General features: G+C 38.8%; 1 long non-coding RNA gene across 1 annotated transcript; it reads right to left on the bottom strand.

The window, feature by feature from the left end:
* Nucleotides 1–11,663: 11,663 nt before the first annotated feature.
* Nucleotides 11,664–67,918, bottom strand: LOC128621036 (uncharacterized). Its single transcript, XR_008388224.1, has 4 exons — nt 67,213–67,918; nt 58,153–58,215; nt 43,417–43,649; nt 11,664–13,501 (listed from the first exon to the last, which is right to left on the bottom strand). It is a non-coding gene; the product is annotated as an uncharacterized LOC128621036 (long non-coding RNA).
* Between the last annotated feature and the right edge of the window lie 4,171 nt (nt 67,919–72,089).

Below are 72,089 nucleotides of genomic sequence, written 5' to 3'. Positions count from 1 at the left end.
CTGTAAACAGACATATTATGTAAAATTTTTTGTCATCCTCTTCATTCCTAGATTCCACATATACAGAATAGACTCATTTCTTAATAGAAATACAGGACTTTAAATTCTTGGAATCTTTTCATTTCAACAGAATCTGTCATTTCAACAGAAAGTGTGTAAGATATATGCCCATGATATCAGTGAGCACAGCTGCAAAATTGAACCCAAAGCCACTGCTAGCAGTTGTAGCCACACCCAAATTCCGGTATTTCCAATACAGCAATGTAGTTAGGTTGGGAAGGTCCTATGTGCATGTTTAAAATGACCTGCCAGAGTTCTAGTAAATCAGCTGCAAATTGTAACAAGATGTTTAAATGTGAGCCAGGGTCAGCCAGAGAGACTTGAGTCTTCAGCCACGCCTTCACATTTATTTAAATCAATGTTACCAAAACATTAATTATGATTAAATAATGAGTACAAGTTGTGTTGAGCAAATTGTGTTTATGTCTTTCAGCTGTGTATTTACCACCCTGCAATGTTTTATAGTCATTAGATTTTACTCATTTATAAAAATTAATTATACTTCATTATACCACAGCGCTGCTGAATGCTTGATTGTGATTGGTCAGAAGATGTTGATTAACTGTCTACAACATCATGGCTCTGAAGTAGTTATGGCTGTAATTTCAACTTTTATATTAATTAAAAAAAAAATGTTATATTACTTTTTATTCAATTTATATTAATGTGCCCATTCTAATAATTTACCGTTTCTATCGTAACAGCTCATTCACAGAAATGTGTACGGCAGAATTTCCACGTCTAAGGCTAATAATAAACAATTAAATACACGTTTCAAAAAACAGATCTGGTATGCTTAGAAGTTCTGTGGAGTATATTTGAAGGTGCTCTTTGGTGGGGGAAAAAAACATAATCCAAAAAATGCAATCCAAGGCACACTTCTGTTTGAAATTGTTTAAAAGCCTTTATTTAAATGGCTATTTCATAGTAGAAATACAAAAATAAGGGGAAGTAATGAGCAGAAATTCCTTCTTCAGGTTGTCTGATACAAAGATGTATAATCGTTGATATGTTTAAAATTTCTGCAAGCAGGTGCTTATTTAACATTTATGGAAGGAGTCTCCAGTGTCAGTGTTTTGTAATAGTTAGTAAAGGACAGAGGAGTTTCCACTTTCTGGTTTCTTGGTAGCATGATAAGCTGAATTTTTCTCTAATTAACTTCATGTTCTGTAACATAAATTTTAGCAGGAACTAGCTTGTCTCACGGATGTTTCACAACATAAATTTAACTAATGTTAAACTGTTAAAAAAAAATATGATGTGGCATTCATTAATAAATTTTAAATGATAATAGTTGGCAAATCGCAGTGGTATAAGAAGAATAAAACACTTTGGAACATGATTATTTGCCTGTAACAGCATGATAGTGGTTAGCACGTTTGCCTCACACCTCCGGGGTTCGAGTCCCGCTGGGGCCATGTGTATGCATGGGAGTTTCCTCTGGGTACTCCGGTTTCCTCTCCAGTCCAAAGACATGCATGGTATGCTGATTCGCATGTCCAAAGTGTCCGTAGTGTATAAATGGGTGTGTGAGTGTGTATGTGATTGTGCCCTGTGATGGACTGGCACCCTGTACCCCGCCTCATACCCGATCCTCCCTGGGATAGGCTCCAGGTTCCCCGTGACTCTGAAAAGGAGTAAGCAGTAGAAGATGGATGGATGGATGATGACTGTTTACAGCTGCTACAGTATAAAAATATGTAAGTGATAACATTCAGCATAACTATCAACAGACCAAATGTGATGATTGTTAATACAGAAAACATTGTAACAATTGCTGCTGTTTGCGGTCGTTATTATTGAATACGAATATTGAATTAAGGATGTGCTGTTATTGAAAAATAATCAACTTAAGCCGCATTACACTACCCCATCTTTCTTTCTTTAACTATAACAACACACCCTGTGGTGTATTATTCCATGCTTATATACATTATTTTACATCATATTTTACAAATTTATATCCTCATATACAATATATATGTATATATATATTTTTACATATAATATATAAAATATATAGTATATTACCATGTGACCATAGTGTCAGTGACAGAAGAAACATCCATCCATTTTCTGTACTGCTTATCCTACACAGGGTCGTGGGGTGCCTGGAGCCTATCCCGGGGACTCGGGGCACAAGGTGGAGGACACCCTGGACGGGGTACCAAGCCATCACACACACTCACACACACACACACTCATTCACACACTACAGATAATTTAGAAATGCCAATCAGCCTACAACGCACGTCTTTGGACTGTGGGAGGAAAAGGAGTACCCGGAGGAAGCCCCCTAAGCATGTGGAGAACATGCAAACTACAGATTTTACTTTAAGTAAGAGAATGGTGAACGTTGGTTTGCATTAAAAATTATGAAATCCAAACAGACTAACCACAGACTAACCTGTACCAATCTGTACCAAGTGCTATGTTGCTGAATAATTAAAAAAATAATTCTGAAAATAAAAGCACTTTGGTTTATTCTAGCTACATACAGAATGTTATATGTACTAGAGCATAGCTTTCATAGCTTTAATAAAATCACTCCTGAGCAAAGGTCTTTCTAAAAAATATATATATATATATATAATATAGAACACAATGCTTGAAATGAACTACAATGCATAATAATTCAGTAAACCTTGCACAATAGTGGCATTCACTTTGAAGATGGATCAAACTGGATAAAAGGAGAGTGGCCCAGCACCAGTCTATCTAATTGTGATCTTAAGGAGTGACGAATGAAAAGGCTATATAATTGCTGGCACAGTGATAGAAACGGAGATAGCGCTCATTTCCAGAGGCACACAACCAAAGACAAAAGCATTTACACCGAATTCCTTGTGTGGAAAAGACTTCAGAACATATTATAGACCCACATCATATGAGCTGAACTGTGTTTTCCTCTGGAGCTGTGGCATTTCAACCCTCGCTCTCTCTTCTCTTCTCTTCTTTTCTTTTCTTTCATCCAAATCACTGCATCTGTCTAGCACCCTCCATACCTTCTCCTTTGGTAGTGGCCTTTACTATCCAACCACCACCCACTCTCTCCTTTTTTCTCTCTCTCGTCTTTCGTCTTTCTCCCTCCCAAGCTCATGCTCTCCCTTTAATTTACCAGGGCTTCAGTGAAGGCGGGGCAGAGGGAACTCCATGGTAACCTGGCACCCAGCCATCTCATTACACTGCCAATTGATTCTGGCCTACCGCCACGCTGCTGTCCCCTGCCAGCCCACTTCCCATCATGCACCTGACATCCCCAGGCCTCTCTATAGAGCAGGAGAATTACAAAGCACATACAACCTGCAACCCCTTGCTCTTGTTATCATGCAATCTCTTGTGCAAAACACACAGAAACAGCCAGGTTTGCAGAGAGAAAATAAAGAGTGGCAAAAAAGGCAAATAATCTGTGTTCTGAAATTTGTCTTCAGATTATGCAAGACATTTATTTTTATTTTAATATCACTATTTCAGTTTCAGTAAATTTCAATTAGATGGGCAAAGCTGGTGTGGTCAAGTCCATTGGTATTGGCACTCTTAATAATAAATGGGTTTAGAGCTGACACCGATGTGATATCTTGTATCGGGGCAATACCAGCAAAAAATGGTGGATCGAATATCAGAGAAAACACTGAATATCAGATCCTATAACAAATGGCAAACACTGGAATTGGATTGGGTTCATTTTTGGAACTTGAAATATTTACAAAAAAAAAAAAATTTCCTTTTCTTAGGATTGATTTTATTATATATTTTTTTCTTTGCATTATTATATTTATTATATTTACAATGTACATGAATTTGTGTGAAAGAGTTTAACTGTGAAATGTTTTTTTTTTTTTTTTTTTTTTAAAGCTTTAAAGTAGTTTTTCAAGGAATGGGTATCAATACCAGCTGATACTTGAGGATTCAATATCAGTATCAGAAAATAAATTAGCTAAGTCTTAGACTTAATATATAGTATGAGAGAAATCATAACATTCAACTAAATGAACTATTTATTATAATAAATATGTATAAAAGTATATTTGTAAACAAACCAAGTCACAATTAATGCCACCCTTGCGTTTAGTATGCTTCATGAGATATGAAGAGCAAGGAATCTGAGACTTCTCCTTATGACAGAATCCTGTGTCCTCCTTTGTGGACTCTCCCCTTCAGCTCACTCCACAGGTTTTCACAATGGGATGGCCATGTCAAAAGCTTGATTCTGTGAACTTATTTTGAATCATTGTCCTGCTGAAAAAATCCAACCACAACCCAGATGCAGTCAGATTTTTATTTAAAATCTCCTGATACATCATGGAATCCATAATGCTGTGTGTCCTAACAAGTTTCCCAGGGTCTTTGTCAGAAGAACAGCTCCAGATCATCACAGCTCCACCATACTCAACAGTGAGGATTAGGACCTTAGCTGTAGAACCATCCGTATTTTTATACCAAACCTACCTTTAGTGTTCGTTTTATTTTCTTTTGTCTCACCTAACTATAGAATCTGGTTCCAGTCAAAGTTCCCTAAGCATCTCGAGAAGTCCAGGTGGTTTGTGGTTAAATGAAAGAAAATTCTTTCTTCTGGCAAGCCTTCCAAATAGTTTGTTGGCATGTAGGTGGTGTCTAATTGTAGATTTAAAGATTTGGTGACCCCAAAATGCTACCATCTTCTACAAATCTCCAACTGTGATAAATGTTTGCCTCTCTAAACACTCTCCTCTCTGTGTGTGGGGTCAAAATACACTTTGCGTCCTCTTCCAGACATCTTCAGTTGTTTTAAACTTCTTAATTATTGTCCTGAGAGAGAAGATAGGGCATTTTCAAACATGTGTCTATTTTTATAAAGACTTTTATCTCATTTCATTTGTGTGTGTACTATGCAAAGGTTTTAGGCCCTTTTTTTTAGTACAAACTTTGCTATAGATTTTTTATTTTATGACTTCTACATTATCAAGTCAGTACAAAAAACATTTTAGATTCCCAAACATTAGTTTTCTAGCACAAAATCAAATGCTACAGAAAAATGTTTGTATGTCATTAAAGAAAGCAGCATATTACGTAAGAGACACTTTTCAGACAGAAAACACAAAGAAGGCTGCTGGGTTTTGCTGCAAAATTAGGAAGTGAGTGCGACAGTCAAAGTCTCCAGAAGAACTGTGGCTGATTCTGGAAGATGCTCAGTAAAACTTAACAGCTAATTTCCTTATAAAACTGCAACAAATTGTACTGGAGACTATTATTTTTACTTTATGTCACACCAAATATTGACTTTGTTTCATTTACTACTGTTTACTGCTCTTTATGGTATTTTTTTATGTAGAAACATTTAATTCTTTGCTCTACAGCATTTTGTTGCATGCACTTATAACTTTTGCACAGTACTGTATATATTGATAAGGGTTTTTTCTTAGACTATGTTCAATGCGAGATTGACCTGCTAATTAAGTACAGGGACATTTTTTCACAACCTTTTATTACCAAAGGTGCCAATAATGCTGGAGCTAACTGTATATACAAATGATTTGAAACTACTACCAACTGATAAAAGACTGTTGGCAGTGTGTGTTAATGTCCCTGTCAACATTAGGGCCCCTGAACAGCAGCACATGTCAAAATGTACAGTAGTTGCTTGAAGACATGGTAATTTATGTCACTCAATACTTGACACAAGAAATGCTAAAGGAGGCTGACTAGGAAGCATGCAAGGAATCTCAAAAGTTGATAGAATGCTTGGATCAGCCTCAATATTCAGGCCAGATGTGAGGAGAGTTGCCTACCTGTATAGGGGAGGACTGGAGATAGACTCTGCATACTCTAATGAATAAGACTACACCACATAGCTGCATTACATTAAATTATATGTGCCTTTTGAAATGTGGACAAATCACAGCACCAGCAGCTTTACAGATGGACTGTGGAAGGCTGAATCTCTAGGGTTCTGACATTATTTATTATGCCACATGCCTTAATGTCCATTACACCACTTACCGGGCATGATTAAATCACAACAATAAGTCATTATAGTGACTGCATTAACTGAGGGTATCATAAATATTCTGTGTAATGAGTACAGTCAGCCTTCCCTATGTGGTTTTGGAGTACTGTGAGCGTCTCTCTTTTAAGGCACTGAGTCACTCCAAGTCGAAGGAAGATAACAAATAATATATGCAATGTGGAAGTGAGAACATCCTTTTAACATAAACTGGCATTTACTTTGTTTGTCCTTTAACCCTCTTACCCCTTAGTTCCCACAGTATTATGTCCCACAACCCTATATTCCCCATAGAAACAGCAAGTCAAACCTGAGTTCCGAGGCCAAAATTGGCCCCAAAATCAACATTTTAATTTTAACATTTTTAGGCCTTGAAACAACTTATAATAATGTATTTGTGTAATATTACTTTGAAAATGAAGCAGTTCAGTGTTTTTACTCCACTTAGAGCACAATTCTTAACTATAGAAATGACGAAATATGCTCGCTAAAATCCTTATACTCATTTAGAAGTACCATACGAGCATCAGCGTGGTCAATGCCTTTGAATAAATTCAAGTAAATAATAAATAAATAAATAAATGCATTTTAGTGCCAAAAGTCAAGTTTCTGGTGATAATCAGACCAGCAGGTAGTGTTTTCACAAATGCACAGAAATGGTCCCGTTATGACTCCAGACCCCTGCAGTGTCAGTCGCACTGGTTGATGCTGAAGATGAAGACGGATCAGGGTCTGAATCAGGAGAGTTTGCGTCTCTATCAGTTTCGGTTTCAACATCGCCTGAACTTTCACTGCTGTCACTATCTAGAATCCTCGCTCTCGCCTGTGTAACCGTGTATGTTTTCTTTTTTTTCACCACTGTTTTAGATGTACCTGTGTTCACTGTAGGTGTAACTTTAGCTGGAACACGATTAGCTTTTCGCTTTGGCATTTTTAGTTCACTTCTACTATTACACCAATATTCACGCTTGGATCTTCATCGTAATGCCGGCGTAATAACGTAATCACGTCGTGACGCCATGACGTCATCAACCTTCCGGGTTAAAAAAATTAATTAAATAAATAAGGAATCATAGCAGAGTAATGCCGGTACACCGGCCTTACGGGGATAACGTTTACACTGTAAAGCCGCTATATCGGCCTTACGGGTATTTGGCATAGACGACCAAGCCGGTACATCGTCCTTATGGGAATAGATCAAAGACGGGCAAGCCGGTTTTTCGGCCATACGGGGTAAGAGGGTTAAAAGCTGTATACTGTAATGATTTATATTCCCACTATCCAGTGTCACCCAGAAGAAGATGGGTTCCCTTTTGGTTGCTCTCAAGGTTTCTTGATTTATGATTTGAACAGAGGAAACACACTTGACAGACATTGGTAAAGTATAAGTCACTAATTTCTTATCTGTAAACCACAAACTCTGACCACTAATATAACTAAAGGAATAGTGTGACCAAAGGAGGATGACACAAATCTGGCAAGCAACAGACAGGGTACAACCAGAGATCTATTCTCGAAATTCAACATTGGCATGCAGAATTGCATCTCAGAATGCTTCACTTATTAGAATTTGTCTTGAATGCGGTACATCAGTCAAGTCAGCAAAGCAAACCAATGTTGCCAGTGAAGAATACAAAGGCACATGTCTACTGAGCTAATGCAGCATCAGTTTTTTGGAAGTAGAGGTGTGTGTATTATATCATCTGTACTATTATACTGTTAGTATAATAAGTGTGACATGTTCATGTACTTTGGGTGGATGTCAGATAGCAGTAGGAGTGCTGATTTGTTATAAAATAACAAATTTGTTATTTTAATCATTTAAGGCACTATCTACAATCAACCAGTCTTGATATAATCGTATATAATCGAAGGGTTGGAAGTTCGATTCCCGGCCCACATGACTCCACATGCCAAAGTGTCCTTGGGCAAGACACTGAACCCCAAGTTTCTCCCAATGTCAAGCTAGCGCCTTGCATGGCAGCTCTGCTACCATTGGTCTGTGAGTGTGTGTGTGTGTGAATGAGAAGCAGTGTAAAGCGATTTGGAACCACTAAGGTTAAAAAAGCGCTATATAACTGCAGACCATTTACCATATATTAATAAAGTTTCCATAAAATACCTTTACGAAAGTTCCAATGAAAATTATTAAAATAAGATGTTTGAAATAGGGGAAATTATATTTTATCATATAAAACCAGATCTATGGTTTAGTTTCTCCTCCAGCAATCAACCTGTGGTACTTCATCACCCGCCGTCACTCGAGATCCCTGAGCTCAGTGTGTAGCGAGCTGGCTCTCAAAATGAAATGGGATTAATGCATGATTCTGATTGGTTAATCTTGTTTCTGTCTGACTGGCAGCCAATAAAATCTGATTTCACAAGCCACAGGACTTGTTAATTTGCTCATCTGAGGGTCGGAGTTGTTAAATATGGAAGACTCCATTGACCTTCTATGAATATCACTACAGCACAACTGCTGCATAAAATGTTATCTGACATTGAATCACATTGTTTTGCTCTGTAAATGCACTATAATTATGTTAAAAAAATGTTTATATAATAAGTTGCTCTCTATATGTGTGTTACGTTAATTCTCCACAATTAACCATTTGGAACTGGAAATATTCCTCTCCCATAGCTACGGCACTGACACCCACAATATTTTCTAATATTATTCAACTTAGTTGGTTCTGTTATCCAAAATTCAAATTTTAACCACAATGAACCAGACTAGGATAAAGCATTTACAAAAGATAATTGAACAAATAAAGTCCAATTTACACCAGATGTGGTAAACGTTTCAGCAGCGCCACATGAGCACCACTCCATGCCCAATACACTTCCATGTTAATGAACATAGCCTTTCTTTGTCCTGCTCCAACCCACATGAGACTAAAAACACCTGCTCCTGCAACTTTTTTGTTTGGTTCTACAGGATCCCGGTCACACACCATCTTGATCAATGCCACTGACACCCACTGAAGAAATTCTGAATGACAGTGTGTGTGTGTGACCATCACTGCTCACCAAGATCATCTGTCCATTGTAACAGTTTGTACAAAACTCAGCTCTATTTGTAGCCATCCAGTTTCCAGAGACTGAGAAAGGCAGTCCTTTCTGCAGGTGTGTACATACTGTAAAGCCTACATAGAATACATGCCCAGGCACATTCACACAGGAGAGATAGGTGTCCCTAATAAACTAGTGGCTCGGTGTAAGTCATACTTCCACAGATTTGCCACTGTTTTCCCTGCATCATTACAGACATGCATGGTAATTACTGTTGCCATGGTGAGCTGAGCTGCAGGGAAGATGTTGGCTAAGCTTACATATAAGCACATGTTTCCCATTTATCGCTCAGGGCCTGGAGGGAATGGTAATACCATTTGGAATTAAACTAAAAAGACTGAAAAAAAGTCTCTCTCTCTCTTTCTCTCCTCTTTCTCAGTTATACAAATAATCTCCTTCAGTGTGACTAATGGATTTGATGAGACAAAAACAATATTGTGCAACAAACTGTAGATTAAACTGTACAGGAAACAAAGAAATGCTAAGGGACAAAAAGATTAACAGACTTCTAAAGGCTGTTCATCTTTATTATGAAACAGTGCTGCAAAGTCAGACATCATGAGCAGGTAAGCAACATCTGGAGTGGAGCAATAATAAAACACTTCACTTTGCTACAAAATGCTAGTCCGATGAGACAGTTCCAGGGGACAATGACATATAGGCATGAACTCAAATGCCCTGCTCTCTCTCTCTCTCTCTCTCTCTCTCTCTCTCTCTCTCTCTCTCTCTCACTCCCTCTCCCTTTAGCCCCCCCAAACTGCTCTTTCTCTCTCTGAGCACTGTAAGCGTAGTGCGCCAGGCCCCTGCTGGGCTGGCTTTGTTTATTAATAGGGGCTAATACTCGACCCTGGTTCCTTCCCGTGGGGACAAGGCCTATGAATGCCCCCACTGTGTGCCCCTCTCTCCTTTGCTCTGTACCGTACTCATTCTCTCAGGGAATGCCAATGCTGTGAGGTAAGGACCCTTTGTACCTCTCAAACCAGGATTCACACACTAATACACACACACACACATCCAGGAACACACAATGTGCTACGTCCTGGTGGATCTATTGCAGACCTGATCTCTCTCACACTCACAAATAAGCAAAAGTAATAATCTCCCATGATTGATGTGCTTGCTCTGGTGCTGCCTTGATGTATGGAGAACAGTGTGTGAGAGCCAGACGGCATACACAGTCAGATTACATCGGGGAGAATGTACATTAGCGATTAAGCAAGAAAGATTTGTTCAAAAGTTCAGGTAATCTGTTACACAATAGAGCAGGAGGAAAAAGTAGGAGAAAACTCATCACACCGACACCTGCAGGCTTTCGCCAGCCGATCGCCTGAGAGTACAGAAATTGCACAATTAAAAGTTGCACAAATAAGTCTGAAGAGGACCACAGAGATCACATACAGTTGCAATCAAAATTATTCAACTCCCATTGCAAATCAGGTTTATTATAAAAATTTACAGAATTTCAGCTGTTGCAATGAACAAATCAAACAAAAGCAATTGAAATAGTTCAACACAATGAATGCTTCAGGTGATTTCCCCAAATTCAACTGAAAATGCAACTTATAATGACTTCTCCAGTCACAAAATTATTCAACCCCCTGAATAGAATCCTTCACAACAGCACAACTATGCAAAACAAGAGTTGTCTCAAGCACACCTGATGCAACTAATCAAGGGCTTAATTAGTTGCACCAGGTGTGCTTGAGCTGGAACACATGAAATACCTGGACGGGGCAGAAAAAGGAAGCTATCAAATGTTGCAACCAGATTTTTTTGGGATTCTGTTCTGTGGAGCGATGAAACAAAATGAAGCGATGGAATTTTTTGGCATGGTGGATCAGCGGTATGTCTGGAGAAAGAAGAATGAAGAAAGAACACTCGGTGATGCTCTGGGGCTGCTTTGCAACCTGTGGCACTGGAAACCTGCAGCATGTGGAAGGCAAGATGGATTCATTGAAGTATCAAAAAATCATAGGAGAGAACATCATGCCGTCTGTGAGGAAGCTGAAGCTTGGGCATCATTGGACCGTACAACAGGACAATGACCCAAAGCATACCTCAAATTCCACCAAGGCTTGGTTGCAAAAGAAGTCCTGTAAGATTCAAACCCAATAATATTAATGAGCTGGAGGCCGTTGCTCATGAGGAATGGGCTTAGAATCCCCAGGAATGCTGCCAGAAGCTGGTGTCTGGCTATGCATTTCGTTTGCAGCAGGTCATAACAACAAAAGTGTGCTCTACTAAGTACTACAGATGCTTACCATGAAGGGGTTGAATAATTTTGAGACTGGAGAAATCATTATAAGTTGTACTTTCAGTTGAATTTGGGGAAACCACTTGAAGCATTCGTTGTGTTGAAGTATTTCAATTGCTTTTTTTTTTTATTTGTTCATTTGCAAACAGCTGAAAGTCGGAAAATTTTGACAAATAAACCTGATTTGCAATATGGGTTGAATAATTTTGATTTGATTAACACTTTATGGCCACTTCAATAGAAACATCTGTACACCTTCTCATTCATGCAACATTATGAAGAAGATTGTAAAAAGACGAGACAATGTTTGTTCAACTGTACAGTAAGAAATGGCAACATTTTTAGATCACTCAAGGCTACATGGTCTTGACTGTTCATTTCAAAGTGCCTATATGTTGGTGTGTAATAGAATACATACTGAAATTCTGCCTGCACATCAATAGCGACCTTTTTGCTGCACATCCGTCAAATTTCTCCATAATGTTTGCTAATGGGCATTGTTTTTTCAGCAGTAAACTTTATTTTACTGTGGGTTGCCATGGTTTCACTGAGCATGGCTAATGCAATATCCACACGTGCAACAATATCTGCACAAGCTAGTGACAGAATGTATACATAACCACTCATTAGACCAATAATCAGATTTTTAAAAAAAATTTTAAAAAAAGGCTTGTGTATATGTATATGACAGTCTGTGGACCTAAAACAACGTTTTCACGATTTCTGCAACCTATTTATTGGGATAAAAATTTTTTTTATGGGTTTAGTCAGCATATATAGATGCTGTTGTTTTCACCATTCTATTTAGGTTGATTTAACACATTGAGTGGTAACAGTAAAGCAAAATATAACCAACTGGCTCAGAAGCTGTCCATAGGAGAAATTACACCGGTCAACCATAACATTAAAGTCACCTGCCATAATTTTGTGTAGATCCCCCTTGTGCCACCAAGACAGCTCTGACCTGTTGAGGCATGAACTCCACAAGACCTCTGAAGGTGTGCTGTGGCATCTGGCACTAAGACGTTAGTAGCAAATCCTTTAAGTCCTGTAGGTTGCAAGGTAGGGCCTCCATGGATTGGACTTGTTTGTCCAGTATATCCCACAGATGCTTGATCAGATTGAGATCTGGGGAATTTGGAGGCCAAGTGAACACCTTGAACTCTTTGTTCCTCAAACCATTCCTGAACAGTTTTTGCAGTGTGGCCAGGAGCATTACCCTGCTGCAAGAGGACACTGTAATTAGGGATTAATGTTGCCATGAAGGGGTGTATTTGGTCTGAAACAATATTAAGTAGGTGGTACGTGTCAACGTGACATCCACATGAATGCCAGGACCCACATGAATGAACATTCCCCAGAGCATCCCACTGCCTCTGTGGCTTGCCTTCCTGGTGCTATTTCTTCCCCAGGTAAGCAATGCACACACACCCAGAAGTTCACATGATGTACAAGAAATCATTAAACAGTATTAACTTTTTTGGCAATTTGTACTACAGTAGGTCTTGTATGGGCTTTGCACCAGACAGGCTAGCCTTCAATCAATCAGCCGCCTGTCGCCACCTTGACAGTTGCTATCTCAAGACAGTTGTCATGAGATAATCAATGTTATTCACGTCACCTGTCAGTGGTTTAAATGTTATGGCTGATCGGTGTATCTGGAACACAGATAATTTCAGAGTCAAGGATGAGTGAACCACCATCCCTTCTACATTTACATTTGCATTCATGGCAGACACCATTATCCAGAGTGACTTACATTTATGTATATTTATACAGCTGAGCATTTATACAGCTTTAGGGTTAAGGGCCTTGCTAAAAGTCCCAACAGTGGCAGCTTAGCATGACCTTCTAATTACTAGTCCAACATCTTAACCACTGAGCTACCACTGCCACTAATTTGCATGAAGTTGAACACTAACCTTGACCACTTTGCATTCGTAATGGTTGCTCCACTTCCTGATGCTGTAGTTCACCAGCTCACATTGAAAACAACAGACTTCTAGACACTAAGCCACACAGTCAGGGAAAGAGATGTTCTTCAGAAAAAAAAAAAACTGACTCACCTTTACTTTATCTTGTTTTCCCCATTTGGACTGGTAAACCTGAAACCTCTGTGTCCTCCATACATCCTAAAAATCCAACCCATTTCAGTGAAAAAAAAAAAAAAAAAAAAAAAGAAGACATACTTAATTTTTCACTGATAAACAAGAAACTACTGTTACAGATAAACAGAAATTATGGAATGATTAATAGTTGGAAATGTCAAATTGCAGTTATGTCTACTCTAGTCTTTACAGCAAATCCACTAAACAGAATGGCTCAATTTTATTAAAACGTTGTAAATATACCTTTTAGTCAAATGACTAAGCACACTCAAATGCATGTTCCTTATTTCCTATAATTAAAAGGCTCAGCAGAAAAGACATTTTCGTAACAGTACATAAAATTTGTCTTTGAATGCAATCACAATTTTAAAGCAAAGAAGGCCTTTGAGTCATTTTTGCTCTAAACTATTTTCTGAGAAAAAGGCATTCTTTTACATTCTAAAGCTTTCAGACTGCACTCTAAAAAATGCTAGGTTATTTTTTTCTAACGAAACGCTGGGTTGAGCCTTTTGGTTCATTTAATTGGGTTATTTTCTCAGTCATGGGTAGTTTGTGTAATCCAACCGCTGGGTTAGTCGCTGGGTCATTTTCACTGACAGTTGAATCAATGCACCCCTCCCCCACCCCAACGCATCAGCCCAGCTCCTTGGGTCAAATCAACTCAGCACGGACTCTTTATTGGTCACATTACAGCATAGTGAAATTCTTTTCTTCGCATACCCCAGCATGCCAGGAAGTTGGGGCAGCCATGATACAGTAAACCTGGAGCAGACAGGGTTAAGGGCCTTGCTCAAGGGCCCAACAGTGGCAGTTTGGCAGCGCTGGGGCTTGAACCCCCAACCATCCGATCAGTAACCCAGAGCCTTAACCACCACTGCCCTATATTTATCCATAAAACCATTACTGTATACTAGAAAAAGCAAAAATGTGCGATAACAGTCCAGTTTACATGACATTAAATGCACCACTATCTTCCTTAAGTTTGGCTTACTTCAGTCTATACAATCTATAATATTTAACAATCCAAGGGTCTTTCCAAAGGGAATACATGAATACCTTTCTTTTTAAGAGGAAGTATTTCATAAAAGGAGACACTGGCAAAATTCAGAATGAATTAATAGAATAACACTGAATCCATGCTTTCTTTCTAAAGGCTGTTCTTTGGTGCAGGCAGTGAATGGCACAGTGAACACACTATAAAGGTAATGGACAATAACAGATATATTCCAACAGTCTATCAGTCGAAAGAATAAGGACACTATTGATTATTGTGCATGAGTTTCCACATACAACAAAGCCATTCAACAAGGCATAAGATCACAGTGTTGTAGTATATTCTCAGGATTTAAGTAACCAGCATAAGAGTGACGTAAATGTAAAAAGAGGTGGGGTTATTTTTAATATAATATCAAGACATATGGTTAGCTGTTGTGATATCCAAATCAAATCAGCTCATTTCCTGCCCTATATAAAATGAGGCTGTGAACTGCAGTACGGCTTTTTCAATGACATACAAATAGTTTACAAGATAAATTCCAAATGTTCATTTTATGTTTTGATCAACAGAACTCAATGCATATGAATCACTACATGTTGTATACGTACTAATTCTGGCGAATCCCATTACATGAAGGTTTTGCACAGAATGATTTATCTAGACAATTTGCTTCACATGAGGACAAATAGCAAAAACAGAATTTCACAACTTTATTTAATGAGATCTTCTTGAAATAGTAAACCTAAATATAAAACAAAGTCAAGAAAGAGATGAAAGTAGAAAAAACTTAGGTGAAGTGCAAATTGGAATGATGATGCTGATGATGACAAAAAGTACAAACAAATGCACATTTTACAGCTGATGTGATTTTAAATGCTGATTAAAACAGAAGCTTATCTGTTGAATGACAATGTATATCCAGGCTGTAATATCGAATGAATGTGTGTGATGTAGACCACGCTGCTGCAGCACACACATCCTGTAAGGGTACCTCTTTGGACAAAGTCTTTGAAGAGGCGACACCTCTAATTGGAATGAGCCCTTATGCCCAGAGGCGTAGCGAGACCTCATGAGCGATAGAGATTGCTTCCACTATCCAATTAGAGATGCGCTGCTTCGACACAGCATTACCTCTACTGTCACCCCCAAAGCAGACCAGCAGCTGCTCCGACTTAGGCCACTGGCCGGACTGGTGGATGTAAGTACAGAGAGCCCTTACTGGACATAGTAGGTGCAATTTCTCTTGTTCCAGTGTGAGGAATGGAGGAGGGCAGAAAGCCTGCAACATTACTGGCTGGGCAGCAGACGTAGACACTTTAGGAATATGAACCAGCCTAGGATATAGGAAGCCCTTGACTAATCCAGGGGCAAAATCAAGTCAGGAAGGGGCAACAGAGCGAGCTTCTAGATCTCCTACTCGCTTAAGAGATGCCAGGGCCAGCAGAAGAGCTACCCTTAGAGTCAGAAGCTTCTCTGAGGCTGACACTAAGGGCTCAAATATGGCACCTGACAGACCTTCCAGGACCACAGAAAGGTCCCAGGAAGATGTGCATGGTCTGCAGATGAGCCTCAGCCACCTGACATCACGCATAAACCTTGAAGTGAGAGGATGTTGCCCCAAAGAGGCTCCACCAGTAGTGGCATGGCTGGCCAAAATGGTGGCCACGTAAACCCTGATGTAGAAGGAGCCAACCCTGCTGAGAAATGTCCTTGTAAGAACTCCAGGACTGTAGCTATTGCGCAATTCACGGGTTCTAGCTGACGTTCCTCACACCATGAGACAAAAAGTTGCCACTTGAGCGCATACAATTTCCTCATGGATGGTGCTCTAGCATTCAACATGGTCTCCACAACCTCAGTTGCGAGACCAGAATCTATGAGCTGGTGCCCCTCAAGGGCCAGACCCACAGTTTCCATAGTTCCGGACGAGGGTGATAAATCAGCCCTTTGGATTGAGACAGTAGATCCCTGCAGATGGGAATCTCACAAGGTGTGCCGTCCATCAGGGATATTATCTCTGAGAACCATATTCGAGTTGGTCAGTAAGTAATTCGAACTAGCAGCAGACGTAGACAGTCTTGGTGAACTTTCGCTAGAACTTGTGGGAGCAGAGGGATCAGAGGAAAAATGTACAGATGTGAGTGACCTCGGCCACGTGTGCACCATGGCGTCCAGCCCCAATGCTGTGGGAGGAGTGAGGGAAAACCACAGTGGGCAGTGTGTTGTCTCCTCAGAGGTGAACACATCCACTTCCACTTGGCCGAACTGGGCCTCAGCCCCTGCCTCAACAGGATGTCTGCCCCCACTCCAGTTGCGCAGAATGTACATTGCACTCACTGACAAAAATTTTCCCACTGCCCAGAGAAGTTGCTTCTGCCTGAACAGGGGGTGCGAACATAATCCTCCCTGGTGGTTGATATATGAGACCACTGCTGTGTTGTCTGTCAAACTAACACATGGTGACCTCTCAATTGAGGAAGAAAGAATTTCAGTGCTAGAAACATGGCCCGCATTTCTAGGCAATTTATATGCCACTCCAGATGAGGGCCGCTCCAGAGACCATGACCTGGACAGGCATCTTAGACCATGTCCCCAGCCTGTGAGGGAGGTGTCTATCATTACTGTCTTGCAATAAGGAGACACCCCTAGAGTGTGACCCAAGGCTAGAAACCGGGGACACCTACAAATTCGTGGGGTTAGAAACACCCTCATCATAGTAGAATCCATATGACCTGTAGAAAAGTTGTCCTGTGCACTGGAGAAAGCATACTTTTCTTGAAGTTCAACCTGAGCCCCAAGCTCTTCATGTGGGCGAGACAACATCTCGATGTTGAATCACCAGTTCTCTGGATTGTGCAACAATTAACCAATCGTCCAGGTAGTTTAGTACACAGGTGCTCTGGAGTCGCAGTGGAGCCAGAATGACATCCATGCACTTTGTGAAGGTGCGAGGGGATAAAGCTAGCCCAAAGTGAAGAATCTGATGTTGGAATGCATTGCCTCTAAATGCAAACCTCAGGAACTTCCTTTGACTTGGAAATATCTCTATGGGGAAATATGTGTATTTTAGACCTATCGTCACAAACCAGTCCTCAAACTGAATCTGTGGAACGATAAGTTTCAGTGTCAGCATCTTGAACCTGTATGTCCGAAGAGTACAGTTCAGATGACGCAGATCTAAAATTGGCTGCATACTCCTATCTTTTTTGCGGACCAGGAAATAAAGGCTGTAAAAATGTCCCTCCCTCAGGGAACATGGTACATGTTCTATGGCCCCTTCGTTCAAGAGGGATCTTACTTCTTGCACTAACATCGGGCTCTGTTCTGTGCTGACTACTGTGATGAGCACGGCTCTGAACCAGGGGGGTCCAGCTCTGAACTGGACCTGGTAACCCTTTTCTACGGTAGACAGAACCCATGGAGACACTTTTGGCAATAGTTTCCACGCTGCCATATGATCTTTTAGTGATTTTTCCACATTCTATTGGAGGGAAAGCATCAGATTTTCGTTGCCTTGTGACAGCTCACTGACCAGAGAACACGGAAAACTTGGGACAGCCTTGGCTAGGGGAGGCCCTACAGTAGTACTGGGGGCTAACTGCCCTAACAACCTCATGTCCCCTGATACGTGCCTCCACAGCCCCTCAGGCCACTCCTTCTTTGTCTGCTTGGCCTTTATGACCATTCTAAGATCAGGCCTAGTAGCAAGCTGAGACTGTGGCCGCCCTGGCTGTCTGCGGGGGGAGGCCTGCTGCCACACTCACCTTCTGTGCCTCCCTTGCACTAGTGACTGGCCCGGGCTCCACTCATTTTTATTATTTTTTTTATGCACTTCTGGAAAAAAGGGGTTTTCTGCAGTGTGAGGGAGATTTATTTTCACTGGGGAGAAAAAAGCTCCTTCAGCCTTAGTAATTGCTTCAAGCAGCTCTTTATATGCTTCAGAGCTGCTCTCAGTTTTTAGAACCCCCTTCTGGCTCCTCAGAATCAAAGAGGAAATTTATTTATTCATTTTTGACTTTCCATAGCAGAAGAAGGAGTCGTGACGCGAGCTCCAAAATCCGGTGAAGACCCGAAAGACAGAGAAATAGGTCTCTGGCTCCTCTTCCAGATCCATACGAGATCCCCAGGACCTGAACCAGCGGACTGCCTTGGCAGCAGCCAGTCCAGATCCGTGAGGCTCTGAAACCCAACTCCCTTTGGCCAAGAAGAGAGCGAGTTGCGAGCGGAGCTGCCTATTGCAAGCCATTCACAATGTGCACAGTTGGACTTCTCGAGGGTTGCCCTAGCATGCTCCATCCTTAGACACTTCACACAGAAACGTGTCGTCATCTGCCCCCCCCCCCCCCAATGAAACGGGAGCAAGGCGTAACACACTTCCTGAATTCTCTCTCACTCATACTTTTCTCTCTCTCTTTTTTTAAAGGGACATAAGAGTAAAGAGAGTTTTTTAAAGATAGAGAGGAAATTAAGAGTCTTTTTGCGAGCGTTACACAAATGACCGACATGCAGTCTTGCTGAAGATAATAATCTTTTTTTATATCACGCAACGTGCGTAATTGCCACGTCACCTGATCACGGCAGACCTATAAATAGGCATGATGCTACACAAGCTTCAGATATCAGGTATTGGACACTTCCCACAGCGTGGAGCTCACAAAACGTTGAGTTCCCTTTGAAAGGGAACAGTATTCATAAATGATTTCAGTGTGAATTGGAGTCAAGTAGCTACAGAGGAGCTGTTTGTTTTCAATTGATCTAAATATAACAGTTGTCAGATGTATTTAGAAAACATTCTTTAAAAAGCCTGTAATAAATGGCACAGGACTGAAGGAAAAAATATTGTACTGTATTACTAGATTCCTAAATGAGAGCAGTTTAGTAACAGAATACTGTACGCTTGAGTATTCACAGTTTACTTTTTCCATTCAGATCAAAATTTGGCCATTGGAGTTTCATTAAAAAATTACCTATTATACAATTTTAAAAGTTGGAAAACATAAATGAAACATTATCTGATATCTTACTTTAAGTTTAAAAATTGAAAAATGGGAAAGTGACTGCTTATTTGATTTTAATCCTCATACAGAAAAAAAAAACAAAAAACAATGAAAATAAATGTACATTGCCCCCCACTAATATTGGCACCCTTAGGAAATATAAGCAAAGAAGGCTGTGCAAAATTGTCTTTATTGTTTAACCTTTTAATCTTTTGTAAAAAAAATAAATAAAAAAAAATCACAAAAATCATCTGCTCTCATGCATATCAAACAATTGCAAAGAGAACACAGGTTTGTCCCCTCAAAATATCTTTGTTAAATACAGGTGTGCAACAATTATTGGCACCCTTTTAGTCAATACTTTGTGCTACCTCCGTTTGCCAATATAACAGCTCTTAGTATTCTCCTATAATGCCTGATGGAGTTGGAGAATACATGGCAAGAGATCGGAGATCATTCCTCGATACAGAATCTCTCCAGATCCTTCAAATTTCGAGGTCCACACTGGTGGACTCTTCTCTTCAGTTCACCCCACAGGTTTTCTATAGGTTTTAAGTCAGGGGACTGGATGGCCATGACAAGACCTTGATTTTGTGGTCAGCAAACCATTTTTGTGTTGATTTTGATGTATGTTTTGGATCATTGTCCTGTTAGAAGATCCAACCATGGCCTATAATAAGCTTTCTGGCCAAGGTAGTCAGGTTTTCATTTAATATCTGTTGATATTTGATAGAGTCCATGATGCCATGTATCCTAACAAAATGTCCAGGTTAGCCCATCTGATCCAATCCCAAAGAAGAGCTACCACAGCACAAATTGCTGAAAAAGTTGATGCTTGCTATGATAGAAAAGTGTCAGAACACACAATGCGTTGAAGCTTGCGGCATATGGGGCTGGGCAGCCGTAGACTGGTTAGTGCCATGCTGACCCCTGTCCACCGCTGAAAACACCTACAGTGGACACGTGAGCATCAGAACTCGGAAGAAGGTAAGCTGGTGGAGGCAGTGTAGGTCCCAACATTCATCTGGATAGTACTTTGACATGTACCACCTATCTAAACATTGTTGCAGACCAAGTACACCCCTTCATGGCAATAGTATTCCCTAATGGCAGTGGCCTCTTTCAGCAAGATAATGTGCACTGCAACACTGCAAAAATCGTTTAGGAATGGTTTGAGGAACATGACAAGTTCAGAGTGTTGATTTGGCCTCCAAATTCCCCAGATCAAGCATCTGTGGGATGTGCCGGACAAACCAGTCGGATCCATGGAGGCCCCACCTCACAACTTACAGGACTTAAAGGATCTACTGCTAACATCTTAGTGTCAGATACCACAGAACACCTTCAGAGGTCTTGTGGAGTCCATGTCTGGATGGGTCAAGGCTGTTTAGGTAGCACAATATTAGGCTGGTGGTTTTAATGTTATGGCTGTTCAGTGTAATTCAACTACGTACTGCAGACACTCCCAATTAGAATTTCACACATTGCAGCAGCCAGTAGTTAGGGGGGAAATTTAATGATATACAGTAATACTTTTTGCTTAAGCCATAGAGCTCATTCTTCCTTGGCTCCTAAAAGGGCATGTATGTATGTAGCTCAGTTCTGACAGTGGAGTACACAGTGGCTAAGTTCAGAGACAAATCCCACCATACACTGTCAAACTTTCAGTGGAGAGAAGCTTTCATTTCATTATCATTCAACTTCTAAACAGGTTAAAGGAGTACTATATTAAACAATGTATACATTTTATATATCCACAGCACTTCCATGGCAGGAATACAGCTGTTTATGGTCTGTATATGTAACCCCCAAGATACAGTTCAGCAATTTGTCTGTCTTGTGTATTCTCTAATGCCACCACCACTTTATATTTTGGTTGTACATTTTCTTTCTTTGATTTGTTTGCCTTACTTTTTATGTATTTATTTTTTTATTTGAGCACCTTATATCTTCTGTAGTGTCTTAGCAACACTACATCTAATTTCCAGCAAAAAAGCGTTCCCAATGCCAGGTGAAAAAATATGACAAATTCTGAGCCCCCACAACACAAGAAAAAAAAAAAAACTTTTTTCAGTTAGCAAATTAAAATGATAAATGTGTGAAAAAACAAAAGACTTTTACTAGAATATGAAACTCGAAATAAAACAGGTTACACTGCACATGATGGTAGACTGATGGTTTGTTGACACTGATCACTATGGGCATGACACTGAACTGTCTGTCCACTACAAACACAATGCCTTGGTATGGGAAAGCTGAAAAGTCAAAGAGCCTTTTTCCCCCACAACTCTCCCTGTTTTCACAGGGCTGAAGTAGTGGTCCAGGGCCAGATGGCTGTCCTGTAGCCCTGCACTCAATACCTTCCCTCTGATAGAGCAAGCAGACCGTTACTCTCTCCAAAAGGGTTTGAAAGAAAATACAGGAAGAAAAGCCTTGCCTTCCCAAATCTTTAATTACTCGACTGTCTGCTGCTGCTTTTCAATGCTCCTTTCTGAACAGGCCTGCCTTCTGAAGGGAAAGAAAAAAAGAAAACCCTTCGAGCCTCAGGAGGAGACCCTTTGCACGAGAAAGAGTAAGAGAACCTGAAGAAAAGAAAAAAAAGGATTTAGAGAGGAAAGAACATAAAAGATATGCAAATGTGTGTGTCTAGGGCGACCGGCATTAACCACTGCTGGTGCTGTCTATTCATATCTGTTGTCTCTTTTTCAGTGAGAGTAAGGTGTGTGATGGCTTTCTTAAGCTCGGTTTTAAAGACCTCAGCAGACAGGCTGAACAAGCTCCTCTTCCAGAAACATGCCACTTAATAGAGTCACAAAAAATAGACAGGGTAATCTAAAAAAATAGAAACACACTAAAGTGTAAAAACTCACCTCGTAGAGGCACTGGTTACAAATAAGATCCCGGCTCTAACGGCGTATAAATAATTAAACACACAGGTATTTAAAACATGGACATTATGTGGCAGTGCTACTGTACACAAGCATGGCACATTGTAAAAAATAAGATGCCGGGGTGTGACATTTTGCAAAGGTTGCATAGATGACCAAAAAATGACTCGGAAAAGTGAGGATGGAGTGAAACTTGACCTAAATAGGCTGCTCTGTTACACAGATTCCTGTGTATCTCCACACTCAGATCATTGTAAGTAATATTCCACCATATGGCATTGTATTATATTTTCAGGTCACCGATAAAAGTGGAGAGGAAAGTAATAGGTGGATGGGGCAAGAAGCCGGGATTCGAAAGGTGCCTGAATCCATAGCACACTGGTGGCCGTCTCCCTGTGCCCCCTAATAAAGACTCCAAACAACGTGAATTTATTGACATGCAGTTATTGCATAACTAATGATGCATGCTGGGCGAAACCTGATATCTGGTAGTACAAGTGCAACCCAGTGCAAGCCCGTACATTCATAGTCTGTCAGGTGTTATAAGACAGCTCATAAACACATGTAGACAGGAAAGTGCTAAGCTGCCTTATGCTCATGGAATGCCAGAGAAAATGGAAGGAACGGGAGTGGAGCAAAGTCGTATTTGTTATTGTTTGAATGAGCCCTGGCTTGGGAAACAAGGCTTGCTGCAAAGCATGGCACTCCTTCTCACCGCTTAACATATGGCATTCAAAATGAACAAAGCTCAAACAAACAAACGTGGGAACATGGCTTAGGAGACTGTGTGAACTATAGCATTGTCATGCGAAACATAGCATCATCCTAAAGCACCCCCTGGCTATCGCCAACTGACGTTTCTCTTGGTGAATGCCTTTTGACAATTAAACAATCTGTGCTGGGCTTAGTCTTTACCTTGATGATTCCTAATCTTATTTTCTATACTTTGTTATTTTCAATGCCAGTATAATCATATAGAACAGATTATTTCTAATCTCGCTTAATTGCTATTTGTGAACTACTAAACATACTGTAGCGCTTAGCTCTGTCCACAAGGTACCCCAATTTTTGCTTCACATTGAACATTATGGATGAATGAACATTATGTCACTGTTTTTAAAAAGGCTCGAAACTTAGGCATGATGAACCACATAATATATAATCAGGCTGTTTGCGAAGTTTATTGACAGCATAAGCTTCATGGCTGCCTGGAGGCTGTGGGAACATCCACCATTGGCTTCCGTTAAAATTCCATTAAAAAGGGTTTTTAAAGTCAGGTTGTTTTTTAAAAATGAGTCACATGCAAAGGTGAGTCAAATGAAAACCTTAAAAGTGCTACATAAATTAGAGAAACAGTACATTTGTAGTTGCAAAAGTAAAAATGTACTGCTGGTCCATTCATCTCCATTCTACATTTGTGACACCTATTTGCAATAATCAATGCAAAATATTATTATTATTATTATTATTATTATTATTATTATTATTATTATTATTATTATTAACAACAACAACAACAACAGTAATAATAAAGTTTTCATTTGACCCATTCTCATACATTCACTGTCCACTTTATTAGGAACACCAGGTATTCAGGTGTTCCTAATAAAGTGGACAGTGAATGTATGAGAATTCATGTAATTATCTAATCAAACAATCACATGGCAGCAGGCAATGCATAACAATCATGCAGATACAGGTCAAGAGCTTCAGTTAATGTTCACATCAAACATCAGAATGGGGACAAATGTGATCTCAGTGACTTTGACAATAACATGTCTGTTTACACTAGAGTATACACAGAATGGTGAAAAAAACTAAAAACATCCAGTGACTCAGTTCTGCTGGTGGTAACATCTTACTGATGATAGAGGGCAGAAGACATTGGCTGACTGGTAGAATATGGTAACTCAAATAAATCACTCTTTACAATCATGGTGAGCAGAAAAGTATCTCAGAACGCATAAATTGCTGAACCTTGAAGTGGACGGGCTACAACAACAGAAGCTGTCAGCTACGTACAGGAATCTAAAGCTACAGTGTACAGGCTGCACAGATTCACTGAAACAGGACAGTTGAAGATTGGAAAAAGATCAGGTGATGAACATGCATGATTTTATGCATCACACTGCCATATGATTGGCTAACTGGATAATTGCATAATTGAGCAAAGGTACAGGTCAAGTGGTGTAGAGTGTAGGTTATTAAAATGTCAAACATTTAGCATTTTCACTCACTCTGGCTTGGGTCTTGGGTCTTGATCCTAATACTACTTGATACACTTATGCAACTATAAATCAGCCTCAAAGGACACAAACTAAACAGCGGCAGAATTTGTTTAAACTGGATTATATTAAACTCTCTTTTAAATATAACTTGCAGTTAATTTTGTCTACTCAGGGGGCACTGAGTTGCAAGCCCAGGAACTCCAGGAACTTTGTTCCTACATTTGAGTGTGTCCTGTTTCTCTAGGATATAAACATGATCTGGGCCACATGATCTGGGTCACCTCAAAGCCCACCATGGTATTTTTGTTGCAGGACCCAGGGTGAGGAAATAAGGTTTGTGTGTAGTGTGGTGTGGTATACAATAAAAGTATAGGACCAAACATAACCAACACATGACTGACAGAACAACAAATGTGATCAGTAAGAGCTACATTAGTGTGTTTGCCTATGCTAGCTGTATATAGACGGGGTCTGCTCACCATTAAAAAAAATGTACAGTTGTAATTTCCCTCTGTTGTAATAAATAGTGAAAGGCTGAGTGAACACAATTGAGGCCAAAATTTTACATACAGGCTAAAGATACAGTTTTTCACAACTTCACACATTTCATGAAACCATATGTTTCTTTTGGCAAATCAGTTAGGACATCCACTTTGTTCATATGAGATATAATTTAATGTGATGTAAAAGAATCAATCAGAGACAGATTTATTTCATATCTATCATATCATACCATGTATTTCTATATCAGAATTCCAGCAGGTCAAAAGTTTACATATCATATCAATTATGTCTAGGCTATATCAGAATTCCAGCGGGTCAAAGGTTTACATACACCAAGTTGATGGTCTCTTTGAACAATCTGGAAGATTACAGAAATTAATGTAATGAATTTTAGAAGCTTCTGATTGGCCAATTGTCATAATTAGGAGTTAATTGTAAGTGCAACCATTGATACTATAGGAAAAGCCAAGCTACCCAACCAAGACCTCAGAAAAAAAATTGCGGACCACCACAAGTCCAGTTTCCAAACAATCTGTACAAAGCATATGAAGCATCTGTACAAATATAAAAAAAAAATCTTGGGATCACACAGACACTGCATCATTCAGGAATGATGCACAAATTATCGTCAAGGAATAAACAAACCTTTGCCCAAATGGTTCAATTGGACCCCAATAAAACAACAAAGGAACTAGTTCCTACATCATCACTGCCTAAAAGACTGTCATGCAAGGAAGAAGACCCTATTCTCAAATAGGCATTAAAAAAAAAGCCAGAACTGAATTTTGCAGGTGATCCCCAAACTTTTGGAGGAGTGTTCTCTGGTCAGATTAAAGAAACTTAAAATGTTTGGCCATAATGATTAGCCCTATGTATGAGGGAAAAGGATGAGGCTATTAAGCCAAAGAAGACCATTCCAAATGTGAAGCATGGGGGTGGCAGCATCATGTCATGGAGATGTTTTGTTGGAAAAGAGACTGGTGCACTTCAGAAATAGATGGCATCACAAGGAAGGAGGATTATCTAGACAAACTAAAAATATTAATTATTCTAAGCATACCTCCAAAGATGTAACAAAATGGCTTAAAAACAAAAATGAAAGTGTTTGCATTACAAAAACCTGACCTGGATTCCATAGAAAATTTGTGGACTGAACTGAAAAAGCCAGGCGGCCTACAAACCTGAGTTACACCGGTTCTGTCAGGAGGAATGAGCAAAGATTCCAGCAAAATATTGTGAGAAGCTTGTGGAAAGATAAAAAAGAGTTTGAGTTCAAGCAATTAACAGCTAATGGCACCAAATACTATAAAAGTGTATGTAAACTTTTTTTTTTAAATGACCCCTTAGGGAAGTAAAGTACATATCCTATCTGACTTAACACAAAAATGTATGGTAACATGAAATGTGTTGAGCTGTGAAAAATTGACTTGGAATGTCTTTATTTATTTTAGGTATATGTAAACTATTGGCCTCAGGTATAGGTGTATAAATTACCAGGACTGAGGACAGAACATGCAGTATAGTTCCTTGAATATTTCTATAAAATGTAGTATTACATATGTTTAAGTCCTAAAAAGCCCATTATAATTAAATAATAATACAAACAAAATATACCTCACATACTGCAGACCTGCTAACAGGTGATCACTGATATCTTCACTGTTCCCTTCTATCTGCTTTCCGCCATTGGCAAAAAATATTTCCTCTTCCATTTAAGAAATACCCTGGTTGACTGCTCCTTTCACACACATGTAATATACTGTACCTTGTTGACAATCACCCTGGGGATAACCAAAGAGCTTTCAAAAGAATTCTGTATGTACACAGATCATCAATAACATTAAAACCACTGACAGGTGAAGTTAATAACACTGATAATCTCGTTACAATGGCACCTGTCAAGGGTGGGATATATTAGGCAGCAAGTGAGCAGTCAGTTCTCAACGTTGAAGTGTTGGATGCAGGAAAAATGGGCAAGCATAAGAATCTGAGCGACTTTGACAATCTCCAAAACAGCACGTCTTGTGGGGGGGTTCCACATATGCAGTGGTTAGTATCTACCAAAAGTGGTCCAAGGAAGGACAACCGGTGAACCAGTAACAGGGTCATGGGCGTCCAAGGCTCACTGATGTGCGTGAGGAGTGAAGGCTAGCCTGTCTGTTCCAATCCCACAAAACAGCTACTGTAGCACAAACTACTGAAAAAGTTCATGCTGACTCCATAGAAAGGTGTCAGAAAGGTGTCAGAACACACAGTGCATCACAGCTTGCTGTGTATGGGGCTGGGTAGCTGCAGACTGGTCAGAGTGCCCATGCTGACCCATCCACAACCGAAAACACCTACAGTGGGCACATGAGCATCAGAACTGGACCATGGAGCAATGGAAGACGGTGGCCTGGTCTGATGAATCATGTTTTCTTTGACATCTTGTGGACGGGTGCGTGTGTGTGCATTGCATACCTGGAGAACAGATGGCACCAGGAGGCACTACGGGAAGAAGGCAAGCCAGCGGAGGCAGTGTGGGCCCATGCATTCATCTGGATGTTACTTTGACACGTACCACCTACCTAAACATTGTTGCAAACAAGTACACCCCTTCATAGTAACGGTATTCCGTAATTTCAGTGGTCTCTTTCAGCAGGATAATGCACCCTGCCACACTACAAAAATTTTCAGGAATGGTTTGAGGAACATGACAAAGAGTTCAAGATGTTGACTTGGCCTCCAAATTCCCCAGATCTCAATCCAATAAGCATCTGTGGGATGTCCTGTACAAACCAGCCTGATCCATGGAGGCCCCACCTGCAAACTTACAGGATTTAAAGGACCTGCTGCTAACGTCTTGGTGCCAGATACCAAAGCACACCTTCAGAGGTATTGTAGTGACTATGCCTGGATGGGTCACAGCTGTTTAGGCAGCACATGGGGATCTACACAATATTATGCAGGTGGTTTTAATGTTATGGCTGTTAGTATAGTAATGGTCTGTTAAAATACCATTAATCACACTCCGGCAAAAAAGACCCTCAAGCATAAAATGTCTTAACAGTATAACAGTTTCAATACTGCAGTGTTTCAGAATGAAAAAATAGGCTATAAGACCTCCATATGGACAAGCCGTTAGATGAATCTGCTGCATGAAATAAGCCCTTCTTGAAAGCAACTCACAAATGCAACATTTGAATTTCACTGTTGTCTACAGTTAGAGTTGTGTGCGCAAACCTGTTTACCTCTACCAGGAGGTTTGGACTTACATAATATATTCTAACAAGATAATGACCAAACAATACATAAATGGTTGTGGGAAAACAAAATCAGTATTTTGCAAATATATATATCTTATTCTCTTGAAATGTTCTACATGGAGTCCAGAATTGCTACAAGTGTCTCCTATCTTATTAGAAATTACAGGAAAAGACTTGGTGTTGTTATTTTTTCTAAGAAGCCAGTATTTTGTATGCTACATATGTATTCTACGCCCTAGCATAGCATGAACAATGGCTTTTCCTTCAGTTGTGTTTGTATATATGGAATAACAGCATTGAAAGTGTTAGACATGTAAATCTGACAGACTGGACAGAGACAGACTGTTGTAGCAACATAGCATTAAAGCAGCCATGCCAACACACTGAATACTAAATGAAGAAGAAGAAGAGGATAGAAGAGGAAGAAATAATTCAGGAAGAGAGGGAGATAAAGATCAATAAATAGAAAAAGCAAAATGCACACTTACAGGAGACAGAAAATATACGAAATGAGAGCAAACAAGTGCAAAAGAAAGACTAAAACAATGATCAACTTCAAATGAAGAAGACATCTTTCAACTTGCTCTGTTTCAGTGCCAGAGTAGCCAGCCCACAAAGGCAGCCATTGTGTTTCACGGCTACAAACCTCAGCCAGAGTTCAGGCTGTCCTGGACCTGCCCAGACCTGCTTCAACTCCCCAAGCACCACAGCTCCATGACCACTTTCATTCCTACCCCCTCCCACACACCACCCACCCACCTGATATTGTCTGAGCTTAGGTTCATCAGGCTTTTACCACTGGGCTTTGCGGTATCCATGGAACCGAGTTCCGACGCCACGACGCTGCCAGAATTCTTATGTTTCATGCGGAGGCGCTTGCATGAGTTAGCTTATATTTCAGTGGCTTTTACACACATGGCCAAGGACACTTTTGAACAGTTTAAGACAAAGATACATGAATATAGTCACAAAACACACACACACACGCATAAGGATATAAACACTCATGTGTGGAGCTCAGGATATAATGGAAAATCCTTGAAAAGAAGTGCAGGTCACATCCTGAGAGGATCCAGGAGATTTACAGCTTATGTTGCTTTGCTGGGCTCCATGGAGAAGTGGAGGGTTAGCCAAAGACTAATTGAATTGATAAAATCAAAGACTGCATGAGCAAAATCTCTAAACTGGAGAGTCTGAGAGAAAGAGAGTAGAGAGAGATAGAGTAATGGAAAGATTCATCCGAGTGCCTACATTAAATAACATGAGGACAAGATAAAACTCTGAAACTAACACTGAACACCAAGTAGGTTCTAGTGAAATTAAGATGATTTGTATTGATTCAGAAAACTATCACGTGTTCATGAATGCCGATAGCAACAGTGCACCCTGTCACTGAGTGGACATACGTTTGCTAACAAACACACAGGACTACAAAGAGACACCTGTTTTAGCCGGCATGGGAAGCCAACTCTCTCTTCCTATTTTTACATTAGTGGGCTATGACAGATTATCAGATTGCCAAGAGCAACTGCCCCTTATCCAGCACCCCTTCCCTTCCATGCTAGACTTATTGACACCACTGACATACACACACACTCACACATATGGTCATTTCACAAATGCTATTAGTGTAACGTGGTCTCATCAGCCCAGGGTGTCCTTTCTCAGTTTATAATAATCTTGTTTATTATTAGACTGAATGTCTGATGAGGTCAGCACAGGCCTGTTGCAATATTCTTTCCTTCATTCCTGACATCTCTCTATCTTTTGTCTGTTCTCCATCTCTTATTTCTTACCCTATCCCTTATGTGTGGTCTGGAAAAACCCAGAAAAAGGAAAAAAAAAAGGCTGGCTTTGGCCAAATGTAGTTTTTTTCCTGTCCTCTAAAGTACTTGGATACTTCAAATTTAAGATGTCACAAATCTATTTCAGCAAAATGATGATGGGAAAATGAGCCAGTTTAACAAAAAACAGTCAGACTGCCTAAAGATGTCTAAAACCTTGCTAGGGTTTCGTCACCCAGTAAATGTAACACTTTGATCAATTTGGTTAACATCTATGGGGCATAGTGAAAATGGACATAAGCTATAACTGCAACTAAACTTTTGCGGTAACTGTTCATCAGTCCTGCACATTGGCTTGGAGGAATTTGAACCCGTTCCTCAGTACAGAACAGCTTCAACTCTGGGATGTTGGTGGGTTTACTCACATGAACTGCTTGCTTCAGGACTTTCCACAACATTTCTATTGGATTGAGGTCAGGACCTTGACTTGGCCATTCCAAAACATTGCCTTTATTCTTCTTTAACCATTATTTGGTAGAACAATTTGCATGCTTAGGTTTGTTGTCTTGCTGCATGCTGCAATTTCTCTTGAGATTCAGTTCATGGACAGATGTCCTGACATTTTCCTTTTAGAATTTGCTGGTATAATTTAGAATTCATTGTTCCATCAATGATGGCAAGTCATCTTGGGCCAGATGCAGCAAAACAGGCCCAAACCATGATGCTACCACCACCATGTTTCACAGATGGGCTAAGGTTCTTATGCTAGAATGTAGTGTTTTCCTTTCTCCAAACATATCACTTCTCATTTAAAACAAAAATTCTATTTTGGGCTCATCCATCCACAAAACATTTTTCCAATAGCATTCTGGCTTGGAGTCCAAACTATTTAGAGATGGTTTTATAATCTTTTCCATCCTGATGAGCATGAAGTTCTCAGAAATCTCCTTTGTTTGTGTCATGACACACTTCCACAAATGTGTGTTGTTAAGAACAGACTTTGATAGATCCCTGTTCTTTAAATAAAACAGGGCACGTACTTACACCTGAATGTCATCCCATTGATTGAAATCACCTGACTCTAATTACTTTCAATTTAAAGTCCTTTAAATTAAACTGCTAATCCTAGAAGTTCACATACTTTTGCCACTCACAGATATCTACTATTGGATTTGTCCTCATTAAAAAGTGTCCAAGTATAATATCTTTGTCTCATTTGTTTAACTGGGTTCTCTTTGTCTACTTTTAGGACTTGTGTGAAAATATGATGTTTTGGATGATATTTATTCAGATATATGGAAAATTTTAACGGGTTCACAAACTTTCAAGCACCACTGTATATACATATTTAAACAAAATAATAACAATTTATACCAATCATCCTGTTCAAAAGTTTACACGCCCCTTTCTTAATGTATTGTGGTGCCTTCCTGAGCTTCAGTGAATGTTTGCACCTTTTGTAATAGTCATGTACGAGTCCCTCAGTTGTCCTCAGTGTGAAATGATGGCTCTCAACATCATATAGCTGCTGCTGGAAAGGGGTTAAATATGCAGAAATTGCCGGAAACGCAAACAATTTGCAGGACCTGGAGGATTTTTCTGAAGAACAGGACAAACAAGGGACTCATGAACAACTATCACAAAACATAAAAACATGTATTTGATCATCCTGGTAACAACACACAGTATTAAGAATCAAGTGTATGTAAACTCTTGAACTGTTTCATTTGTGTAAATTCAGTAGTTATTGTGTCTTGTGGACTATATGTAAACATCTGTTATGTGAAATAGCTTATTCAGGGCAGTACTAAATAAATAAAATAAACCAAATTTTTATGATCTCTCTTTTTTATTATTAACATTTTGCAGATTTTGCAAGGCAAATGTAAAACACACACATACGCACACACACACACACACACACACACGCACACACACACAAACTACTGTGCAAAAGTCTTAGGCACCTTATTTTTTTTTAGTACAAACTTTGTTATAGATTTTCATATAGACTTCTACAAAAACATGTTAGATTCCCAAACATTAGTTTTCCAGCACAAAATTAAATGTTACAGAAAAATGTATGTCAGTAAAAAAAGCAGCATATTAAGTGGTAAGAGACGCTTCTCAGACAAAAAAAAAAAAAACACAACAAAGGCTACTGGATTTTGCTGCAAAAATAAGAAGCAAGTGCCACAGTCAAAGTCTCCAGAAGAACTGTGGCTGGTTCTGCAAGATGCTCAGTAAAAATTAACAGCTAATTTCCTAATAAAACTGCACTAATTCTACCTGAGATTACTTTATTTATTTATTTTTAAAGCAAAGGGTCATCACACCAAATATTGACTTTGTTTCATTTATTAGTTTTTACTGCCCTTTATAGTATTTTTTTTAAATGGAGAAACATTTATATATTTATAAATTCACATTTAAGACACAAAAACATTTATTTATTGAATGCCCTAACAAGTGCCCTTTAGACATATATTATAAATTTGTTTTATGGAAGATTTTTTCCATTCTTTTCTCAGTTGAGAGAAATGTCAAAATTACTGTCCATTACTGATGTGGTAGAAATTCCTTTAGGATCTCTGGTGGCACGCACTAATTCTTTGAACTCAGCCTTACACACTAATGCCTGTGGCACAAAGGCTGTACTTAGCCAGCCACAGCTCACTCACTGCTGTTTAGCTCTATCAGCTGTTCAGTTCTAAAAAGCATTTCTTTCAACTAACAGCAGTGTTCTGTCTTATGGAGCTGATCACCCAATTGGGATCATTTGCCAAGACTGCCAAAATTTTCTCTGAAAGAGTTTGTGTGCAAGCTTATTAGTTATTAGCTGCCAGACAGTGATTTAACTTCCTGTTTGGAGAAACTTAAGGGACTCATTAAAGTCACTGGAAATAATTGCGCCATTTCAGAAAACATCCCTTTCCACATTGCAGGTACTTCTTACTTCTACTTGTGCTACAGGGCACTTGGAACTCTGAGTAAGCATTGGCTAAAACTTTCTCAACTAACCAGAGTGAGACACAGCAACGCTATCTAATCAGCCTGGAGCTAAACAGAGCAGCAGCAGACACCTGAGCTGAGCTTTGCTCAAGGCTGATAAATGATAAATGCTTGTGCTATGAGCACATTGTATCTTTGCTCGAACTTTAATCGGTGAGTTGACATGTTCCTGTATTTTGAATTAACTATTCTTAGTTGCACTGGAATAAATACTGTAAGGCATGAGGTTTTCATGCCAAATCGATAGACATGTCTGTTTAGTGTGCTCTGTTACAGCATGCATCCTGTGGAACATTTGGTAAAGTAGCTCCATCTGGGATGAACTTAATAACCTCTGCCATTCGCCCCTTCTCTCCCTCTGTCTCCCTTATACTTTCTGAATTTTCCTCCTGTTTTTTCACTGTCTCAGTGGTTTTCCATCAGCCCATACTATCAGGATCTTCGCATTTCCTGTCTGACCCCAGAACAATTAAACCCAGCTACTTTCTCTCTAATTGTTCATAAGAGGTATTGGCTGCACACCTGAAGAAAAAAGCTTTGTCATTGTCAAAAGTTATAGTATTACAGCATAAACAAAGTTGGGGCCCCATTTTCCCCTCAGAACAAACCACATCTAAACAGGAGGTTCAAAAGAGTGACCAGAAATTTTTAATAACAAGGACAGAATAACAGAATGCGAAGGAGAAAGAAACAGAAGGAGGAAAGTTGTTTTTTTTACATTTAATTATCTGTGTCCATTAAATTTTATGCCGAATTTACAGCATACGATCAGCCCAATTTTGCCGTCACAGACATCATAAAACAATTCTTTGGTCATGAGTTAAAATCAGAGGTCTTAGAATACATATGATGCTCTCATCAGCGACCAATTTGGTGCCACTGTGACCAAAGACAGCCGACGACAAGGTTCTGGCAGCAAACTTTATTATCTCAAGCACACTTGGAAGAATATTTCTGTTTATGTGACCCCGTTTTAAGCACAAGCCCAGAACCCACTGATTGTTAATGTACAACCCCAGTGAATAAAAACAGAATGCAATGATTTGCAAATGTCATAAACCCATATGTTATTCGCAGTAGAACATAGAAAACATATCAAATGTTTCAACTGAGTAAATGTACCATTTTAAGGTAATTTTTAATTTGATGGCCACAACACGTCTCAAAAGTTGGGACAGGGGCAACAAAAGGCTGGAAAAGTAAGTGTTATTAAAAAGGAACAGCTGGAGGTTAATTGGCCTTATTTTTTTTCTTAAAGCTGGAGGTTTTTTTTTTACCTTATTTTTTTCTTAAAATGGTACGTTTCCTCAGTTTAAACATTTGAAATGTTTTCTGTGTTCTATTGTGAATAACATTATCATGGGTTCATGAGATTTACAAAATCATTGCCTTCTGTTTTTATTTACATTTTACACAGCATCCCAACTTTTTTGGAATTGGGGTTGTAAGCAGAATGTAATCATTGTTTTAATGGCAGGTCTATCGTTAGGTTATCTTTATCATTTAATCTTAATAATCATAATAATTCAAACACAGAATGATGCAAAAAATAAAAAATAAAATCCATACATACTGCATATAGACATGCTTTGTTGGGTCAGAAGAGAATTCCCAGACTGGTTCAAGCTCACATGAAAGCTACAGTAACTCAGATAACAGTTGTGAGCAGAAAAGCATCTCAACACATGTCAAGTCTTGAGGCAGACGGGCAGCAGAAGACCACATTGAGTTCAGTGGAGAACAGAAATCTAAGGCTATAGTGGCCACACGTTCACTGAAACTGCACAGAAGAAGATTGGCAAAAGACCATGTAATGTTCTTCCAATGTACAACTGTCTAATTTTGGTGAACCTGTATGCAATAAACAAAATGATCTGCCAAAGGAACACACCAATTTAAAATCAGTAAAGTGTCTAATAGGCTCTATAATATTAGATTTATTTCACTGTTATCTTAATAATTGGAAATATTAGATCAATTCAACTATATTCGAGATATTATCCGTGCTAAGATTAGTTGTTGCATTATTCCATTTTTTTTTTTATTAGATCCCAAACCTCTACTAAACCTAGTGACTTTTATCATTAAATAGGTTTAATTTGTGAAGAATGTGTTGTGACTGACAGCAGGGTAAGCAGAGGACTATTACAGGCAGAGTTCCCTTCTCTTACCTGCTCACAGCAGGAATGGAAATCAAGTGGTAGAATGCTGTTTTGGATTAAACACTAGAAAGCAAACTTGCTGTAACACACACTTCCCATAGTTTAAAGCACATAAAAAGAAGCAATTAATGTCTGCTCTGGGAAATTAAGTGGGGAATTAAAACATAAATAGAAAATGACACGCTGGAAATTACACTAGTTCTCCATAAATGACTGTCTAATTCAAAAGACTGAGCTATGTCTGTGTGTGTGTGCTATATGCAAATATAATTTTAATAGTTGAAGGAAGACAACATTCAGTGGGTGTGTGTATCCCACTGGAAAAATAGCCAGGGGGCAGAAACAACCCTGTCAATAGTATAAAATCCTTTGCTTCTGGATGTAACAACTTTAATTAAATTCATCCAGGTTGTGTGTGGCCTTAATCCTTATCTCTCAAACTGTTTAAAATTTTAAATAATGAGGTTGGTTTTAGGGCACGGCTCTAAAATAATAGGTCTGTACCTATTTGTAATGGTGGTTTGCCACAAAACACCACAAAGAACCCAAGGGGAAGTCAGTTACATTCTTTCCTCAGCAACCTGGTATTACAGTACAGTAAGTTTGGAATACCAAAATCCTGAAAGGACTGTAGGATTAAAAAACAAAACAAAACAAAACAAAAAAAAAACACAAAAAAAAAACTTTCAAAAGGATTTGTGTCTGCTTCCAGTATCAATTCCTTTTCTTCATTTTATTATTACTACAACTTTATTAGCATAATGTGATTTTTACACAGGTTTTTCTTTCACAAGACAAAGTGTCTGCCAAACAGTGTACATAATACATATTATTACGCAGTGTTTAAAGAAAAAGTGTGTGTGTGTGTGTGTGTGTGTGTGAGCGCGGGGGGGCGGGGTTGGGGGGGTGTTAAAGAGGGCTGGCTATTTTCTGCAATACATCTTGTGCACTGGGGCCATGCTGTACCAGGGAAGGCTACTGCAGTGTTCATTCACTGTCTCTGCTTCCTCTGTGTAGTAATCAGACAGCCATTAGAGATGGCAGCAAAAGCCATCTTTTTTTTTCCCTGTGTCCTTAGATGAACTAGTATCCAATTTGCCTCTCTCTCTCTCTCTCTCTCTCTCTCTGAAATCCATTTTCTTACAATCGCCTCTGCTTTCTCTCATTCTCAATTCAATTCAACAATGCTTTATTGGGATAAATGCTGCTAGTTATATTCTGGTCAGACCAGTTAATATATCCATACAGATGAGAATAAACACTTGACATTCTAATAATTTTATTTTAAGCAGGTCTTTGAGGAATTGCTTCACTGGTTGTCCTAGATAAGTGGAAAGAGCTCACAAACCAGACAGTATTGGAGTTTGTTTTGGCTTTTAACAGCAATTCTGTTAAATAATCTCTCTCTCTCTCTCTCTCTCTCTCTCTCTCTCTCTCTATCTATCTATCTATCTATCTATCTATTATTGCTGAGGCAAAAATCCAACTGACTGGCTGGTCAGTGATTTATAATGAAATAAATTGGTGTTGCTAGTTTGTTAATATTTTCAAATTCATTTTCACTCTATTTTGAATGCTGAATAGTAGATAGTATTGTCCTAATATAGCCTTCTCAGTGTTTTTCCTCTGCATTTTGAGGAAACATTTACAGAATTTGGCATGCAGGGTTTCAACTGGGTGTTTGTTATAGCTTGGGACATCCGATTCATTCACATCAAACCAAAACTTGCACATGTATGTGTTGCAGTATGAGAGTTGCTTAAGTATTTTATCTGAAATTTACAATGAAAAAAAAAAATAGACATAAACTACTATACTATGCTCTCACTCTCTTGATTTGTTCTCTTCTTGAGAACTCTATTTCTATTGTAGTATATGTAATATGTACTTCATATGTTCACATACAGTACACCTTCAGACCATCTCTTTCCACGCCTGAATCGCTGCTGTTCTCTGCCACTTTCATCCCTCTTTTACTTTCTCCCTTCTGCCTCTTATTTCCCCTCTCAAGCTGATGGAAGAGGGTGGGGTCAATCTGCACCGGTTGCCATGACACCAGACAGCCCTTGCTTGGTGAAGGCACGTAGTTTCCTCTGTTCTATTTCCCCAGAGCTTTCTACAGGGGAGAGTGTGTGTCTGTGTGTGACAGCATTGAGCGAGAAAAAAGACAGAGACAACAAGTGTGTGCATCACATGTCAGTTATGTTAAATGACAAATCGTTCAAATGTGAAGTCTGCAGGTAGTGTGTAATAAGGTAATGAGACACCTCTCATTTAGGCAAGCCCTGTCCTTCTAAGCTATACCATGGCAGAAAAAAGTGATACCATTTGATGGTTGCTACAGAAATACTTCAGAAAATATTTTACATTCTGACCAATACATTACTGGTAAACACTCTTGTGATTGCACTAGAGAAGCAGACTCTTTCTCTCTCTCTCCCTCTCCCTCTCTCTGCGCTATCTATCCCAAAGCAGGAGCACTGATGAATAATTTAGCAGTTGATATTTGCAGCCATCTGTTTCTCTTTTCCTCGCCATCAGTCTTACTCGCAATGTTCTTTTACGCTGTGCCGTGTCACCAAACAAGAAGTACTGCAATAAGAGGGAGGGGGTCTCACACCACTGACCAGGACTGGATTCATTACAACACTGAGCGTCTGTGTCTCTGAGGTGCTCATCATGGAGAACTCATTAATCATTCATGAATCATTTCACACCTGTAATTCACCATGGGTATTTAAGGTTTATTCTTAATTAGCATATATTTAATTAATCTGTGCATTATCCGTTTTGATGAAACACCGTAACACTTTCACTTGTACTTGCATCACTATTAACTTTGTTGTTTCCCTTCTCAAATGCTATCTGTAATAAATATAAGTCAACAGCAACATTTCAGCTGTAATTAATGGGTATGGACTTCCTGCTGTGTCAAATCTATTGCATGGAAAAGAGGTGTGAAATTGGCGTTTCATATGACCTGTATGCATTAACTAGTTAACTCTTTGCACTAACGGCCAGTGTCCAATAGAGGGAGACGCAGAGCCCACTGCCCGGGCCACAATCTTGTGGTTTTATTTAGCACCATTTAATGAAAACACTCAAGACTGGCCTGTTATTTGAGTACACCAGATACTAGTTGAAAATAATATTTCATGTCATAATTTTGCTGAGGAAGCCATAATTATACTATAGAGAGGACCAGAACAAACAAATAAACTGGAGTGGAGTTCGTTGGAGAGACTCCTAAATGATCTAAATGATGACCGTTCAGGACTCTAGCCTTTGGTCAAACAGTGTCTCCTTTCTCCCAAAATTACAGCTTGTGCAGATCAAGCTCTTGGTGGACAGCCAGCACAAGCGGCGTCTTTGTTCAGGTGAAATTCCTCAGTACTATCTGCACCCCCACCAAAGTCTGTGGCTGCCTTTGGTTTAATTAGGTCTCCTGGAGCGGGCATCAAACCACCCCCCACTGCCACCACCCCTCCAACCCAACCCTGAATTATTCCCACACAGAAGCAACTGGAACAGCAAGACAATAAGAGCTCCAGTAAAAGCAAAGGTGTATCCACAGCATCTCCCTCTTGCAATGTGCTGTGTTCAGGAATGCATCACTAGCACTGAAATATGCATCCAGACTATGCAGTTGCACCGCTGATTGCAAATGCAGGTTTCTGAAAATAAGACAAGAGATGATGGCTGGTGGAAAACTGGGCCAGCACCGAGTTCAGGTGCATGTGTGTGTGAGGTTAAAGACCAAGTCGTGTTATCCCCAATGACACTAACAGCAGCTCCTGTCCTCCAGAAAGAGTAGGTTTGATAAACTATGGCGTGGGGTTTATAAGTGTGACTCTTCTATGTACGCTAAAAATGGGAGAGCTCAAACCGGCACAGGAGCGAGGAGGTCAAACGTTCATTTTACACTGCCTTTACACAAACTGACAGATGCTGTCTGCTTTGATCTATCTTTAGCCGATCCACACCTATGTGTGGGCCACTGTCCGGAAAGCTACTTGGAGATTCTGCCTGTTCTAGACCCCTAAGAGTGCGCATACAGTATGCAATCGCCCAGAAAGACTGGGGGAAGGGTGGACTACATTCAGCACAACTGACTAATTGCACGGCACTGTGGGAAACAAAGATGTAATGCATTTGTAGTATTCCTGTTAAAGCCTATGTGACAGTGTCAGCAGAGGAAGAGACTGACGCTGAATGAGTAAGAGAGTAGACACTGAGAACGAGAGAGAGAGAGCGAGAGAGACACACACACACTCTCTCTCTCACACACACACACACACACACAGAAGGGACAGACAGACATAGCCTGAGAGGAGCACAATGGCGGCGGTGGTAGCAGCAGGAGCAAGAAGAAATGTGCCTGAGCAGAGCTGGATGTGCGCTCTCTCTTCCCGAGCACAGCGCGGCCAAGCTGAACTGAGTGAACTACATCCGAGTGCTTGCCATGAGGTCAGAGAGTCCAACATTCCTCTGAAGCTGTGTGTTTACACTGCTCGGAGAAAGGGGGAGTCAGCAAGGGGGTGCATGAGGGCCTTACAGGAAGGGAAACAAATCAGCTCCAAGCCGCACTACACAAACCATGTGCAGTTGGGAGGCCTTCTACGGCACAGCTAGACCTCAGCACTTATTCATTCACTGCCTGATCACATAGGTGGTGGTTAGGGGAGTAGATACAGAATACAACAGCCGCATGGTCAACAATCCTAATCCTCTTTCAGGATTTGGCTTGCATTTAATTTATATTACTGTTCTAAATGTGTTAACAGCTCCAGAGAAAAGAGCATGAGTAGTACAGATCACGTAATCTGATGTTCGCTTTATTTCCCTGAGGAGGACTGGAAATTCAGCTTATATTAAAAGATTAGAAGGTGTTCTGACTCACAATATGTGTTTTTCCAGCTGGAACAATTACTCATCCTTCTTTTGTACAGATTCTAATCAATATTTGAATACAAATTCTAAACAAGAGTCTGATAATTGTTCACAATTTTAAATTTGGTATTTTAAATGTGAAAATTAATCAGTTTGTAACAAATCAAATGCAAAAAAAAAAAATAATAATAATACTAACAATGTTAATGTAATTATACAAATCTTTTATAACTAGTCAGGGATTTTATAACTTGTCTGGGATTTCTGTGCTCAAAGAAGAAAAAAACAATACTGCAGAATTGGATTTTATGTCAATTACAGTAGGTATACTGTATACACAATTTATTATGAATTATGATACATACTCGATCTGCTGTGAAAAATGCCTTCTATAATATGACTGCAAAATCTCTAGCATTTATTTTGAAAATGTAAAGGAAGGCAAATGTTATTGTATTTTTTTGTTATATGTACATTGCGTATATGTATAATCCACTTGCTCATCAAGTGTGAATTGTATAATGTTTTAAATTATAGACAGAAAAGGAATATTATAGGAATATTGTTTCAGTTTCTGTAAAAACAAACAAACAAACAAACAAAAAAACACAAAATACTACAACTGATTTCGTTTTGGTCAACAATATGCATATGCATAATAAAATGCTACTCTAAAATTTTTTTATTATAAAGCACCAGCACCTTACAATATCTGTTATGCACAGTACTGAATGGCATAAATGTGTAACAAATGTATCTTATACACAATACAGAGGGGCTGAGGTATAACACTGCAGCCACCAGAACGAGCTTCCGAGCAAAGATGTACAGTTTCTTCCCCCTCCTGTTCAAATAGGAGAACTACACAATACATACAGTAAAAGAGAAGACATACTGTAGGTAGCATAAAATAATTTTCTTAGTTTTACGATGCAGAAAGATTAAATTGATTAGATTGAATATTAGATTGAACAATTAGATCGAATTAAACCACAAGAATAACACTGCACATAATATAAAAATACTGTCAATTAAACACTATTAGTACTGCTATTTAGAAACCTTTATCTACTGAGGACTTGGACGTTTCTGCTTTTATTCCAATTTAAGCTTTAGGCTTTTACCTATATGCAGAAGTGAAAAATAAATTTAAATGACATCATACTCATGGAATGGCAAGGTTTGTAAGAAATAGTGGTACACACTGAAAGTGCACTTAAGATTGTTCCCTGAATAAATAATTGATATATGGTTTGAAAGGAATAATAAACACCAAAAAAAAAACAAAAAAAACATCTCACTCAGTCATAATTAATACTTTGACTCTCTACTCACTAAAGCAGCAGAGATGAAGACTTATTGGATTCTACAGTCCCTGTAATCGAAATAAACACTACAGGTAAATCACATTACATATCCCTGTACAATTGTTTATTAAGATCACCAGAAATTCAAAGCGGAGAGACTGAAGGACAGAAATAATCTAACAACAGCAGTCTCAAGTGTGTTAATCCAATTAACACTTCATACACATTCCAGCCAGCGTGTTTTTTTTTTTTTTTTTTTTTTTTTTTTAAAGAAGTCAATGAGTTCATCTCAGCTGCAAAAACCTGGAGTTGTGTGTCACTCTGAGTTTACTCTGCGTCTCTGAAGGTGCTCAAGTGTCATGCTCTGAAGTCCAGCCATGGACAGGAAATGGGGGGGGGGGGGGGGCTGGATAGGAAGTCCTCTCAGCCTTTAAATGTTGTACAGGATTTCTCTTACATTCTTTTTTTTTCCCCCGGACCATTTTCTGGCATTTTACCAATGTTGGATAGATTGGACTGGCAAGCATTCAACTGGTTGCATGTTACTACTTCTTGATAATGTAAAGTTGCATTTTTTATTTTATTGTTTACTTACACACATGGATGTGATATAGATGTAAAATATATATATATATATATATATATATATATATATATATATATATATATATATAAAATTATTGATACTTGATATTACGAGACTGATTAAGTTACATTTACTGTGGATTCAGTGAGTGCAGCAATGCTTTATTTTAACGATCATTTCATTGATATCTAACAAGGTTTCATTGAACTAGAAAAAAAGACATTAATTTTACTACTGTCACAGCATTAAAATAAAACACTCGATTAGTCTCTAGTTTTAAGTATAGCTTAGAGTGCTTTTTGCAAAACCCTCTTTGTGTAAAAAAAATAATAAAAATTTAATATGAAAGAAATTTGAGAATCTGAATAACACTATAATATCAAGATGCTTTATATTTGTTGCAAACTACAGAGGTTTTAAGAGTGCTCCGTCCCTACTTTTTTTTTTTTACTTTACTAGTCACAAATATAAATGAATTCCTTTCACAGTAAATGCATCTGACTTAATCAGACTGTGATATGCTGATATTTTTTGCTGATCTCTTTTTTACAGCAGATAAGATAATTATGTCATGCTTTTCAGGTTAAAGCGGTATATCAATGGGAGGGGAAATTGCTAATAAATAAAGGCACTTACAAATAAGGTGTGTTAAAATACAGCAATAACATGCCTGAAGCTCAGAAGCTGAATGAACTATCAGTGGAGTGCAGAGAGAGATGTAACTAATGGATGGGATAACGGAGGACGGAAACCATAGTGCAGAGTGAGCTCTGGATAAGAAACACCTCAGCGGGACAGCAGCTCTCTCTCTCCGCCTTGTGCATCCCTGTGCTGGACTCAGCGGTTCCTCGGAGGCCTTGTACGGCAGGCTTTTCCCCTCATATTGACAGACTGCTTTAACACAATAGCTAGCCATGGCTTTGAAAATGGATGTCCTCCTCCCTCTGCCCCCCTGCGCCGAGCCCAACGCCTAGAACTTCGGTTCCCTCACCATGACACCCGCATTCAGCCAAGAAGACAGACAGAGTAAACATGGACAAAGGCAAGTGTGGAGGGAGAGCACAAGAAAAGAAGAAAAGGGGCAAGTGATAGCGAAGAAAAGAAGATGAATGGAAATTGGGGGGCAAGATCGACCGACTGCGCTCACCTTTTGTCCTGTCTCTCAATTTTTTCTTTTTGTCTTATTTTAAATTTTTTTCCCTTCTCTCTTTTGTAGTAATCCATGAAGTTTTACCGAGAGAGAGAGAGACAGAGAGACAGAGAGAACGAGAGCATTCTTAAAAGAGAGAGAGAAAAATAGCTAAAGCTAGACAGCAGCTCCAGACAGGGAGAAACCTACATTGGTTGTTACCGCTCTTCTCTGGTTCTTCTCTTTCTAAGTTTCCTGCCGTGCTCCTGCTTGGTCAGGTCCGGACTCGCTGTACTGTCAGAGAGAAGCAGGTTGGTGCAGAGGCAGCTGCTGGGGGTTTGTGGTTGTTGTCTCTACTGGGCTTTATGAATCCCTCCTGCTTCTGTACACAGTTGCAGCACAATGACTTTCTAACTCCCCCCACCATTCATCCTCATCAGCACCTGCAAGTGGAAAAGTAAGTATAAGAAGTGGCAACGTGTGCACGTGTGTGTGTGTGTGTGTGTGTGTGTGTGTGGGGTGGGTACTTCATACTTTTGAGTCCACTAATAAGTGTGTGCATACTCATCATATATTTCATCATATTCATACACTTCCTTCTGACTGTGTGTGCGGTGTCAACATCACTACAACACCAATTAAAAAGAAAATATGACGGTTTTGTGTAGACATTTAGGCTCATTAAGAATTCTCACACCAATCAGTTCAGGCTTGTCAGAAAATACCATCAAGCGTGGGAGAAAGAAGGGGAAAGAAAGTGGAACTCATTTCTCTCTTCTCTTTTGAAATCAAGTCACCGGTAATAGTTTGTTAGTGTTAGTGCCTCATACATTTAGTGTGCCAAGAGATAGACAAGGAACGGAGAGCTGCCGCGTTGAAACGGCTGAGGTGAGACAGAAAACCAAGAGGAAACACACTTGCATAACAGGACAGAAATGTAAGAAAAGCACAGTAACTAAAAGAAACACATTACAATAAGAGCAGGCTTGTTGGCAAAACTGCTTCTGTAAAGCTCCTGAACTACATGAGTACAAAAATAATCTGCAATTTTCCTATAAACATATCATTGTCAAATGATAATTATGCAGATGATTAGGGTTTAAGAATGATTACTGGTTGCTATAATAAAACTTGTGCTGAGCCATCAGCATAAACAGAAAAAAAATATATATGTATTTTTAATTCTACCTGCCAAACAAACTGGATGTGGGTTTTATAATATCAGTGCACAACAAGAGGAAATGTTCATTAGTAAAATTGTAAATGTTGGTAAAAACATTTCAGAAAAACAAACAAACAAAAAAAACAGCCTGTAGAGTTTACAGAATGATGCGAAAAACAAAAAACAACCAATGAGCAGCAGTTCTGCAGGTTAAAGTGTCTTGTTGATGAGAGAAGTCAGAGGAGACTGGCTGACAGGAAGGACACATTAATTCAAATAACCACTTTTTACATCTGGCACAGGCTCACAGAACCAGGACAGTGGAAGACTAGAAAAACATCAACTATTTTTCCAATCTTCAACTGTCCAGTTTTGGTTAGGCTGTGTCCACTGTAGCCACAGGTTCATATTCTTGGCTGACCCGAGTAGAACCTGATATGGTCATCTGCTGTTGTAGCTCATCTGTCTCAAGGTTTGACGTGTTGCGCTTAAGTCAGTTTTTTGTATGTAATGGCCTGTGCTTTGCAAACTATTATAAACTTTTAACAAGATTATTCATGTTCTTTACATGGCCATTTGGGTCTGCAATACACCAGAATTACAAACCTTATCACAAAATCAGTTTGTAATAGGTGTAATATACATTATATATGTATAAAAACCACACACACACCATGTCTCTCTGCTGTCCTTGACCAGTGGTGTCAAAATACCTGCAGTGATTAGCATGACAACAATAGCCTGCCAGTGCGATGTGACCAAAGCAGCTCGAACATAACATTCTTTATCCAACAGAAGCAATTACTAAGACCTCTCTGACTGCTGTCCATTTGTAATGTGTGAAGCGGATTTTGCAGCAGTGCTGGGGAAGGATTTCTTTTAGGGTCTGATGCTTTTCTCCAGCAGTGGAGGGAATGAGTAATAAGAATGTCTGAAACTGTGGCAGGCTGTCTGCAGCACAGTGTGTGCAAGCATCAATCACACACTAGGGCTTCTACACAAGCAAATACACACACACACACACACACACACACACACACAAAGAAATCCCATACGCTTAGTTAGGCATCTGTCACCCCACTTTCAAATAATGACAAGCAAACGTGTAATTGTGCCACCAAAACCCACAGCCTCTTTCACTCTCTACTTTAATGTAAATATTAATCTCATTAGGTTAACATTCCAAAATGTTAATCATCTGTTAGTTGTCTATGCTTTTCATTGCTGCAGGTTAGTAGTCAGTATTTTTACTCATCAAAGTACCTAATAAAAAATTTAAAGATGGATGGAAGAAATGAAATTACTTGGATTAAATGACAATAGATAAGATTATAAACTAGCTCTCTATAACAGCTTACTGACTTACAGAAGAAGACAATAATCAACACATGACCTTGCTTACATATCTAGATATTTACTTAACCTAATTACCTTGCTAATGAAACCTTTTTCAGTTAGCCACACAACAACATACATAAACACTGGTAAATAAGCTTAATATTGGTTACGTAGGTCAGTGAAGCAACTTTTTCATAATTAATAAAATACAAAGAGGGGCAGCAGTGAAGAGGAAGAGGAATGGCTGAGACACAGGTAGAACCACAGAGTAACAGCTTGGCTCTTGACCCCCCAAATGCTCCAAGGGCACACAAGCAGCGAACCCTGTGCCTTGACCCTGAACTTCCTTTCTTGTCTGGGAAGGGATGTAGCCATATGCAAACACAACAATTGCTATTTACAATGGCCAAGGAAAGTCAATTCCTTCTTTCCTTTTAATAGAATATCTGATAAGACACCATTTTAGAAACTGTTTTTTTTTTTTTTTTACATTGTTTCACAAACAAAAACATAGGAGCACCTTCAAACTGCTCAGAAAGCAAATATTTTAGTTCAACCACAGTGATATTGAATTCTTGATTCTGATTGGCGGTCAGAAGGTGATGATTCATTTTCTCTAACTGCGCTGACTGTAGCTCCTGCTGTAATTTAAATGATAGGTTTAAAGTAATGCACCTATTCTAATACTATTCAAATACTAAGATCTACTAATACTAGATTTTAATCATTTCTATCATAACAGCTCGTTCACAATTACTTGTATAGCAGACAATCAACATATTCAAATGCTAATACTAAAAGGATTAAAAAACATTAATTACTTAACATAGAAAAACATATAATAATCAACATCTGGCAGACACCCTTATCCAGAGCAACTTCCATTTATACAATTGAGCAGTTGAGGGTTAAGGGCCTAACTCAAAGGCCCAGCAGTAGAAGTTGGTAGTGCTGGGATTTGAACACAAAACCTTCCGATCAGTAGGCTAATGTCTTTGCCACTGACCTGCTGTAGCTTTCTATAAGGAAAGCCTGTAACAGTCAGTAATATTCAGTACAGAGGATTTAGTGCTTGCAGTTTCTCTGTACCATGACAAGCTGCATAAGAGGCAGTTGAGGGAACCACTGTTTATCGCTACTATAGCATAAATGATAACATGAACTAACATGTCTTGCAGAGGTTCCACAATATTAAATGTAACTGGTTAAAGGTTAAAAAGCATGACATGTCATTCAGTATTAAATTAAAAAAATCGCACTTGTTGGCAAATACTGTGGTATAAGATAATAATAAGATAATAATAAGATACACTTCAGGGTGTGCTGTTAAAGGGAAATAACAGTAACAGTAACTCTTTGCATTGAGCTGTATCACACAACCCCATCTTGGATTATTTGACAATAACAGCACACACCATCCTATGTTATCCTTTACACATTTGAATGTATGAGATTTTTGGTACTGCAAGGTATGACACTGTGAAATCATCAACAAATATTTGTCACTGGCTTTAGTGTATGTGGAAGTGGTTTAGTCACATTTCATTAAAAATTAGAAATATTATAATAATTATTATCATAATTATATTATAAGACTTAAAATTATATAATTCCATTAAACAATACAATTGCAATGGATCTGCAAAATGTTTCAAAGAAAGGGTAAGTGAATTCAAATACTTAATTTGCTAATTGTCAGATTTCTGAAGATTCTGTAGGACTGTTTTATCTGTTTTGATACCGCTTATCTGATTTGATCTGAAACTGACTTATGACATTGAAATGACAAATCAGCTTCAGCTGTGTAAATTCAAGCTCCCATCCACTAGTCCCATATTTAGATGTGAAATGCTTACAAGATGTCCCAATTTACATCATATACAACCAATTTTTATTAACCATGCCCTAATTTAGGCGTTTAAAGTGCATTTAAGTGTTGCAGCAGTGGGTCAATTAAAGAAAACTTTCAGCAGACTACAGTCCAAATGTAAATAAGGAGAGGAGAAAAAATCTCAGGTGTGTGTAGCCAAGGTGGATGCAAATAAACATGCCGATAGCTTCAAAAATGTTATAAAAGGTGAAAACTTGAAATAAAATAAAATTAACTATTAACACATATTCAGTGATGGTTCAATAGGTTTTGCTTTTGCAATACTTACTTCAAAATCAGGTATTAAACTGAACCATTTTCCAGCCTTCTGACCAAGAATATTTATAACTAGGTTTTAATTCATTTTAGAACTTGGATAGATCAGATAGATGTGTCAAGATTTAATTAAGTATATTAAATATAGACATGCCGAGTTTCCATACTGAACCAGGCATATGAATATCTGTGCACATCCCTAGTCAAAGGCCCTCTTCAATAGTACGTTAATTACAATAAGTCAAAAATGACAAAAAATTTAAATGGCATCTCCGATCTTGGGTGAATCATTGTGCTTAGTCACAAATAAGAATAATTATAATGTGTGCTAGAATTGCCAGAACTGATCTGATGTTATACAATTGCTCTGGATTCACACAAGGAAAACAATAAAAGAGGATTTATGTCTAGCTTGGATTGCCAATATCAACTTTGGTTAGCCTCTTTTTGAACAGGAAGTGACCAAGCCAGAGCAGCCATTTAGGTGAAGCATCACTTTCACTGCACGATTGACATCTGGGAATGTTCCACTGTATCCTAGCACCAGTCAGGACTTGCTGTACACCTGGTTTCTGGCACTAATCTACTGATGACAGATGATTGCAGTAAAACAGCCCCACGTACACTCTCCCTGGTGCCTGGGATAGAGAGTTGCTGCAGTCTCCTCTGCTAGGACAGCTCTTTTTCCTCTTTGGATCATATGCCAAGCATTGCCTGATGAACCTTAATCTGGAGCAGTGCCCATGTGTTCAGACAAGTGGCAGGATGAAGGAAGTAGGAATGATTACAGCCAGCAAAAGCTAGCAAAAAGTCCAAATAACCAAGCCTTAACTTCAGAGGAGCTGATACCTGTGTCCTTGGTGGTCAGAGAACATCTGCATGCACATGTCCTCACATAAGCCAGGGGTCTGTGGTGCACAAAGATACCTGATCCAGAAAACAGGAGGAGCCCAGTCTTTGGTAAATATCATGCTGTTGATTCAGCTTTCAGAGTTCATCACTCAGGGGCAAGACAAAGCAGCATGGGGTGTGGGACTCATCTCCGCCTCTATGCACATCTATTAATACAGCACCAATATGAAATATAATGGTGCACGGCATTCCATAATTTTTTTTTACTGGTTCGACACGCATTCTTCAGACTATGTCTTACCTGCCTTTCTAGCCCAGATTTGTTAAATTCCAACCAGACAATTTGAAAATAAAGGCAAAATAAACATATGGCTGTCACACTAACTGAAAAACTGTTAAATTAATTTTGTTTGCCGTGTGCACGCAAGATGAATCATTTTCGGTGTGTGTGGAATCGACTCCATAGACTTGCAGTTGACGCTTAGTTTTCAGTGCCTGGAATCAGTGAATCAACTCTACTTGGGACTAATTCCAATGTGAACCAAAGGTAGATGGAGACTTGATAACTCTGCACAAACATTATATTAAAAATAATATACATTATATGGCCAAACGTTTGTGGACACCTGATCATCACACCCATATGTGGGCCTTCCCCAAACTGTTGCCACAAAGTTGGAAGCAAACAATTGTATTGGATGTCTTTGTATGCTGTAACTAAGATTTCCCTTCAATGGACGAAAGAGGTCCAAACCTGTTCCAGCATGACAATACCCCTGTGCACAAATCGAGGCCCATAAAGACATGGTTTGCCAAGGTTGGAGTGGAAGAACTCGAGTAGCCTGCACAGAGCCCTGATCTCAACCCCACTGAACACCTTTGGGATGAACTGGAGTACTGATTGTGCCCCAGGCCTCCTCACCTGACATTCTGAAAGTATTGGAACAGCAAGGCCAATTCTATTGTTTTCAATATACATTGAAGAAATTTGGGGTTGAGATCAAAAGATGAATATGAGCAGATAGTTCAGAATTTCAGCTTTCATTTCCTGATAGTGACATCTAGATGTGTTAAACAACTTGGCATCTTTGGTGGCAGTCAACTAAATTTTTAGATGAGCAAAAGATTGGATTGCAATCCCAATTAGATTGGATGGATTTCTCTTTAAATTGGAACACATTGTTTCTGTAGACTTCTGAATTCATTCTGCTGCTACAATCATGAGTTACATCATCAGTAAAGATTAGTGAGCCCATTCCAGAATCAGCCGTGCAAGCCCAAGCTATGACACTACCTCCACCATGCATGACTGATAAGTTTCTATGTTTTGGATGAGCAGAGTCACTCTTTCTCCACACTTTGGACTTTCCATCACTTTGGTATAGGTTAATCTTGGTTCCGGAGCTTTTGTGGCTCATCTTTGTATTTCTTTATGAAGTCCAATCCGGCTTTCTGATTCTTACTGCTCATGAGTGGTTTGTATCTTGTGGTATGGCCTCTATATTTCTGCACTTGTAGGTTGTTGGTGGTGTCACTCACTGTTTTTGGGGGTTTTTCTTTATAGCTCTTACAATGTTCCTGTCATCAACCGCTGTTGTTGACTGACATGTTCCATATTTGGTTGTTAGTACAACTAAATTGTTGTTTAGGATGTGCCAGTGCTTGTGCAATGGTTCTGATAGATTTTCCCTCTTTTATCAGCTTCAAATGGCTTTCTATTCTCCCATAGACAGCTCTCTTCATCTTCATGTTGGTTTATCCTTTTTAACAACAAATGCAGTCTTCACAGATGGCATTCAGAGCTATTAATTATTCAAACAATCGATTTACCAGGGTACACCTGGGCAGCAAGAAACACCTATCAGTCACATATCCCAGTATTTTTGATCACTTAAAAAATGGTTGGGTTCAAACAAAAGGTGCCATGTTCTAAATTGTTTAACACATCTAGGTGTACATATGAGGAAATGAAAGCTGAAATTCTGATCTATCATCTCATATTCATCTTTGGATCTCAGATGTACATGTATTCAGTGTATAGCGGAAACAGTAGAATTGGCCTTGCTGTTCCAATACTTTCGGAGGGGTCTGTAGTGTATCAAAATATGATAATGTCTGATAGGGTAGGAAGGATTGATAAATATAGCAATGAATGTGCAATACAGATAGAAAACAGGACAAGGTATGCCAACTGAAAAGAATACTTGGCAGTTAAGTTATGGTTCAACCTGGTACATTGCTCTTCTACTGTTTTTCACATTCACACAAATGACTGAATAGAAATATTATTCCCATGACAACACAAGTTGTCATTAGGCCAACAGCATAGTGTAATGTAAAGAATTCCCATATTGTAGACAACATTTTGCTGCCATTTCCATCAAATGCATTTTCTATCTGAGTGAGGTGACATCCATACCACATTTCAACTAATTCATAATGAAATTTATTTCTAATTGATTTTATTATTGAATTTTGCTGATTATCTATTGCATATTACACACATTCACATCAATGTTTGATTGCATTTTATGGTTCTGGATGGTACAGTAGATGTCTTAACTTCAAACCATAACCATAGATAGAGACACGTGACCAATGAAATTTGTGGGAAGCCTATGGTGACTAGTATAAACATTCCTGGTTATTTACTGTCCCAAATTCATGTGCAGGAGCAATTACCCTGATCCTCCTTGCTGCCATGAAGTAACTTAGTTGACCAGAGCATGTTATAAAACACAAGTTCTTGCAGCTTTAACAAGGCAGTAGAAGAAAGGGGGTGAAGAGGAGGAGAATATGGTGATGCATGCCAATAGGCCAAGACTTAGGCACTGTTTACACTAGTGCGTTGTCGTTTTAAAACTCAAAAGTTTTTCTACGGTTACGCCTGTCGTCTACACTACTCCAGCGTTTTCGACCCTCAAAAACGGAGACTTTTGGAAACGCTGAAGACCCTGTTTTAGTTTGAAAACTCCATGCTCGCATTTCAGTGTAAACACACCAAAACGCAGTCTTTTGAAAACGAAGACGTGGCTTCCCACATTCGCCCCCTGATTGGGTCTTCTGGGTCATTACGTGTCCTTCCCTGATTTGTCAAGCCCCTACCATATGACCATTACGCTACCTTGATCGTATACAAAACAACACGGAGACTGAACCGCAGCTTTGCTGGCTTCGTTGTCATTCTTAACAGCCATTGTGCTATTAAATTCTGTATTTTATAATAGTGCAGCTGCCTACATGCGCAAGAGGCGAGCTATGATTAGAGCAATCGGCAACAAATCTTATTTCAAGTGGCATAAGCCCTACATGGAACGCCGGTTTGTTGTGCCTGCTGGTGACTAGTAACCAACTTCCTGTTTACATCTGTATGCTAAGTGTGCATGAATGGTCATGTGACATGCATATTCGCTCGTGTAGTGTGGACGGAGATTGTTCCTGAAACACAGCAGAAATGCCAGTTTGGACGAGGATCGTTTTCATTTTAAAACGCCGTTTTAAAACAAAAACGCACTAGTGTAAACAGGGCCTTAAAGCACTGGCCTTCACATACCTTGTCTAATGCTATAGCCGTGCATGCTGATGTGAATGCAGACAGGTCAAGACATATAGAATAACAGTAACACCAAACCGACAAGACTGACAACTACCCTACAACATATCATTTATTCGCTGAATTATACATTTATCTTCAGTAATCAATTTATCCTGGTCAGGGTTGCAGTGGATCTAGAGCCCGGATCCTGGAAACATGTAGCATGAGGCAGGAATACACCCTGGATGGGACACTAGTCCAACGCAGGGCATCACACACACACACACACACACACACACACACAAATATACTATTTGCTTAGACACACATTAATATAAACGTACTTTCTTATATGCTAGAAATGCTCTTTTGAAAATAATGAAAACGTACATCTTTTTTTTTTTTTATGGGGTAACACTGTGGTAGGCCTGTGTGAGGAATGTATCCACGCGCAGCTGAGTTGTGGTATGGAATAGTGTTGAGAGCAGCTGTGGAGGGGCCCAGCCTTGGGGAGAGCTGCAGTCATTCCTCAGCTCCCTCCGAGACACATTCAGCCATCACACCCCATGACAAAACAAACAAGATCTGTGATGACTGGAGCATGGCCAACTTTCTGAGGCTAGAGGGAGAAAAAGAATAAATAAATGGTCCTCCATCAGAGGCAAGCATCCTCCCCAGAAGCTATTAGTGTTCTGAGAGCCATGTACCCCTACCCCCATCACCCCAACCCCTGTTTGCTCAATACAGTATGCAAGCAAATTAAATTACTGTCTCAAATGCAGAAATGGTGGTCCTTTGACCAATCACACTATATGAAGAGAAAGGGGGTTCTGCTGATGCAGATATATTGCATGGTATATTTGTTCTCTGACCAAAGACACAGTATGTGCTCCTATATAATGGCTTTCATATTTATCCCATGGGTGTCAGCCAGTCACTACAGTCTGCCATCCAAACTCGGGCCAGGCAGAGAATCTATAGAGTGTAAGTGGGTGGTAATTCTGTAGGTAATGATCTTAGTCATACTTGCAAATGATGGCTTTACAGCTGCAGAAGTTTACAATTTGCAGCAGAATTGCTGAAAGGCTATAAATAGAGCCATTGACAAAGGCTAAGCAACTAATATTCTTCTTTCTGTGCTTTGTAAGACAACTGGCTATAAATTGTGGTTATTGCAGTTTTGTTATTGCAATATTGACAAATGCATCTCTACACTCTGAGTTTGTACACAAGTTCACAATAAAGCTAAACATTTTATGTCAGAGGTTTGTGTGGTAGTCTGGGAAAACCCATCAGATGTCACTGTGACTGAATTTAGCCAAAATAGAGCAAAAAAAAGTTTTTTCTGTCTATAACATACTTTTACACCTCATTTTTTTAAAATTAACATACTTTAGCAAAATATTACAAAAATGTTTTTATTTGCTTTTTAATCTTGCCTAGGCTATCTTCCTGCAATGATCATGATCCGGAAGGAATCAGTTTCACAAACATGGTTGTAAAAGCAGTCAGTCTGGCTAAAGATATCTAAAACCTTGCTAGCTAAATGCACTATACTCCCACAGTGTATGTCATGCACTGATGAAGTTGGTGGATAGCTACCTGCTGTAGCAAAATGGCCATACTTAATCAGTTCAGTTTGCTATCAGATATATAATATTATAATATTGGAATCTTTAAATGTAATTTTCTCCCTTTTCACTTTTAGGCATAATCAGACTTTAAAATGCTAACTTTACTTCAGGTTAACTTACACTACATGGTCAAAACTTTGTGGACACTTGACTGTCACATCCATATGTGCTTGTTGAACATCCCATTACAGACTTAGTCCACCTTTGTTGTTAGTCCATTTTTAGGAAGGCTTTCCACTGGATTTTGGAACATGGCTGTGGAGATTTGTCCATTAGTGAGGTCAGGCACTGATGTTGGACATGGAGGCCTGGCGCAGAGTCAGCTTTTCAGTTCATGGGTGTTCAGGACAGGGATCTGTGCAAGCCACACAAGTTTTTCTCCAACCAAACCATTTGTTTTCTCCAAATGTCTTCATGGAACTCACTTTGTGCATAGGGGCATAGTCATGCTGGAACATGTTTGGGCCCCTTAGTTCCAGTGAAGGAAAATTGTAATGCTACAGGATACAATTGTGTGCTTCCAACTTGTGGCAACAGCTTGGAGAAGACCCACATATGGGTGTGATGGCCAGGTGTCTACAAACATTTGGCCATATATAGTATATAGTAGAAAATGTCGAAATTTCACCATGTGAAGAATTTTTTTTAGTCTGCCACATTTGATTAAATATGATTTAATGCTGTTGTCACACAGTACAGTATAATTGTCATTGTTTTGGCTTCAATACAGTGGAAACTCAACCACTTCAAGTCCGACTATAAATTATTATAGTCATATTATATAAACTATTCAGTAGATACTCAAGAAAGCTGATTAAATGAAGACTACAGAGTGAGGAATGAAAGTAATAAGTCCTAGGAATTTAAGGAGTGAAAATTTTAGGATAATATTTTTAGGATATTTACATCTTTACCTCGTATCCCTATGAAATAGAGAATCTATCCATCTCTCTCGCTCTCTCTCGAGTTGAGTACTGTGCAAAAGTTTTAGGCACTAGATTTAGCATTTTATGACTTCTACATTATCAAGTCAGTACAAAAAACATTTTAGATTCCCAAGCATTAGTTTTCTAGCACAAAATTAAATGTTACAGAAAATGTTTGTTTGTCATTAAAGAAAGCAGCATATTGCGTAAGAGTCATTTTTCAGTCAAAAAACACAATGAAGACTGATGGATTGTGCTGCAAAAATAAGAAGCGAATAAAATATAAAAATAAAATAAAAATAAGAAGTGCAACAATCAAAGTCTCCACAAGAACTGTGGCTGGTTCTGCAAGATGCTCAGTAAAACGTTTCCTTATAAAACTGCACAAATTGTACCAAAGACCAAAGTATTTTAATTTACATTTCTTTGTCACAGCAAATATTGACATTGTTTCATTTACTACTGCTCGTTACGGTATATATGTACATTACATTATATATACACACACACACACACACACACACACACACACACACACACACACATATATATATATATATATATATATATATATATATATATATATAAGTTTATATAAGTTTGAATTACTGGACTTTCTAAGAAACAACATTTCAAACACATTTGTGTACTTTAGCTGTCCTTCCTAAATCCAGTCCACTCCAAATAAGAAAACATGGGAATGAACATAGACCTGTGCTTTTAGGCTTCCAGGCAATTTATTTGTGTTATGCTTAACATGGCTAACACTTTACATTCAAGGCTTAATGCCAGGTCTTAAGACTGGAAGCTGATATCTGAGGAGGGACTTCCCACAGCATTCCAGGGTCCTGGAGGTGATGATTAAGAAGACATAAACAGTGTTCTCTCTTCCGTTCCATAGGCCAACAGTGCAGTCTGGGTTTGGAAAGTATTTCTTAAATGACTTAATTTTTTATAACCTTTAGACAAATACCAACTGCCCATGTCATAGATTAAATAGATTTTTTGAGGTAACAACCAAAAGGGAATAAGAAAAATAAGCCTGATACACACTACATTACAGGGAAATCTGTGCTGGTTTAAGGCAGAGAGAAAATGCATTAGGTACCAGCTTCCAGGAGTATAAATCTCCCTCTTTCATCTTGAAGCTCAAGTGACCGAAAGCTAAACTCCATTGCTAACCTTTACCTTTAATTTATATACTGCAATCACAGGAGAAGGGAATAATAAACATGTGCACGTACTGTGCAATTATGATCCATTTCCTCTAAATTATCCATAATTGTCAGCCAGTATTAGTAGAGATCTAAGCACACTTCTGCATTAACAGTTGAGGCGGTGGAGGACAGCTGAAATTATTGACATATGTTCCACCTGCACACGATGACCTTGAATGTACAGATGTCAATTGAGCAGTACTGTGATAACCCCTGAAAAACCATATGTTTTAACTGTATATATAACTTATCCACTGAGTCATTTATATTTTCTTGGCCTTAATAAAGAAATCCATATGAGAGTGGACAAATCACTAGCCCAGGTACCTGGGATGCGCAGCTGGCGGTTAAACAACCAGAGAAAGAAAGAACATACTCATAAACCTTTTAAACTTAAAGAACACCTTGATTAGTTATTGATTGTTTTTTGTAATTAGTCTGCACAACAGATAACCTTTTCAGAAGCATTAACAGGCATGCACAGTATGTGGAACCACTGACTAAACCCAGCAAAATAAAGTTCAGTACAAAGCTGTCATATAACTCTCCCAGTAGTGCAATGCTCAGAGATAAAATGGAGAGAAAATAAAACTCTATCCAGACTCAAATCATATCTTTTACATGCGATGAGAGAACACCACAGCTCATAACCAAAAGGTAGGCCAAACAACGTGCTGAGATTTTGTTAAAGATGCAAAGTAGAAACTTTGTGAGAAGAGAATAATGACTATGGCTTACACAGAGAATTCACACATGCATGTGTGTAGATGTTAATGCATGTAACGTAATCTCACCTTATGTTATTGTATTATTTTAACTACCACTTTTTAGACTAGTCAGTTAATTTTCCAGGCAACAAAAACTTGGGACTGAGCTACACATTGGAGCTATTACTTACCTGGTGTACTAGATAATGAATATAATAATGTAATATTGAAAAATATTCACATATGCCACATATTCACAACTAAAGGCAGTGAGGTACACTGACACAAAGACTGTCAATTAATTTCTGTCCCCAATGAGTTGCAGGTCCCCCTATGAGGAGTGCAAGAAATAAGTTCCTAGGTAAAGCAATTAAAGCATTAAAAATGGGGTGAGACTATTTGGTAAATAAGGGCGTTCAGAAGATGCCGTGAACATTGACTGCTGAGGGAGGAATGGGCCTGTAGTAAGATGAAAGGCGGACTAAGCAATGCCTCATTTGGCTGATCCCTCAGTAGGGCATGGAATGCCACAGTGGGCATCTCACTTTTATCCAGCATCAGCAGCTGTGTGTCCTCCCTGCACTGCTCCCCTCCCTTCTCCTCCCCTCCCTGCTGGGGCATTCAGAAGATCTTAATTTCACTTCTGGCTTTGGTGCTACAGCCTGGGCTCCAGCCACACAAAGGCCAGGGTTTCAAGTTGAACGTGAGAACCACCTCATCTCCTGACCCCCATCTACATATGAATAACCATAAAGAAATGATGGAACTGAAAGAGGGGTGAGTGCAAATGAGAGAATGATAGAACACAGAGCAAAGCGTGCCTGCCATCTTCTAATCACACACAAGATTTCCCACTTCTGATTGAAATTTGTTCAGCCTTTCTAAAGAAGAAATGAGCATTTGGAATTATTCATAGAAAAACAACACTGCTGTGTTTTAAGTTTAGTTGCATTCAAGATTTTGATGCATTTTAATTGAACAAAGCTTACAACTTTAAATCATTTGCCACTGACCAAGCAACAGATGGTATTATAGTCTTATACATAAGTACCGGAAAAAAAATAAAGATCTTTTAAACAATTTTAAAAAAAAAAAAGCTTGTTTCAAAAACAAAACTTCAAGAATAAATTACAAGATACTTGAACTTTTTGCTCCGTTGCACTGGATGAGCTACAAATCATTTTTGAGGACAAAACAGTCATTTGGATATTAGCTACCGCCCATCCTGAAGGACACTGTTCTCCAAACAAGATTCGGCCTGTTCGTTGGCCTAAAGCTTGCCTTAAATTTGATAATTTATTGCCTTAGCAGCTAATCTGTAGGCAGCCCTCAGATTGACCCTATTCATCAGGGGTCCATGTGCAGGGCTTCTGGCCTGTTGCCGGGGTCTGAGACAGAGAGGAAAAGTAATGAAAACACTTGTACTGACCTGACTTGTCTCTCTCTCTTTGCAGTTACAAATGAGCCCCCTGAACGTGTCACTTGGCTCCAGCTGTGCACAGAGAGACAGTGCTTGCCATTAATGCAGAACAAAAACAACAGAGCATGTAACAAATTAACCTGGCAGTCACATAATACTGGGATGATGCCATGAATATACAAAAATAATGAATATGTGGTATTTTGGCAATATAATATTTGTTTTTATACCACAGTGCTGTAGAATCTGATTGGTCAGAAGATGGCAATAATTTTTCTATAACAGCAGCTCTGACAATAGCGTCAGCTTCAAGGCAAATCATAGGTGAATATGAATGCACTCATTCTAACACATTTCATGGACACAATTCTTGATTAACCCTCCTGTTACCCTCAAATCTGATAATATTTTTTCCCCATTGACAGCAGCAATTTAAACCTCAGAATATGATTTTTTTTTCTTCCCACAAAGGTTTATGTCTCGGGTAATGTATGCATCTTTGTTGATTATTTAAATAGCCCTTTATATAAACCACTCCCTCCAACCCCCGCCCCTTATACATCCAGAATACCTATTGCACGACTATGGACAAATTTTCAAATAACCATTAAATCTCACTGATTGACCTAAAATTGGAAAAGTATATATATATTTGGTGTTTTAATTGCTTTAAAATATTTCTAAGAATAGACTTTTGTAATTTATAACATTTGGAAAGAATAACAATTTATTTTATCAAGGATAGTAACACGAATTATGTTACAAATAGTATAGAGCCCTAAAACAGAGGGAAGTTTTTTGAATATTACAGTTGCAATCAAAATTATTCAACCCCCATTGCAAATCAGGTTTATTGTCAAAATTTACAGACTTTCAGCTGTTTGCAGTGAACAAATAATAATAATTTTTAAAAATAGTTAAATACAATGAATGCTTCAAGTGGTTTCCCCAAATTCAACTGAAAATGCAACTTTTAATGATTTCTGCAGTTTCAAAATTATTCAACCCCTTCATGGCAAACATCTGTAGCACTTAGTAGAGCACCCTTTTGCTGTTATGACCTGCTACAAATGAGATGCATAGCTTCTGGCAACGTTCCTGAGGAATCTTAGCCCATTCCTCATGAGCAACAGCCTCCAGTTCAGTAATATTATTAGGTTTGCGTGCTGCAATCACGTTCTTAAAATCCCACCAGAGATTTTCTATAGGGTTCAAGTCAGGTGACTATGATGGCCCTGTAGAATCTTCCACGACTTCTCCACCAAGCCTTGGTGGAATTTGAGGTGTGCTTGGGATTATTGTCCTGTTGTAAGATCCAATGATGCCTAAGCTTCAGCTTCCTCACAGACAGCTTGATGTTTTCTCCTAGGATTACCTGATACTTCAATGAATCCATCTTGCCTTCCACATGCTGCAGGTTTCCAGTGCCAGAGGATGCAAAGCAGACCCAGAGCATCACCAATCCACCACCATGCTTGACTGTAGATAGATTGTTCTTTCTTCATTCTTCTTCCTCCAGACATACTGCTGATCGTGCCAAAAAGTTCTAGTTTTGTTTCATTGCTCCACAGAACAGAATCTCAAAACTTCTGTGGCTTATTTATATGATTTTGAAGCGATTTTTCTTGTGCTTTTGGGTCAGTAGTGGTGTATGTCTTGGAGTTCTGGCATAGTACGCACCTTACCGTCCTCACTGAAACCTCAGTGCTTTTTGCCACAAAGTCTTGCTGCAGGTCTTTTGCAGTCCCTAGAGGGTTTTTCACAACCTGCCTTCTCAGAAATCTGGTTGCAGCCGTTGATAGCTTTCTTTTTCTGCCTGTTCAAGGTATTTCATACATTTTCTACCCCTAGCCAGTTCATGTATTTCATACACTTTCTACCCCTAGCCAGTTCAGATATTTCATGTGGTCCAGCTGAAGAACATCTAGTGGCTTCATTAATTGCATCAGGTGTGCTTGAGACAACACCTGTTTTGCACATTTGTGCTGTTGTGAGGGATTCTATTCAGGGGGTTGAATAATTTTGAGACTGGAGAAGTCATTATAAGTTGCCTTTTCAGTTGAATTTAGGGACCCACTTGAAGCATTTGTTGTGTTGAACTATTTCAATTGTTTTTTTAAAAATTTGTTCATTGCAAACAGCTGAAAGTCTGTAAATGTTGACAGTAAACCTGATTTGCAATGGGGGTTGAATAATTTTGATTGTAACTGTATATTGAATATATAAAATTATAGTGAACATTATAAATTTATAACATGTTATAGTGACCTCAATAAAACAATCAAAACAAATATGTAATTTTTTATTTATTTATTTTTTATGTGTTATACAGCTGAAAGAGCCTGGGGTCAAATTGACCCCAAAGGACAAAGATGCTATAAAATGTGTACAGGACATTGAAAAAATATCATCATGTTAATTTTATGTTTACCGGGTTGTTCACTGGCCACTTTAATAGGAATGCCTGTACAACGCAGCAGTGCATAGTATGCAGATAAGAGGAATAAAACACTTTGGGATGTGCTTTTATAGGAGAATAATCAATACTGGGGGTGGCAACATGAATTCGCTTTATGCATGCTGTATCACAGCATCCTGCCACTGAATTTCTTTTACCTCCACACGGTGTTGTGTTTTTATTCCTTCCATAACCATCTATGTCCTGGCACCCTGAACATTTTTCTTACAAATATACTCTAGGTAATATTCAAGAATGGGTTATTTTTGAAAACAAGCAAGGTTGTAGAATCTCATAAACAACTAAAGTTTGTATGTGTGTGTGTATTCAGGTAACAAGTGAACCAAGACTAGTAACTGGGGATACAGGGTGTGATATTTTATCATTGTTAGCCTTTTAATATCTAGCACAAAAAGCAGCATCAATCTGTAGCCTGACAGGCCATTATTGTCCTCTCCTGCTTTTACCCTCTCCTGTTTTTCCTCTAGCCTGTCAGGCCAGAATTACAGTAGGTTTCACTCCCTTATACTACAGTCATGAATGGCTGATGTTAACTGAGACTAATAAAAGGTAATGGCTCTTATAGGCAGGGAGCATCATTGTGAAGGTGCAAAGCAAGCCTATGTGATTGTACATGCCTGTAGTAAGCACTCTGAAAATTAAATCTGTAACAGTAGCATAGTGATGAACTACTTGTCCCAGAAAAGCTATATATAGAGCATCATTAAACGGATTTAAGGATCCTCCTTTCTGTCTCTGTTCCTGTATCTCTCTCTTCTTTGCAGTAGATTATTATGACCCGGAGCATTCTCCTCTGTCATTATTGCCCTGCACAGCTTTTATCATCCCAATAAATCTATTCCAGCAGTGCTATCCCATAAAGAGGCAACCAGTGAATATCAGCTGTTCACTTTACCCAACAGAGAGACAGCATTGGTAGTTAAAGGCACTCTTATACAGACTAATAGCAATGTCAACCATTTGTCTCAACTGAAACCTGGTGGGAATGATTACTGCAGCTCCCATCAAATTTAACTATTCATCAAGATATAATTGAAAAGCAACTCAATGCCCACTGAGCACAGAGTATTTAACAGGCCAGTAAGGTGACATTTAATTAGATGTTTTCAAAGATGCTATTTTAAACATGAGACATGCAAAAGTTTAATTGAGATAATGGATGATAAGTGTTTTACTTTTTACTCCAATTTCTCTTCCCTTTGCATAGATTATAAAAATAAATTATAAACCAGAATTTAATTAATAACTTACAAGTGTGATAATTAATTCTAGGGATAAAAAAAAACAACTTTATATTATTCTAACAAGCTACAATAAATGGTGAGAATCTATGTAATAAGTTGCCAAATCTATTAAAACCAAATAACATCTGTGAGTTGCTTATCAACTTCATATGGACCCTGCACTACCATGTACACAGAACAATAACAGTGTTTCCGCTTATGTTAATTTTTATTAACCGTTTTACCATTTAGCTTTTAAATCCATCATTGAGACAGACGGAAGCTGTGAAGGAACAAAGAGGTTAAAACTAATTTTTCTTTTCAGTGAGATTACATCATTTTACTAGTGTGAGAAAGGAAGCTCCTTACCGGGCCTAATACCAGTCACATAGGAAAGGCCTACCTTCCTACAGGGCTCTGTGCCCTCACATTGTATGCTTTTAGCGTAACAACTGAACTGCATCACCCCATATTCAAAACACAAGGCTGACATCAGTTAGATAATCATGTAAAGCCTGATACTGGTGTGCTAGACCAACTACGAGATCTGATCTACCTGACATAGTTTGGACTAAAGCTTGATAAACTGACATCATAACTCTGTCATCCCAGCACACTGTCTACTGGGGAAAATGCTGATTTTATGTTGTTTTTCTAACTTATGGTAATAAAAGTATGAAGTCAACACCATGTACTGTATACTGGTGTTAGTCTGAAATAACACTTCAAAATATATGCAGTTGAATAGACTGTGTTATATTGTCCTACATATATAATGACCAAAATGGGCCCTGATCACAGATCTACTCACTGATCCTGTTTGCCTTAGGGCTGCAGGAGAAAACAAACTATGAGATTAATACCTCCATTCCAACCATTTTGAAGATGGCTGCCTCATTCTGCAGATGCCAGTAGCAATTTTTGGGCAGTTGAATGCTCTTTGCCCCAGGATAAAATGCAAAATTGTGCTTGTCTTTGGCACCCTGAAAGGGGTGCATGAGACAGCTGATAATTTTCTGGCATTTAGAAAACAAGGACGCATACAGTGTGATCAACAGGGGGTAGGGACTGTGGTATAGAACTAAAAGAAACTGACCTCCCCAAATCCACAGTGTCAATTATCTATTCAAGGTTTGCTAGAGTGTATGCACAGAGCTTCTATAAATTATTGTAATTTCAAAATAACCTATGCAGCTGCTTAGTGACACTTTCTGACATCTCAGTAGACAGACTCATTTCTATAGTGTTCACCTACCAGACTCCATCCATCAAGCCATATAGGACACAACACCAGGGCAGCAATTTTACTAGCCTTAAAGCAGGTACTAATATAAATATGTTAAAATGGTCCATTATCTTAGACAGTCCCCTCTAAAAGTATTGGAATTGCAAGGTCATTTCATACAACAAAATTGTCTTCACTACACACTGAAGACATTTGAGTTTGAGATCAAAAGATGAATATGAGATGACAAATCAGAAATTCAGCATTCATTTCCTCATAATTACGTCTAGATGTTTTCTACAACTTAAATTGCACCTTTTCTTTGAACCCACCAATTTTTTTTCAAGTAATCAAAAATATTGGAACATGTGACCTAAGTGTTTCTTGCTGCCCAGATGTGCCCTGTTAAAATGATTGTTTAAAGAATTAACAGCTCTGAATGTCTATGTTGTTAAAAAGGATCAACCAACATGAAGACCAGAGAATTACCTATGGGAGAAAAGCAAGCCATTTTGAAGCTGAGAAAAGACGGAAAATTGATCAGAGCCATTGCACGAGCATTGAGCATAGCAAATACAACAATTTGGAATGTCCTGAAAAAGAAAGAAACAACTGGTTTACTAACAACCAGACATGTAAAAGGTCGGCCAAGAAAAACAATAAAAGTCGATGAGAGAAACCGCTATATAAGCGCTATATAAGTGCAGACCATTTACCAAAAACAACAGATAGTGACCTCACCAACATCCTTCACAGGGCAGGGGTGAAGGTTTCACAATCCACCATCCGAAGAAGAGTTCAGAAATATAGAGGCCATACCACAAGATGCAAACCACTCATCAGCAGTGTGTGTGTAATGTATGTTAGCTAAGTCAAACATAAACGATCTAATTTTACATTAATAAACACAAAACATTAACCATTTACCTCGACAGTAAGCAAGAGCGCATTAGTTGAGGAAATAGTGTGGGGCTTGTGTCTGTTTATATTGGAAAGTCCAAAATACCTATGCAGATCATTCCAGATTCAGATGTTGATCTGCTCATCTCTGATACTTTTGTGAAGAAAAATACTCCTCTTTTGTTGTTTTTTAAGTCATAATTTGTAAAAGCATACTCCAATATTTTTGCGAAGTCCCTATGCAAAATGCATAGCAGTTGGTAGGTCTGGTAATATAATATGGGCAATAAACTAGGGATGTCACGAGAACCGATATTTCGGTCGGTACCAACATTCTTAAAACGTGACGGTACTTGTTTTTCGACATTTCCATTGGTACCAATTGTAACGAAAGTACCAGGGTTGAGATTCTTCCGGACCTGATGGGGGCAGAAAATACGCGCAAGTGTTTTAGTCGGTCCACAAGTGAAGAAGAAGAGGAACGCCTACAAGCACATGGGAAAAACTACAAAAGATTAGCTTAGCTTAACAAGTTTAGCTCCGCCCCGACTTGTTGAGAGGAAAAGAGAGGAAAGCTAGTATCGGTTTTCGGTGTGCAACCGATGCTATCGTTCATTTCAAACAAAGTGACGAAACACCTGGAATTTGGCGAAGCACCTGAAAGTCGGTCCTATATTGTGTTTGTTTGAGGCAGCTGGCATTGTGGCCGTGAAACCAGCTGACGTTATGCTCCATAATGTTTGCGATAGCCAGCTATTTGTTAACGATGCTAATGCATTGCAGTGTTATAAACTACCTCCTAATGGGCCACCATGCATCGCCATTCAGCCCGTGTTCTGTCAGCGAAAATGTGGCCTAATGTCACTAATAATTATTCACATGTTCATGCTTTTAATAAATCTTTTTGGTCTGCCACCATATCAGTGAATTTAAACTAACTATTAGTAAAGAGGGGGTTATCATGGATGACACAAAATTTGGTGCAGTTACACAATGGCAGACATCGCAAAACTTTAAGGACCTCCAGAGGTTTTTAGGATTCTCCAATTTCTTTTGATGCTTCTATTAATCTGGTATTTTCAAGGAGAGTATTTTCACTACAGAATGTCACAAAAGTCTCCATACACAGGTTGGTTGGTCCGCAATGCTGCCAGTCTTTTTGAATTTGTTAATACATTTGGCAACTGTGTCGTGTGTGATGTGCTTGCAATGTTTCCTTTTAAAGTCCATTGCAACATTGTGACAGCTTCCTGATCCATGAGTATGATTTCAATACTTCCTCGGTGTCAAAGGCATTCTTAAAGGCTATCTGAAAAAATATATATAACATAATCTAAGCATGAAACATTTTGAAGACATTTAGCTAAAAAGTGGCACCTTAATGACACCTTTCAAAGTGTGGGATATATTATGCAGTACGTGAACAATCAGTTCTCGAAATTAATGTGTTGGAAGCAGGAAAAATGGGCAAGCGTAAGGAGCTGAGTAACTTTGACAAGGGCCAAATTGTTGTGGCTAAAGGACTGGGTAAGCACATCTCCAAAACAGCAGGTCTTGTGGGCTGTTCCTGGTATGTAGTGGTTAGCGCCCACCAAAATTGGTCCAAGGAAGGACAACCGGTGAACTGGTGATAAGGTCAGGGGCACCCAAGACTCTTTGATGCGCGTGAGGAGCGACGGTTAGCCCATCTGGTCCGAACCCACAGAAGAGCTACTGTAGCACAAGCTGTTGAAAAAAAGTTAATGCTGGCTATTATAAAAACATGTCAGAACAAACAGTGCATCACAGCTTGCTGTGTGTGGGGCTGTGAAGACCAGTCAGAGTGCTCATACTGACCCCTGTCCACCACCGAAAGTGCCTACAATAGGCACATGAGCATCAGAACTGGACCATGGAGCAATGGAAGACTTTGGCCTAGGCTGATGAATCACATTTTCTTTTGTGGATGGCCGGGTGTGTGTGCGTCACTTACCTGCGGAACAGATGGCACCAAGATGCACTATGAGAAGAAGGCAAGCCAGCGGAGGCAGTTCTACTCTGGGCAATGTTCTGCTGGGAAACCTTGGGTCCTGGCATTCATGTGGATGTTACTTTGACATGTATTACCTACCTAAACATTGCTGCAGACCAAGTACACCCCTTCATTGCAACAGTATTCCCTAATGGTCTCTTTCTGCAGGACAATGCACCCTGCCACACTGCAAAAATTGTTCAGGAATGGTTTGAGGAACATGACAAAAATTCCCCAGATCTCAGTCTGATCACGCATCTGTGAGATGTACTGGATAAACAAGTCAGGTCCATGGAGACCACACATTGCAACTTACAGGACTTATAGGATCTGCTGCTAATGTCTTGGTGCCAGATACCAAAGCACACCTTCAAAAGTCTTGTGGAGTTCATGCCTTGAAGGGTCAGAGCTGTTTGGGCAGCACAAGGGGTACCTACCCAGTATTAGGCAGGTGGTTCTAATGTTATGGCAGATTGGTGTATATTGTACTGTATATGCACGCTAGTACTAATATCACAATGAGTATAACCAACAGATTTATATGTTTATTTGTTATAACTACAAACTAGCTGTAAAGAGCACAGTACATACTGTTTACAAATCTGTTTGGATTAGTCAAGGTAGCTGGACAGAATATCATACAATTATACATTATTTCACAGAGAGTTTGCATTAAGAATGCAAAAGTATTGCAATTGTTTGAGATCTTACAGTTATATGGAATCCCCATATTAATGAAATCTTCCAGACCTATAAAAATGTTTAGGATCCCACACTAAAAACTGAGGCTGTGACATTTCACAGGGAGGTAAAAAATAAAATAAAATAAAAAAATTAAAATCCTTTTTTCTGTTAATTATGCAGAACAGTTCTACAGATAACTATAGTTATTTTACATCTAACTAATACACTGCATTCCCTACAACACTGCCCAACATAAAATATAAAATTGATGAAGATATGATTTGAAGGCTCAGACACTTTTAAGTAGGAATGTATCTAGAATTATCATGCTTGTGAAATAAGCATGGCACTACCACGTGTCACACCCACACAGCCATAGTCAAGTCAAATATCTATTGTTACATCACAGATCACAGCTATTCACACAGAAACATCCCAGAACACATTGTACAGTCCTAAAAACACCTGAAGCACAGAATCTTTTTCCAGTGTAAATGTTCCCAGCAGACTTTCTTTTCCCTTAAAGCCCCCTACCCAAAATACTGACCAAAATTGTAGACTACGGGTTTGGTCCCTCGCCTTCTTCCTCAAATTTCACACCTTCTGCTTTGAAGTTTCTCTCTCTCTCTTCTCAGAGGCAGAGGCAGTGTAAGGGAGGTAAACCTCTTCAGACACTTGTTTTCTATTTCCTTTTTTCATTTGTTTGTCCCTTTTTAGATGAATCCACTGTTCATCCCTCCTCCCACTCAGCAGGATGTAAAAAAGATGAGGCGCACAGTGAGAGCGAGCTAGACAGAAGAGTGCTACACAAAAAAAATATCTACAGGAGAACTTCACCTCCCTATTTAGAGGCTGGGTTTCAGGGGAGGCAAGCAAGCCTCAGCAAGCATGTTCTGAAGTAAAAGACACTTTTATACACATAGGACTTCCTTCTTTCCAGCCTCTGGGTCCCACCTCCTCTCTGCCTCTGTCCCTCCCTACGTGCGCCCCCTTCCCTCAAACAGGCTTCGCAGGCTTAATAGGACTCAGCAGTACAGCTTAGTGCAGCATTCAGTCTGAACTATGAATGGATAAAAATCATAGGCTGATTAGTCATTCAACAGATTAATCAATTCATGGTGTCCTAGAGAGGGTTTTTTTTAAATCTTGATTTAAGTCAAATGATATTACTAAGGTGACAAATTAGACAATTTCAAGCTTAAGATTAGTTAAATATCTAGAAAAAAGCTTTAAAAGTGCTAGATGTTTTATAATCAATTAATAACAAGACAGGTAAATTTGGCTTTATACAGACTCTTAAAACAGAGTCTGGTTTTACCACAGCCTCAGAAGCACTCTACTTGCACAGCTGACAAAGGAGTTTTGACTGAAGTGTTCTGTTTTACTAGAAACTTTGTACACTATATTGAACTTTTACTACCTCTAACATTATTACTGAAGTACACTGGAGTTAATTTGTGGATTGCCGTCGCACTTCCTTTTTTTTAATATAAAACTGCTTCATTATGTTTTTTTTGTCTGAAAAATGTTATATTATTTGCTTTTTTTTTACTGACATGCAAATTTTATTCTGTAACATTTAATTTTGTTGGAAAAATAACATTTGAAAATGTTTTTGTACTGACTCAATAATGAACATGCCATAAAATAAACATCTATAGCAAAAGCAGATAGTCTTAAAGGAAATTAAAGTAAATAACACTTTATATTTGGTTGCACATTTCCTGTCTGTAAAAACTGCATCAAGCCAGCAACCCACTGACATCACCAAAATGTTACATTCTTTTTTTGTGATGCTTTTCCCGGGCTTGTACTGCAGCTTCTTTCAGTTGTTTGTTTCTCCCACCAGTCTCCTCTTCAGGAAGTGAAATGCATGCTTAATTGGGTTAAGGTCTGGTGATTGATTAGGCCAGTCTAAAACCTTCCACTTTTTCCCTTTGTTATGTTGGCAGTGTGTTTTGGGTCACTGCATGCTGAAATTCCTCCCAATTAAACTGGATGCTTTTCTCTGTAGACTGGGAGACAGAATGTTTCTGTAGACTTCTGAATTCATTCTGCTGCTACCATCATGAGTTACATCATAAATAAAGATTAATGAGTCTGTTCCAGAAGCAGCCATGCAAGCCCAAGCCATGACACTACCTCCACCATGACCGATGAGCTCATATGTTTTGGATCATGAGCAGAGAATTTCTTTCTCCACACCGTGCCCTTTGGGGGTTAATCTTGATTCCAGAACTTTTGTGGCTCATCTCTGTATTTCTTTGCAAATTCCAAACTAGCTTTCCAATTCTTACTGCTGCAGTCATTAACAGAGTAATTAGCAGCCAGGTGTTATTTAAACACACTAAATGTTACTAATTAATAGTTATATAAGTATAATTTATATGACATAAGTATATGACATACATTCACATCCACCATGGATATGAAACAGTACATGCTAAAACCACTCATTTTTTCAGCAGTAATGCTGTCCAATAACTTATTTTACTTTTTATCTAGTATTTGGATATTTCTGTAATTGGTTGATTTTGCTTTTTCTTCTTCACACTGGTGACTGCATATTGTGTATTCTGTATATTGTGGGCGTAAGGCTCTTTTTACTGTCAGATCCAAACAAGTTGTACCATGAAGGCATAATTTTCTAGAAGCATGTGTTCTTTGAGCCAGCCACTTTCATCACTTCCTCTCTCTCTACCCCTCTTTCTGACCTCAGTTTGTCAGTTCACAGCTGCTCATTACTGAAACCACTGTTGATGTAGACACATTAATCAGCTCTTGTTAATCAACCTGGTTCTCTTTATGTGGTGGAACACTTGAAAAGTAAGTGCTTGAATTTCTTGCATGGCAGAAGTTCATGAGAAGTGAAACAATTGAACTGACTGAACATTTCTAAATGTGAAGAGCCTATAGCATCTCTCAAAATGTAGAATAGAACAACTTCTGAACTTTGCTATATATAGACACATCAGGGAATATTTTACTACCATTACTTAATTCTGTAATGTAAATCCAAGTTTAACCCCTTAAAAACCTGGGTTATTAGTAAAGCATATTATATGATACCAGTAGAAAGGGGTATGTAGATGAGAAGTGACAAAAACTGATGGGATCTAGGAATTGAACGGGTTAGCTGGACACCACTGCAGTCTGTTCCCTCTGTTTGACTGCAGAAAAGGGGAATTAAAAAATGGAGGGCTTTGCTTTGCCTGCAGATCTGTCAGAAAGGTCAAAGGCCACAGGGAACAAAGGCAGATGAGAGCACTTGCACTGATCTGAAGGTGGTGCACAGACTGCACCAGAATAATACAACCTATAGAGGTGAGGAAGGGGGTGGAGGATTGTCAACAAGGTGCCCAAAATAAAAGCACTAAGTTCAAGACACTTCAAAGCCTGAATATAAAGCCTATTAAAAGTTTTAAGAGATCTTAGCATGTAAGCAGCCAGTGCCCTTAGCCCTCGGCCCTTTTTAATGTATACCGTAAGCAGTCAAACAGGCTCCATTGTCTCTATACAAAAACTACAAGCAGAATAAATCTAGGAAATTTACTGCTTTACAAAAGGTCAGGTTCCACAACATTCAATGACCCAAGCATCTCATTAAAAAAACGTATGTTTGAGGTTAAAATAGAATGTTCAGTTATATCTCGTTACAGTTGTCATCTGACTTTTTTCCATATAATATAATGAACGTTGTACCTTCCATAGCATACTGTTGCCAGACAAGGTGTGACACAAAAAAGTGTTTTAAATTGAATGTAAGTTTAAAGTGAATGGTTAAGTACAATTCTGCATTTGAATGTGCCAATTAACACCATCCCCATTTATGTGGATGTCTGGGAAACCCTTCACACATGGTCAAATGTTGGCATTATCTGCTATATAGGTAGTTCTGAGAACTATGTAAGCAAAATGATTCTCTTTTGCATGTAGCATTTTAAAATCTGGTTACTCCGAAAACTGAAAAGAGAGAAAATCACACTTAAAGATTTCATTCCAATTCCACTGAAAGACACCCCCACCTACTTCAACATTTTCAACCTAATCTACTTATGGGAAAATAAAATTACTGCCAAATTTTCAAGAATTAAAAGTTTACAATGGGAAATGATCACAAAGTTATCACAATGATTATCAGCATCATCTACATCAGTCTCTGTCTTATCAAAGTCACTCACAGTATTTAAGTATAAGCCTCAGAATCATCATGATCTCTTCACTCAACTGATCATTGTTCATGCTAAAACAATCGGGGAAATTATCTCTAATTAATTCAGTCAGTTCTGTTCTGCTGACTAAGTTTCTTGTTATTAACGTCATTTTATTATGTTAAAGATTTTTCAAACTTATGCTGTTATCTGTACAGTGCTCTTCTCTTTTTTTCATGATGACGTGATGCCACAGGAGCATTGCGGACATTTTGACAGCCACAATTTGTTCACAAACATACCTGATTAGGATTATGAGTTTTACTGTGACATGTGACTAAAAACATGATCAAATCATGAGAACTTAGGACATCTTACTCACACTGAATGCATTTACCATTGTACTTGTTAAACTGGCTCTTTAGCTAACATCTGCATTTAGACATTTGTTGGAAAATAACAAATTAAACTGTCATTTTGAGTAAAGTATTTATATTTTTTCAATAGAGATTCAAAGTATATTACTGTCAGAAAAACTCAAATTTTCATCATATTGGTCCATTTTCCAGCTAATGGCAATTTACACTATACGTTCTTTGTAAAAAGCAATATTACCTCAGTTTATATATCCATTTAATATTACCCCAGTTTAGCAATGACAAAAACTTAGATCACAAAAGCAGACAAAGTAATTAGAATTCCAGGGATTTGTATGCCTTGTGACAGGAAGGATCACAAAGTAGTTCTAGATATCTGAATATGCTCTGGCTGCTAATAAACATTAATGTGCATTTACAGAAATTTGATGCATTTTGTAGAGATTAACAATTTGATCTAGGCTGTTTATCTTTTTATGTTCATCTTTGTAGCTATGTCTAAAGCAACCTATCTTGATTATCTATGATTATATAATCATGCGTAAAGTTTTAAAAATGTACCATACCTTCCCAGATCTATACACTCCATAGACAGTCCCCTCCAAAAGTATTGCATATCCCTTGCTTGCAATAACTGCGTCAAGCTGGCGACCCACTAACATCAATTGTTGCATCCTTTTTTGGGTTTTTTTCCAGGCTTGTACCACAGCTTCTTTCAGCTGTTGTTTGTTTTGGGGGGTTTCTCCCTTCAGTCTCCTCTTCAGAAATGAAATGCTGCTCAATTGGGTTAAAGTTTGAAAATTGACTTGGCCAGTCTAAAATCTTTCACATTTCCCCCCTCATAAAATCCTTTGATGTTTTGGCAGTTTGTTTTGGCTCATTGTCTTGCTGCATGA

Source organism: Ictalurus furcatus, chromosome 17, assembly GCF_023375685.1.
Source record: "Ictalurus furcatus strain D&B chromosome 17, Billie_1.0, whole genome shotgun sequence".
In the NCBI taxonomy this organism is placed as follows: Eukaryota; Metazoa; Chordata; class Actinopteri; order Siluriformes; family Ictaluridae; genus Ictalurus; species Ictalurus furcatus.
Note: the sequence above shows the minus strand (reverse complement) of the source record. Positions and strands in the feature narration are given on the sequence as shown.